Below are 72,089 nucleotides of genomic sequence, written 5' to 3' on the forward strand. Positions count from 1 at the left end.
TGTAGTTTATTATAAGTTTTTAAAAAAATTCGACCAGTTACAAGTTTGACAGAAAACCATTTTATACAAAAAATACACTTTTAATCACTTTATCAACCATACATAATAACCAAATCCATTTACTTGCTGCTTTTGGGTGCCTTATATACCATAAAAATTTTATTATCTTAATATGATCTAAATGTATTTATGCATACCTTATAAAAGTATCCTATACAAGTATTGAATAGTCCAGGGAAAAAAACAAAATAAATAATAAATGATTTGGAAAACCCAACACTTTAATTGAGAAAAATAAGGTTTTGAATTGTTTATATACACATACATTGTTACATGTAATAGAAACAGCCACATGTTAGAAATTCCACCGAAATGCAGCAAATACAAAGCATAATAATGCAATACAGTTCGCAACAGTACAATACTAGAGCAATAGTTCCAATTAACTTTAGAGGAATATTTAAGGTAACATAACTAAGAATGTAATATTCCTCAAGAGAACATCCAGCAAAATCAAAAAATTGCCTAAAAAGCACAGAAAACTAAAAAAAAAAAAAAAAATAGAAAATCACACTCATTTTTCACAAAAAAGACAAAAATGAGTTTCATGATGTATATTAAACACTTATATAGTCAACCTTCTTATTTGCTGACACTTAAGCTTATCTGTCCCTACTTTTTAAAAAACACTTCTGTTATTCAATATGATTGGCAATCTCTGTAGGAGAAAAGTGTAGCATTGAAATTAAAATAGGATCAAAGTGTTATATAACTATAAGGATAAGTCAACAGGAAAACCAACATAACCACTGTTATTGCTACATTGTTTTAAAGAATGTCCAATTTCAAGGATAGGAAACCATCTAAAATAATCTAACAACCATTTACTAAAAATGGTTCACAAAGCAGGCACTAATCTCAGTCATAAATAGGTAGATTAAAGTAAAAATTCCCAAAGATTCTTTATGTAAGAAAGCTAAAGGAAAATTCTCCATTTAAATTGTGGCACAATACCTCATTTTAGGGGGGGAAATATAATTTGAGGGACTGGAAAGATTGCACAAAGGTCTGAGGTGATCGGAAAAGCTTTTACCGAAAACACCAGTCCCCATTATCATCATAAAAAATATATGCAGACTTAATTATAAATACATTTATATCTGTAATACGATTTCTGGCTAAAGATCAACACCTTTCAGTATTTTTTAAAGTTATGACAAAGTATCCACAGCATTTGTAGGAATATCTGAGTGCATAGAATATGTATTTTTTCAGTAGGCATAATTGGTACTTTAGTTTATTACCTATTGTACCTTAAAAAAAGAATAATACTGCCTACCTCTTGAAAACTATACAACAGAAATACTGAGAAATTATTTCACAGAAAATATACTTTACGTACTATTGATTTCATGCATTTGTTCAACAACCTGTCCTAAAATTTCATCAACTACATCAATATCATAATTTACTTGCTGTAGATCTAGATCAGGCATAATTGAAGCCAACAGCTGGCCCACATTAACTCGAAGGGATCGAAGTTTGAGACTGTAAAAACAGACATGAAACAATATGTAAATATATAAATTTTATCAGCATTAGAGCTTAAGACTAAAGTGAAATATCAAAATGTACATTGTATATATTTAAGCAAGCCCAAAAAATAAGATTAAAAGAAAAAAATTACTAAAAACATGTTTTGTAGAGAAATAATAAATAAAAAGAGAGGAAAGAGCATTTCATTTAAAAGTTTGGAGGATTAAATGTAATGACAGTTACATTTAAGTCTAGTACAAATAACATATAAAAACTAAAAGAAACAAAGGTTAAGTTTAATTTTTTTAAAACACTATTTAAGGAAGACAACATTATAGTCCTGGAGAAAATCTTTACTAACTACAAATTAAAAGGATGGTTATTTGCATTACAAAGTGTTTTTTTTCCACAATAAGATAACTTGGTATTATCATAGAAAAAACATAGAACTAGAGACCTGGGTTCTAAGTAGTGCTCTGTCAGTAAATATTTGATTGGTCTTATACTTAATATCTCTATGCCTCAGTTTCCTTATCTATGAGATGGAGATAGACTAGATGATCTCTAAGAATTTTTTCAGTTCTGTTCTTATAGCTGACATTTATGTAGCAACTTGAAGTTCGCAGGATGATAGATCTAGATCAGAGCACGCCATCTATTCCAACTCCTTTATTCTACAGAGGAATTAACAGGGCAGGAAAATTAATTACATTATTTCATTTGACTATACAACAATCTTGTTGCAGAGACAAGAGAAATCTCTGTCTTTCCTAAGGTCCCATACATATTAGGGGCAGGATTTGAACCTAAGACCCATGACTTCAGAGCTAATATACCTTCCCAGTGTAACATGTGTTTGCAAAGCATTATCTCTAATTCTCAAAAGAATTCTGTTGCATATAACAAGAGAATTATACTTTTCTTATCTTGCCAAATAATTCCTTTCTTTTTTTAATTTAACTGTTTTAGTGATCCTTCTTCAGTACTTCTCATAGTCAAATTGTTCTACAAGGAAAATTCTTTACTAAGAATACAACTTTTGGGGGTTGTTGCAAAAGAAAATGTAAATCTACATAAATATGAGTTATTGTTATTAAAATGTACATACATGTGGTTAAAAGAAAACAATAATTTTTAAAGATTTTACACTAAAATCCTCTACTCAAGAATTGTTAAGATGTCTCACAGAATTAGTGTTTCAGAATTTCAACATAATAAGCCATCTAACGCAACCAATGCCTGAAAAAAATTATTTCTAAAATATACTCCACAAGGAATCATCATAACATGGGACTGACCCTATATTTTCAAGCTTGAGCAGGTTCACTCCAAACTGAAATTAATATACAGTTAGTTATTGATGGACTGATTACTTGTCTTTTATCTAAGGACCAATCTAAGGTTCAGAGAGGCTCATTACTCATTTGGTTGCAGAATGATATTTTGGGCAAGAGTCACTTTACCATGCACTAAGTATCAGAATGGCTCAGAATGCTATGATTCCAGATACCTGCCCTCTTGAACATTTTATAAAATTTCATGGCCTTCTTCCACCTATGCTTTTTATCTCTTATCTTAACTCCTATCTGATTCCCATGCCTCATGGATCTCAATTCTTTTTCACCATACTTTCTAGAAATAGAAAACAAACCAAATGCTTACCAAGAACACATCCTGCGCCTTTTGGCTAGGATGGCAAAAATTTGAAGTACATAAAATGTTTGTATTATACTTTTTCCGTACTACCATTGTGGGTTCTCAAACTTCAACTAGCCTAACAACAAAAGAGTAAGCTATATATATATATGTTCTTTTTTTTTTTTTTTTAAATTTTAAACCCTTAACTTCTATGTATTGACTTATAGGTGGAAGATTGGTAAGGGTAGGCAATGGGGGTCAAGTGACTTGCCCAGGGTCACACAGCTGGGAAGTGTCTGAGGCCAGATTTGAACCTAGGACCTCCTGTCTCTAGGCCTGACTCTCAATCCACTGAGCTACCCAGCTGTTCTATATATATGTTCTTGACAAGGAATTCCCAACTTTTTTTTTGCCATGGACGGCCAGATGAAATCTATGCACCTATTCTAGAATAATGTTTTAAAAGGTATAGCATAATAAAAGAAATTAGTTATATAGAAATGGTTATCAAAATATTTTTAAAAACAAGTTACACCTATTGCAAATAGTAATAATATTGAAATAGGTTTTGAACAACAATACATGTAAAAATCCAGTGGAATTGCTCATTGGCTACAGAAGAGGGGCGGGGGTAGGGAGGGAAAGGACATGACTCATGTAACCATGGGGGGGGGGGGCAAAAAAAACCCCTAAATTAATTAATTAATTAATTTTTGAGGTAAAAGCAAGTTATAGACCTCATGTTAAAAACCTCTGCTCTACGGGCAGCTGGGTAGCTCAGTGGATTGAGAGCCAGGCCTAGAGATGGGAGGTCCTAGCTTCAAATCTGACCTCAGACACTTCCCAGGCGTGTGACCCTGGGCAAGTCACTTGACCCCCATTGCCTACCCTTACCACTCTTCTGCCTTGGGCCAATACACAGTACTGACTCCAAGACAGAAGGTAAAGGTTTAAAAAAAAAACACAAAAAAACCCTCTGCTCTAGATCTTTCTTCAAATCAACCAACATTTCTTAAGTACCAATGAATACCTAATGAATGTTTTAATCCATCCTTCACCAAATGTACATGTCCAGTGTTCCATTCCTCAAGGCCTGAAACATTTACCAAACTCATAATTTGTACAAAAGGATAACAGTTAAAGGTGTTACCTTCCAAAAGTATGTTCATTTTAAATGAAGCCTTATCAAAATAACACAACACAGATTAATGAGTGGGAAAATTAGGTATCAAGGCAGGCTCAGGGGAACAAGATCTGAAAGATGAGGTTCCCTATAGATCCTAAAATTGGCAACAGCATTAGCATGACCAGAATTGGGATCAAATCCTGCAAAAGGCCTAAATAATTCCAGAGCCTATTTGTGGTCCTTCTGAATCAGAGATATGTTATATCCATTAATGACCTTGTTAGTCTAGTAGAATGAAGAGAGGTTTACACTTCCATTTATTTATTTGTTTGTTTGTTTGTTTTATTAAAGCCCTTACCTTCCATCTTGGAGCCAATACTGTGTATTGGCTCCTAGGCAGAAGAGTGGTAAGGGTAGGCAATGGGGGTCAAGTGACTTGCCCAGGGTCACACAGCTGGGAAGTGTCTGAGGCCAGATTTGAAGCTAGGACCTCCTGTCTCTAGGCCTGGCTCTCACTCCACTGAGCTACCCAGCTGCCCCCAAGACAGCCTTTTAAAAACAAATGTTTACCCAAAGGAAATAAAAATTTTTATCTGGTAAGTAGTCATTTTGCATTTTTGCACAAATACTTGTGTACTTTCTGGAAGGTCAGAGGACTAGGAAAGGAAAGCTAAGAAGGAAACAAAGGAACAAGAAGATAGGAACAGAACGAGGCCTAGGAAAAATTAGAATTGAGTCCAACAAACCAATTACCCCCAAATTTTTTTTGCCCATACTAAAGAATTTGAGGAGAAATACTTTCCTCAACTATGCTAGAAAAGTTTTATGCATATCACATGTTCTTTGAAATAAGAATTATAAATTGTTTTAAAAATCATCAGAAAAATATCTAAATAAAAAACAATAAAATTAATAGCTAAAATGTCCCTCTTGGCACCTTACAGCCTTTAAGATCCAATATATCCCATCTCTAGAAAGGCTTCTCTTTCAATTATGAATGATCAACTAATCTCACCAATCTCAACTAAATAATAAAATTGCTTTTAACATTCTCTAAATTATTCATTTTTGCCTCTTAAATGAGATTCAAAACAACCTGGGAAAGGAGACAGTTTTAAAATTATTATATTCTGTAGTTTTAAGATGCGAGGCACACAAACAATTAAGAATTAATGAGTGATGGAGAAAAATCACTGGAGCATTGATTTAGAGCTGGAAGGAATCTACCTGCTATCACAGCTGCTAAAAAAGAATTATAAACAAATGTTACCTAGTAAAAAAAAGTGATTTTTACCTTTCCCTATCAGAGTAATTCATAGAAGCTTCAATGTTACTAGTTGTTGAATCATCTGATCTTGTCATTTGTGAAATTGTGGCTTTTAACTGTTCAACTTCAGTTTTGAGTTCTTCACACTGAAAGCCAATTTGTGTTTTTTCCATTTCTAATAATTCCACCTAACAAAAAATAAAAAAAAATTAATTCCCTATTTCCATAACTAAAAATACTAAAAAGCACATTATAACCAATTTTATAAAACTGTACTATGATCACAAAATACAAAAATGTTTTAAGAAAGTGATGAAAGTAAGAGGAACAACTTTTATAATTTAAGTTAAATAAATACTTTGTAAATTAAATGACCATAAGCCTAAGCAAAAACCTTTTTTTGATGAAAAATGACTTTTTAAAAATATACAACCAGTGGTTTTCCTCAAGTCACAAGGGTGGAAAGAGGAAGAGGAGGGGAATTACAAAGGAAAAGATAAATGGATATTATTGGCTTTTTGTGCATGTTTGGCATAATTATATTAATACTAGCCAGTTTTTTATTAAGACACTTTAAGATTTGTCAAGTACTTTACAAAATATTTTCTTATTTTAACCTCACAGCAACTCTAGGAAGTAGGCATTAACCCCATTTTACTGATGAGGAAACACAGGCAGAAAGAAGTGATTTGCCCAAAATCACGTAGTTAATATGTGCCTGAAGGCAGATTTTAACTCAATTCTTCCTAAGTTTACCACTTTATCCACTAAGCTGCGTTGTTGCTTCATGGAGTGATTTTGAGAAAAGGTGTGTGCGTGTGTTTCTGTTTCTGTTTTTTTTTTTTTTTGGTTTATTTTTAGATACACACTCTACTAAATGTAATGATGTCCTTCTGGTAATTGTATTTTTTCATATTAAATCTGGAGTTAGAGTTAAGAAGTCAGGATTAAGAACTTATATTAATAATTCTAAATTTGAAAAATACCTAGTACTTTAAATCCCAAATAATGCTATTTTGGTTTTCTGTTTAGTCTATTCTATTGTTTTGACTCTTCTTTCTATTAATTATATAACTTACCTCACTTTTATACTGGTCTCTTTCAATACTGCATTTGTCCAGTTGTCTGAAAACATCATCAAGTTGTACAGCCATTTCATCCACTTCAGTTTTATTCTCATTGCTTGAACATTTACTACATTCAGCTTTCAAATTTTGCAACATGTTACAGTGTTCAGTCAACTTTTCTATCTCCTTCAGAGTCTGCTCTATTTGAAATGTCATCTGATCTGAACTTTCAGAATTTCCATTAGCATTTTCAAGTAAAAATGTAGCATCCGTTTCAGTTGACTGATGACAAGTTTCCTTCTTCACATAGTTATCATTCATTTCAACTATCTTCATTTCTAATGTTTTTACTTTTTCACTTAACTTTTCACATTGTCTTTTATAATTTTCTTTTTCTTCATTGACAAACAGTAATTCATTTCTAAGTTCATTTAATTGGAATCCAATATCATCTGCAGATTTATCGAATATATTCAGGCTATCTTCCTTTGCTTCAGCTTCTAAAATGGCTGGCTGTGTACTACTTTGCTCATCTATGCTGTCTTCAATAACTTCTTCCTTTTTAACTGCTAAATTTGGAACTTCAGTTTGTGTTCCAGCAGTCTTCTGTTCAGATTCACATCCTGAATTGGATACTGAACTGATTAGTGAACTAGTTTGCTCACAAGGTTCTTTGTCAGCAACACTCTCAGGCTGAATATCACTTTGCTCTGTAAAAATCTGTTCAATTTTTACTAATGTAACATTAGAATCTACAGTAGGTTTGGGGGTACTGTTCTCTTCTAAGATAATCACATCATCATCATCATATTTTGCAGTCTTTGCATTTGAAAGAGTCAAACACCCAGAAGCTCTCCGTTTTAAGCTGGAAAATGATAAATTGTTCAGTTGGTTGTGTGTTTTAAGACAAGTAGATAGGATACAGAAAGCTTATGTCAATAAAACAATTATATTTAATGAATACAAAATCGAATCTAAAGGTTTCCAATAAATTGGATAACTAATGTTCTATTAAACAGTATTAGTCAAAAACAATGCTAATTAAAGAAAAACCCTCAGTAAGTATTAAAAAGTGGAGGTGGTTGTTTTTTCCCCCAAATTAAGAAAGCATTTTTAATGGTGCCAATTGGTCTTTTACTATATTTATATAAATGCAAGTTTCTATCTCAAATAAATATTTTGCTCAAGTATGACAAGTTAAAATTTTAACAAAGTAAAAATCTAAAGATGAAGTAATACATTTTAAAGGAATCTTGGGATTAGAACAACACCTCACTGTATTTCAAAGAAGATATCACAAAACTTTGGAGGTGAAAGAACCTGTTTTTACACCTGTTATAAAGAAAAGGTAAGTTTAGGAGGAAAATGTAGGTAAACAGAGGAAAGATGCATGAGATCAACAGGGATTCTGGAATGCTGCAGGGAAGGGTTAAGCTGAAAATTCAGGGACTGTTGGGTTGGTCTATCTCTCTGGATGTGAACTTGGAGGGAATGGATGCCAAGTCCTCTGAGTCTGATCCTATCTTTATTGCTGCCCACGTTGCTGTCCTTGTGCCGTGTGTCCTGGAAGAAGATCCTAAGACCCTGTCACTAGCCTGTATCAACATTCAGCTGTCAGTAAGCAGAGGTCTGAGTCCAATTGGACTTGGGACCTTTCCCTGGGTTCCTGCCTAATTTGTTATAGACCAATATCTCTAGTAACAACCAAGAGAGAGTTTTAGTGCAGGATATCTAGAACAGGGACTGGGTTCACAGATTAGCTAGGAAAGGATGATAAGTGTAGAAAATCAAATTACTGAAGACCTTTAGTGGGAAAGCTTTAGATTCTGGGGTACTTCACTAGTAAAATTAGTGCCAGGGATTTTCCCTTTTCCCTCTTAACCTCTCACTTTGGCAATAAACTACACCTTTTATTTACTGGGACTTTAGTTATCTGTGTGCTGGACCCAGACCAGGCTGTAGCCTCGTCAGGCCCTTTCACCCACAGTGTGTAAACCTTGATACTGGTCCAAAATAATTCATCTAATCCCATCTCCCAAACACCCCTATTACAAACCTCATCTGGATTAATGCATTCTTTATTCATTAGAGAAAATTGAGACCAAGACAGTTTAGATAATTTTCCCCTAGTTTTCCACCATGGAACTAGATTTGAGTGAGTTTCAACTTGTGGGCTTCAATTCAAATGCCACTATGTCAACACTAATTGTATGATTCTTGAGCAAGTAACATTACCTCTCTGGACCTCAGTTTCCTAGTTTGTAAAACGAGGGGGTTGGACAATATGGTTTCTGAAGCTTTTCCAACTCTAAATCTGTAATCCCTGGAACTTTTAGTTCATTTCTCTTTCCACAATGTTATCATTTCTTAAGCTTGTTTTTTCCAAAATTTTTAATCCATTGTGTAAATTATCATATTATCACAGCCTGAACTATGGTCAAATCTGAAAAAATTATGAAGCAAACCTTCAGTCCACTATAAAGAATCTCTATCACTCTAGAACTAAAGTACATAAAATTAATCAGTTTTAATAATCCCCCAAATAATTTTCCTGCTGGTAGAGTTGCCCCAGGCCAAAGGATAGATTCCTGGCATACTTAACCAACACATTCTTTCTAAATTGACATTTAGCCATTAAAGATATTCTTTAAGAATGACTATTTGGGGGGCAGCTGGGTAGCTCAGTGGAATGAGAGTCAGGCCTAGAGACAGGAGGTCCTAGGTTCAAATCCGGCCTCAGACACTTCCTAGCTGTGTGACCCTGGGCAAGTCACTTGACCCCCTCCCCGGACCCTTCCCCCGAGGCTGCACAGCCTACCCTTACCACTCTTCTGCCTTAGTGAATACACAGTATTGACTCCAAGCCAGAAGGTAAGAGTTTAAAAAAAAAAATGACTATTTGACTAGTTCCAAATCGATGTAGTTGTTTTGTTGTTGTTGTTTTTTTTAAAAACCCTTACCTTCCGTCTTGGAGTCAATACTGTGTATTGGTTCCAAGGCAGAAGAGTGGTAAGGGTAGGCAATGGGGGTCAAGTGACTTGCCCAGGGTCACACAGCTAGGAAGTGTCTGAGGTCAAGATTTAATTGTTTTTTTGTTGTTGTTGCTGTTTTAATCCTTACCTTCCATCTTGGAATCAATACTATGTATTGGTTCCAAGGCAAAAGAGTGGTAAGGGCTAGGCAATGGCAGTTAAGTGACTTGCCCAGGGTTACACAGCTAGGAAGTGTCTGAGATCAAATTTAAACCCAGGACCTCCCATCTCTGGGCCTGACTCCACTGAGCCACCTAGCTGCCCCTGATTTAGTTGTTTTAACTAACCCATATCTCTCCATATTTTCAATTCTTTCAGTTGCATTCAACTCTTTGTTGACCCCATTTTGGAGTTTTCTTGGCAAAAATTGCCATTACCTTCTCCATCTCATTTTCAAGATAAGAAACTAAGTGATTTGCCCAGAGTCACACAGTTAATATCTGAGTCTGAGGTAGGATTTGAACTCAGGAAAATAAGTCTTCCTGACCCTAGATGTAGCTTTCTATCCACTATACTACTTGGCTACCTATATATAGATACACATATACATACAAACAAGACAGACAAGACAGACATACACACACACATATATACACTCTCTTTTTAGATTATTAGACTGCTAGTTTCATTTCTGTAGCAAATGATTTAGCTTGGTAAAATTTCTATGAAGAAAGACAAGAGAAGCAACTGGATTAGATTGAAGCAGATATAGAGAAGGCAATGCTCAAGGTAACTCAATTGTGAAGCCATTAAAGGATCAAGGATAAAGTATGAAGGAAAAAACAAAATATGTAAAAAAAAGGTGGATTTTTATTAATACCCCCCAAAACAAAGAAAATGTCAACAATTATCAGAGTATGTGCATACTCTCTCATCTACATAAATGAACTGAGAATATTATCCTTGGTTAGAGTAATTGTAAGGAATAGGCAATTTGGTAAAGCTCATTAAAGGCTCTCTTCTATTAATGTCTCCCATTCATAAATCAAAATTATTCATGTTTCCTGGAAAGATATAACGGAGGTAAACCTTGTTCAATGATCTCATCGTCATCATTAGAAGGCAACATAAAATTAAGAGACAAAGGCTTACCAACAGTGATTTCCAGTGTCATGACGAATAGTCTTTAAGTTCTAGTGACACCAAAGATGGTGATGTCTTTCAATTGCTCCTGTTTGTGGACAACAGTGCTGGCTACATCAAGCCCAAAACATTACATTCTCTCTTAGGAGAAAGGAATAACCACTCAGGAATTTGGCTTAACTAGCCTTTCTGGGAAACTAAGTGGATAAGTACTATCCATTGTCCAGATTATGATATTCTATTAGAAAAACAACTGATTAGAGCTCAACTCTCAGTAATATGTATTAGACTGAGATGGAAAATGAATTTAGGCAAGAATTAATCTGGAAAAGGGCAATAAACAGCATAGCCTTCTGTTCATTTCAAAGCTCCTTTAATAACACCAAACTTCACAAAGTAAAAGGCAAATCTTTTTACTACCAGCATATCAATGTTGTCCTAAAACACTGTAGCCTTCAAAGAATTAAAAATACAGAAGGCAACAGAATGGCACAAAGTACAATTAAGTAAATGATATGATAGAAGATATGTATAATTTAAAACAAAAGATGGACTGGTCATATGAAAAGAGAAATATGTAACATTTGCTCTATTTGTATCCTCATTATATCAGGAATAAGTGATTCTCTCTCTCCTTTCCCCTCTTCAATATGCTGCATAGTCGTTATGGCAAATTTATATGAACTGATGAATACAAGTCACAAAAGTGAGAATAATAAATGGATGTTTTGTGATCTGCATCAGAAAGTGCATTCAAATTAAAATTTTATTGAAGGGGAAAGAAAACTTAGAAATTAAATACAGTGTAATTTGTGCTCATTATAAGATTTTCTTACACAAGTACAACAAAATATAACTGGAATTATATTGTTGCTCAAAATAGCAAACGAAAGGTTATTCTCATAATTAAGGAGAAAAACATAACCTACTGAAAACTAACCTGTTGTTGTCAAGGTCTGATTGAGGTGTCAGATGTGATCTTGGAATACTTTCCTTCACTGAGGTGGTGAAGTCTTTACTTGAAGAGACAGAGTGGCTTTTCATACATAATAATTCATTACAAGACTGCAGAAAGATTAGAATTTTCTTAGGAAATATACCAACTTACTAATTTTCCCTTTTTTGAACTATCTCATTAGAGGGTACTGATGTTATCACAAGACTTCTTTTAAAAGGAATGTATTTGTTTTACACTTCTTAAAAATGTACAAAATTATATATATTAAAACCAGTCACACATATTTCTCTATACAAATCATAGTTACAAACTAGATTGGTTACCTGAAGGTTAAACTCCAGCCGTTTCATCTTGAATTTTTCTTTATCTCTTAATATTGGAGGGAAAATGAACAAAAATTAAAAATCTGAATGAAATGATTAAGCAATAGTATTCCCTAACAACATATTTTGTTATCTTATAGTAGCACATATGACTAGATAGGCACAAAATAAAAGGATAACCAAAGCTTATCTAACTTTGGTTCCTTCCCAGAAATACTTATGATACCTACCAATGTAACAACACCAGAAGACAAATTTTAATAAAGACTTAATTAGTAAGTTGAACTATACATATCTGGGACCTGAATTTCAGGCTGGGTTAACTTCCATGGGATATACCTAACAAAGACTTAGAAGGTTAGAAGGCATTGTCAAGTGCTTTAAATTAATAAAGAACAGGAGACAGAGAAAAATATCTTTGTTTATTATAGCAAGGTAGAAAGAATAAAGGAAGAAATAATCTCTATCCAAGTTCAGATGTTCATTCAAAGGAGACAAAATCCAAGAGAAGAGCCAATGATAAAACCTACGTCCTCATAAGTCTATACACAAATAGCCAAAATATGACATATAGGCAAAAGAAAACCTGAGGTCTTAAGAAGAAGGAAAAGTTGACTTCATGAATATATAAGATTTTGGTGGAATGAAAACCATTATAAGAATATGGGTATGGAAGGGTGTCTTATTCAAATATAGTTCCTAAAAAGTAAGAGGAATGAAGATAAGGTAAGCATGTATATTAAAATACTAAGATGAAAAAGAAGAGGAAAGCATTTGGGAAGATCCCTGTAAGGAAAAAAGAAGTGATTTTGTCATTTGAAAAAAATCATAAGCTTGGCATAGTGGCATGATATTATAGGACTAGAAGAAGGATATATAAATATCTGCAGATATTCTCTCTGTTAAAAGCAGAGCCACTAATAACTTCATCCTTTTAAAGGTAGAGGAACCAAATGGGGAAAATTCTATATTGAATATGATTCTCACTAATAGAGAAGAACTGAGTGCTGGGATAGAAATTATGAGAACACTGGGAGAGGTGGCAACTCCCTTCTATAATCTGTGATAGTTTGGCCTAGTTTGATCTATACAATGGATTTTACTAGAGAAAATTATAAAAGACTCTTTATTAAAATTTTATAGAGGTCAGCCCTGTAAGGCTAAGAAACTCACCAATGAAATTCTAAAGACATAACTGGAAAGAATTCCAATGCCTGGGGAAAAAAAGTTATCTAAAACTCCAACGTAAAAAAGATAAAAAAGGTAGGTCGGGGGCAGCTGAGTAGCTCAGTGGATTGAGAACGAGGCCTAGAAACGGGGGGTCCTAGGTTCAAATCTGGCCTCAGACACTTCCCAGCCATGTGACCCTGGGCAAGTCACTTTACCCCCATTGCCTACTCTTACCACTCTTCTGCCCTGATTCCAAGATTGAAGGTAAGGGTTTTAAAAACAGATAGATCGATAGATCGATAGATAGATAGACAGACAGACAGACAGATAGATGGATGGGTGGATGAATAAAAAAAAGGTGGGCCATCCATGTCAATTAAACCACCAAAAAGTTATTACATAGAGCTAGGAAAAATAATAACAAAATTCATCTGTAATAACAAAATGTCAAGAATATAAAGGAAATTAATTTTTTTAAATGAGAAGGAATGTGGGCTATCTGCACCAGATCTCAAACTGTATTATAAACTGGTAATTATCAAAACAATCTGATACTAGCTAAGAAAAAGAGTGGTGGATCAATGGAATATATTAGGTATGCAACACACAGTATTAAATAACCACAGTAATCTAGTGTTTGATAAGCCTAAAGATCATAACTTTTGGAACAAGAGTTTTGACTAAAACTACTAGGAAAACTTGAAAACAGTATGGCAGAAACTACACATAAAATAACACATGATTAACAACATAAAGGGTGATAACATAAGCAAATTAGGGGAGCATGTAAGATTAATGGATAAGAGAAGAATTTATGAACAAAAAAGAGATGAGAGCATTATAAAATGTAAAATGGCTAATTTTTATTACATTAAATTAAAAAATTATTACATTGGGGGCAGCTAGTGGCTCAGTGGATGGAGAGTCAGGCCTAGAGATGGAAGATCCCATGTTCAAATCTGGCCTAGCTGTGTGAACCTGTGCAAGTCACTTAAAAATTATTACATTGGGGGCAGCTAGTGGCTCAGTGGATGGAGAGTCAGGCCTAGAGATGGGAGATCCCATGTTCAAATCTGGCCTAGCTGTGTGAACCTGTGCAAGTCACTTAACCCCCATTGCCTAGTTTTTAACACACTTCTGCCTTGGAGCTGATACATAGTATTCTCTCTAAAACAGAAGGTGATTTTTTAAAAAGCTGTTATACAAACAAAACCAAGATTAGAAGGAAAACAACTCAGGGAAAAATTTTTATAGCCAGTTTCTCTAACAAAGGCCTCATTTCCCAAATATATAGAGAATGAGTCAAATAAAGAATTATACAAGTCATTCTCCAATTTATAAATGGTCAAAGGATATGAATAGGCAGTTTTCAAACTAAAGAAATCAAATCTATCTATACTCATATGAAAAAATGTTTCACATCACTACTGATTAGAGAAATGTCCATTAAAACAACTCTGAGGTACCAATTCAGACTGGCTAATATGACAAAAAAGGAAAATTATAAATATTGGTTGACAATGTGGAAAAAACTGGCAAATTGTTGGTGAAATTGTGAAATGATCCAAACATTCTGGATCTACCTTAAGGGCTAAAAAAACCATTTGACCCAGCAATAGTTGAGATCTATATCCCAAAGAGACTTTTTAAAAGGGGGATGGGGTGGAAGACTTGTACAAAAGTATTCATAGTGGATGTTTTAGTGGCAGCAAAGAATTAGAAATTGAGGTGATGCCCATCAACTGGGAATGGCTGAAAAAGTTGTGATACAAGAAATGATGAATAGGATGATTTCTGAAAAACCTTGGACCTAAATGAACTGATACAAACTGAAGTGAGCAAAACCTGGAGAACACTGTGCACAATAACAGTAGTATCTTAAGGATAATCAACTGGGAATGACTTTGTTATTATCAGCAAATACAATGACCCAAGACAACTCCAAAAGATTTATGATGAAAGGACATACTAAATCCACCACTAGAGAAAGTCCTCTGAATGAAAATCAAAGCATACCATTATTCACTTTTTCTTCTTTTTTTGTTGTGGTAATATGAATATGGAAATGTTTTGCATAATAGCACATGTATATTATATATCAAATTCCTTACCATCTCAGGAAGGAGGATGGGGAAGAGAGGGGAATTTGGAACTCTGAATGTTAAAAATTACATTTACATGTAAAAGAGAAAATTTTTTTTTTAATTTTAGAAAAATAAAACCAAACTCTTTCTAGCCATTAAGGAGATGGACCCAATAAGGCTTTGATTCTGGCAGTTATCAATGACAATAATATTGATAATAATATATAATAGTAATCCCTAAAAAAGTCACTTTCTGTGGGTGACACACTGGTAATGGAAAACTACTCATGAATAAACCTGATGTCATCACCCTGAGGTCAATGCCAGAGCACTGACCCAGGATAAAACAAGGTGTTCTTGTCAAATCATTCTCTTGTTGAAATGACTCTAGGAAGACATTTATGAATTAATGTTCCATTCATAAATGAATGAGTTAATGTCTCATGCCCAAAATTAATGGTCCATCTGAAGATTCCTAATCATGAAAGAAAGATTCAGCAAGCCCTTATATAATTCATGTGCTTGTTATTAACTTTAGGATCCTTTTGAAGTAGCCACCTGTCTTGAATTTTACTGAGTCTTCATGTTCATCAGATAGATATTTACATGGATTTTCTAATAAATATGTACTGCCCTCTTTGCTGAGCAGCAGTTGCTCTAAACATCAGCCTGCTTTGGATTCTGTCTCTCCTTTCTGTGCCCGCATGCTGAACTGTTTCCTCTTCAGTTACCCTGCTTTGCTCCATGCCTATGCTGGCTGCAGTATTTTCAAACCTGGGGACTGCCATTTATAGTTATGACATATGGCGCAATGACAAGGCAATATAATTAAATCTCTTCTAATGTTAAAAAGGGGGAGAGGGGGCAGATTGAGAGTCAGGCCCAGAGATGGGAGGTCCTGGGTTCAAATATGACCTCAGACACTTCTAGCTGTGTGACCCTGGGCAAGTCACTTAACCCCCATTGCCTAGCCCTTACCACTCTCCTCTGCCTTGGAACCAGAAGGTAAGGGTTTAAATTAAAAAAAAAAAAAAAGGGAGGGGGCGTTGAGGGGGGGGTACACTTCAGAAAGAATGACTATAAAAGCATATAAAAATAGTACCACAAAAGCTATGGCTTAAAATAAATGAGCTAAGGCTATCAAAAGAAGATAAGAACAAAACAAGTTGTTTATTAAACTATACTCCAGGAAAAAAGGATGGAAAAAGGGATAAGACCACAGAGTGGAGTAGATATGATAATTATCAACATAGAAAAGGCAGAATGATCAGTTAACTATTTTCTATTTTCTCTGCCAAACATAATGATCTCTGTATTGGAAATAGAACAAAAAAGACTAATGAGGAAATCCAAAATAAATAAAGGGCTGAAAAAGTGTATTTTCCTGCCCTGGACAAATTCATGTCATCTGAACCAGATGAGCTACACTTTTGAGTACTAGAAGAAATGGTGTTTGTAACTGCTGAACCTTTTACTTGAATGCCACTGCACGCTCCACACTAGCCCTTGCCATAAAGAACTTAATCTTTTCTGCTCTGGAACTTCTATCCTGTCCTGACTGGTGAAATGCTTCATATGGTCCAGTAAGCTTTAGATTATCTAGGTATCTAAAAGCTCTAGAAAAAAATTTCACTTTGAATTTATCTCCTGGTAAGCTTGCTACCTGTAAAGGACAACTTAATTAAGCAGCTTTAATCAGTTTATATTCATTGTCTTATGCCTCTTTATAGCCGCCTATCCTCTGCATGTAATCTCATTATTCAGCATTTTAGTGATTAGTTGTAATTTTACATTTAAGAGTAAATAATAATCCTGGTTATTAGCTGATGGAATAACTGTATAAGAACTGTATAATCATAGTATAAGTAAAATTAAAAATATTTCCTGTGGTACCTTAACAAAATATCCTAGTCAAGGAACATTTGCATATGTCTTCAGCATCCTGGAATATATGGTGTCATATTATCTTACTTGGCTTTGAAACTACTTTTGGCCATCTTTATTTTCACCATATATGGCACAAGGTAAATACACAATCTGCCCCAAGAAAGATGGTTTTTAAGAATCTGATTTTCTTAAAGAAGATGTTGCTGCTAGACCTTCTTGAATGGGAATTACAATTGCCTGATCTTCAGGGAAAAGAAGTTATAGTTGTCCCTTCTTTCAAAGGAAAAAAGATGCAGTTGACCTATCCTCATTCTAGGGGGGAATTTCTGCAACCTTGGCATAAAGTAAACTCAGCTGAAATGCTGAGTGAATCAGACTATACTAGGTGTGCTGTAGACCCCAATTCTGTGATTTGGGCCATTCATAAGTCATATTTGCTCAGAAGATCATTCCCAATATAGTTTTTCTTTTTTACATGCCACCACACAAAAACCTTCCCTCACTCCCATGTTCTTTTCTAGTTCTGAAGTCATATCAAATCAATTCTCTACTTTATATTCAAAAGGATCTATTTTCCTATGGTTCCATTCATCATCTCTGTGATTGTTTGAATCAAATTCTCCCCCCTAAACACTACTCCTTTACATTGTCTCCCTTTTTTTTTTAAATATAAGGTTCTTGAGGACAAGGATTGTCTATCTTTCATATTTTTATCTCCCATGCTTGGCATACAGTAAATAGGTAATAAATACTCCCTTGCCAAATGGTTCCTTCCATGCTGCCTTCAAACATGCCCAACTTTCTTTAATCTTTAAAAAAAAAAACTTCATTAGACCCTACTGATCACTTACTACTTAATCTATCATATCACATCTGTCTTCTCTTTCTCAACTAAAATCCTACAAAAAGCCATATTCATTCGCTGCCTCCACTCTCTCTCCTCTCAGCCTTTTGCAGTCTGGTTTCTGAAACTCAACTGAAATTCATCTCTCCAAATTTATTCTTAAATGATATACTCTGAATTGCCAAATATGATGATCTTTTCTCAGTCTTCATCCTTATCAACCTATCTAATACACTGACAATGGTTTTTCTTGATACTACTCTTATCCTGATTCTCGTCCTTTCTACTCCCTCCTTCTCATCCTTGCTCTGAGTTTCAGTCTTCTATCACCACCACTGATTGTTTACTAGACACTCTAAACCAGAATCCCAGAAAATATCTTAAATTTAACAAGTCCAAAATTACACTAATATTTTTTCCCAAAATTTTCTGCTGTTCCAAACTGTCTCATTTCTGTCAAAGGAAATTAAAGCAATAAATAACATATCAACTCTCCTAGCTCTAGAATCTCAGCATTATCTAGGACTACTCACTGCATCACTTCACATCTCTATCAGCTGTGTAATATGTAGAAATTATATATTTTTTATATATACATATATACATACATATATATATATATATATATATATATAAGGTGTGGTTGCCAGGAATCAATCAGATCTAGATTGATTCCATAATTAAAACAGACCCAAGTCAGGATCGGTTTTATGATAGTTTATTTACAATTAGGAAGGTTGAAGGTAAGAAGAGAGAGAGAGAAAAACTCTGGTCCGGACGAGTGAGAATTAAAAGATTAGTTAAATTAGGCTACTAGCCACAAGGCCTTAGCAATTAGAGAGGCAAGAACCTACCTGAGGTAGAGAGTTTGGAAAACACCAAGGTAGGCTCAAGGAAGTCAGCCTAACATACCCACGTGACAATTCAGAGGGGAAGCTGCCTGAGGTCTCAGCCAAGATCCTTCAGCACCAAGTTCAAAGCGCGAACTCAACAAGAAGTTACCATTATACTTGAAGAGACAGCATCTTTCATCATTTCCTGGAGGTCCACCTCTAATTCAAGTGGACAAATGGCAGCCTCAATACTGGTTTTGGACTGCCCAAAGGGCAGTCCCTTGTTCTTGATTTGTTACTTATTGTCACGTGTGGGTAGCTCATCTGCCCTCCCCACTAAGGGAGGTGGGGATGACATTATCTCTGGTGGCTAGAGTTTTAATTATGAATGGGCTTGAGCTAATTCCATTTACACAGCTGCCAAATCCATCTTCACAGCATTTCTAACATGTAACCCCTTCTTTCTACTCACACATATAAGCCTCATAATCTCTCAAATAAATTATTTTAACAGCCTCCTAATTGGTTTTCCTGCCTCAAGTCCTACACGATGTTGCGCAAGTGATATTCCTTAAGTACATGTCTAACTATATGACTCATTCATTCAATTTCAGTGGTTTTCTATTGCCTTTAGTATGAAATATAAACTTATTGCTTGCTCTTAATATCCTTCATAACCTGAAACCAGACTATCTTTCCAGCCTTACTGGCTTCCCCCTCCAGCTTTCTCTCTATTCCTCCTTCACACCATTACAACTCCCATTTCTGGGCCTTTGCTCTGGTCATCCTACTCACCTAAAATAAATTGTCTTCTTTACCTTTATTTCATATAATCCTCTTTTCTTTTTTTTTCAAACCCTTACCTTCTGTCTTCGAGTCAATACTGTGTATTGGCTCCAAGGCAGAAGAGTGGTAAGGGTAGGCAATGGGGGTCAAGTGACTTGCCCAGGGTCACACAGCTGGAAAGTGTCTGAGGCCAGATTTGAACCTAGGACCTCCCGTCTCTAAGCCTGGCTCTCAATCCACTGAGCTATCCAGCTGCCCCCTAATCCTCTTTTCTAAAGATGCTGCTCAAGTACCACCTTCTGCACGAAGCCTTTCCTAATCTCAGCTAACTGCTAATACACTAATTTTCCCCCCATTTTTTATTTGGAAATTTTTTCCATGGTTACATGATTCATGATTTCCCCACACACACTCTTTCCTCCCACCTCCTAGACCTGACAAGCAGCTCTACTGGGTTATACATGTATCACTGTTCAAAACCCATTTCCATGTTATTCATATTTGCAGTAGAGTGATCTTCTAACATTAAAATCCTAATCATATCTCCATCGAACCAATGATCGAACATGTTTTCCTTCAGCGTTTCCGTACCCAGTTCTTTGTCTGGATGTGGATAGCGTTCTTTCTCATGAATTCCTCTGGATTGGCCTGGGTCGGTGGCAGAGTAAAAAGCAGCTGCTTAACCTCTCCTAACCAAAACATACAGGACTCCTCAAGAAGACATAAAAACAAATCCAGACAAAGGGACACCACAACAGGGCACAGCATTGGAGGTACATAGAATCGGGGCATTTCCATGCTATTAAGGGGTGAAACAGCTCTCACTAAAACGAGAGCTGAGCAACCCCCTCCCACAGCTCACACCACCTATGGAGCCAAAGCCAGCGCACAAGAGTTAGACCAAGTTTGGGGCACACATTAAGTCCTTGGCAGCTACCTGGGGTCACCAGGGCCTGCTCTTGAGAGCAACAAGACTTAAGACCCGAAGAGGCTAAAGAATGCGCGGACTTTGAACACAGACCCTGAGCGCAGGCATGAGTGTGGGCGTAGAAAGCAAGCACAGACACGAATCCGGAGTGCAGGTGAGGACTCAGATCCTGAGCACAAGCGCGGACCTTGAGTGGGGACCCAGTGCAGAGGGGTGCATGACTGTGGAAGCAGCTCCCTGAGACTGTTAAGGAGCTTCGGGGCAGAGGAACAAACAAGGGGACCAATAGAAGGCTTGACTCTGAGAACAACTAGACCTGAGACCTCAGGAGCTAAAGAGCGCAGACAGACCATGAGTGTGAGGATAAACCTGAGAGGGCACAGGGCTAACAATGGTAAGCCAGAGACAAGAACCCCCAAAGAGAAAGATCATCAAGAAGAAATCTGTAACACTCGGCAACTTTTACACAGATAAAATCCAAACAGAGAAAACAGCAGAGGAGAACAAACAAGTAATCATATCCAAACCTTCCCAAAATAATGAAAACTGGCCACAAACTATTGAAGAGTTCAAATCTAAGATGATGAGAAAGATGGAAGAGATTTGGCGAGAGAAGTGGGAAATAGCGCAAAAGGAAATTAACAGGTTAGAAGATAGAAACTCCCAATTGGAGAAAAATGCCCCCAAATCAAACGAAATGGTAAGTAAATTGGAAACCAAAATCTGGCAAGAAAATAACAGTTTAAAAGGCAGAATTTTGCAATTGGAAAGTGAGGCAAGTAAACTGAAGAACAAAAATGACCAGATTGAAAAGGAAAACCAAAAGATTATAGCTGAAAACCAGTGCCTAAAGGCTAAAATTGAGCAATTAGAAGCCAATGATCTCTCAAGACATCAAGAACAAATAAAATAAAGTCAAAAGACTGATAAAATAGAAGGAAACATGAAATATCTCAATGAGAAAGTGACAGACCAAGAAAACAGGTCTAGAAGAGACAATATGAGAATCATTGGTCTTCCTGAAAAAGCAGAAATTAATAGAAATTTGGACTCCATACTAAAAGAAATTATTCAGCAAAATTGCCCTGAAGTTCTACAAGAGGGCAATATAGACATTGAAAGGATCCATAGATCACCCTCTACACTAGACCCAGAAAAGACAACCCCCAGGAATATAATTGCCAAATTCAAGAGCTTCCAAGTAAAAGACAAAATTTTACAAGGAGCCAGAAAGAGACAATTCAGATATCAAGGAGCATCAATTAGGATCACACAGGATCTGGCAGCCTCCATACTAAAAGACCGCAAGACTTGGAATATGATATTCAGAAAGGCAAGAGAACTGGGTCTACAACCAAGGATCACCTACCCATCAAAAGTAACTATATACTTCCAGGGGAAAGTTTGGGCATTCAACAAGATAGAAGATTTCCAAGTATTTGCACAGAAAAGACCAGGACTAAATGGAAAGTTCGATATCCAACCACAAAAATCAAGAGAAACATGAAAAGGTAAATAAGAAACAGAGGGGAAAGAAAGAAAACACCTATTTTTTAAATTTGCCTCTTTAAGAGCTTCAATATGATCTAATTATTGGTATTCCTATGTGGAGAAATGTTATATACAATTCTCTTTAAGGAACTCTATTCATTATTATAGTATTCACTATTATTGTAATTAGAAGAATTATTCATAGGGAGTGGTTGGAATACTAAATGGTCTAAGATGATATGAGGGTGGGAAAGAGGGGGTTGAATAGTAGAGGAGACCAAGAGAAATTTGAATGAATAAGAAAAATAGGATATTCTATTACACACAAAGAGGACATGGGAAGGGGAAGGGATGAATACTATTATAAGAAGGAGAGGAAGAGAGCATTAAGAGGTAATATTTAAACCTTACTGTCAGTGTAATTAACCCTGAGAGGGAAGAGTAGCTTTATCCATTGGGATATAAAACTCTATCTAACCCTACTAAGAAAGTCAGAAGGGATAAACCAAGGGGAGCAGGGGAGTAGGGAGGTCAAAAAAGGAAGGGGAGAAAAAGGGGGAGGGAACTCATTAGGCCTTAAAAATAGGGGAATAATAAGGGTGGGGGTAGAAAGGGAAGTAAATTAAGGGAGGGGACAAGGGTTATTGGTTTAAAGCAAACCACTGGTTTAAAAGGAAATAGCCTAAGAAGAAGGGGTAGAACTAAGAGAGGATACCAAAATGTTAGGGAATACACAACTGATAATTATAACTCTGAATGTGAATGGGATGAACTCACCCATAAAAAGGAAGCAAATAGCAGAGTGGATTAGAAACCAAAATCCTATCATATGTTGTCTACAAGAAACACATACGAGGTGGGTGGACATACACAGGTTTAAGGTAAAGGGCTTTAGCAAAATCCTTTGGTCCTCAAATGAGAAAAAGAAGGCAGGAGTGGCAATTATGATTTCTGACAAAGCCAAAGAAAAAATAGATATGATTAAAAAAGACAGGGAAGGTCATTACATCCTGATTAAAGGCAGTATAGACAATGAGGAAATAACATTGCCAATATGTATGCACCAAGTGGCATAGCAACCAGATTCATAAAGGAGAAACTGGCAGATCTCAAGAAGGAAATAGATAGTAAAACCATACTAGTGGGAGATCTAAATATTCCTCTTTCAGATCTAGATAAATCAAACCAAAAAATAAATAAGAAAGAGGTAAGAGAGATGAATGAAGTCCTAGAAAAATTAGATTTAATAGATATGTGAAGAAAAATAAATAGGAACAAAAATGGATTGGCCTGGGTCATTGCATTGCTGCTAGTAGAGAAGTCCATTACATTCAATTGTGCCATAATGTATCAGTCTGCGTACAATGTTTTCCTGATTCTGCTATTTTCACTCTGCATCAGTTCTTGAAGGTCATTCCACTTCACATAGAAATCCTCCAGTTCATTATTCCTTTCAGCATAATAATATTCCATCACCAACAGATACCAAAATTTGTTCAGCCATTCCTCAATATTCCCCTTATTTTCCAATTTTTTGTCACCACAAAGAGTACGGCTATAAATATTTTTATACAGGACTTTTTCCTTATCTCTTTGGGGTACAAACCCAGCAGTGATAGTATGTCTGAGTAAAAAGGTAGGCACTCTTTTAAAGTCCTTTGCGCACAGTTCCAAATTGCCTGCCAGAACAGTTGAACCAATCCACAACTCCAACAATGTATTAGGGTCCCAATTTTGCCACATCCCCATCAACATTTTTTACTTTCCTTTACTGCCATATTGGCCAGTCTGCTAGGTGTAAGGTGGTACCTAAGAGTTATTTTAATTTGCATTTCTCTAAATCAGGAGGGATTTAGAACACTTTTTCATGTGCTTATTGATAGTTTTGATTTCATTGTATGAAAACTGCCTATTCATGTCCCTTGACTTTTTGACAATTGGGGAATACGTTAACTTTCTAAAGTTATCTTGTATACTTTATAACTCTTTGTATATTCTCTTTATCCCTTTATACATACTTGTTTTCTCCAAATATAAGGTCCTTATGAAAAAGACTGGTTTCATCAAACAGTATTTATATGCTCAGTGCATAGTGCAATGCTTTGCACAAAGCAGAGATTTAATAAATATCTGTCAAATGACTGACAAAATTTACTTAAATTTCAGCATAGTATTGGAGAAAGCCTTTCATGCTGTTCTTAGGAAGAAAAATGATATAGATGAAACAATAAAGTAAGATGGATTCAAAAATGGCTGAAAAGAAGGAATAAGCAAAATAGTTCTTTTTGTTCACTGATAACATGGCAAAAAGTCCATAGTGTATCTGTGCTTGGGTTTGTTTTAATTAAGATTTTTGTCAATGGAAAGACCTATATGAATTGATATAGAATGAAGGGAACGGAACAAGAACAATTTAAATGGTGACCATAACTTTGTAAAGACAACTTTGAAAAACTTAAGAACTCTGACCAATGTAGTTGCCCACCATTATTCCAGGGGGTTAATGTTCATGAAGCATGCTACAAACCTCTCAAGGAAAGTTGACAAATGATACATACATTATTGGACGTTGCTAACATGAGCATTTGTTACAAGGTTTTGTTTCTTTATTGGAGATAGAGAGAAGGTTAGAGTTAAGAAAATAAATCCTTTTTAAATAAAAAAAATTCTTAATGAGAAAAAAATTTGCAGATGACACAAAATTGAAAAGGATAATTACATAAATAAATTTTAAGAGAAAAAAAAGAAAAAGATAGCTAATTCAATGACAGTCAGGATTTAGAGAAATCTTGACAAGCTTGAGCAACTGGCTAATTTTAAGTTAAAATTCCATCAAGACTAATGTAAAGTCTTATAAGCTTAGCTGAAAAAAGTAGGAAGAGCCTACTAAGGCTAAGGCTAGATGCTAAGGCTACATGACTATTTGTAGGATTAATATGAATTTAATTAAATGGCTACCTGATGTCCCGTCCAAAACTAAAAATGAATTATGCTGTCAAATTAAGCCATCTAAGAAGGAAAACTAGTAGTGTGAAAAATGATTCAATCCATATCTAAATTACCTTGTGAACAATCTACACACACACATATTTTTATTACTTTTAAATACAAAAAGAAATCAAACACTGACATATAATATATGACATATAATATAAATATAATATAGATCATTCAAAGAGAGTTACAGTAGCCAGAAAATCCTTTAATTGTAATCCTAAGAAATAACCAATGCAGGACACTACCATAATCTTCTGCCTTATAGCTTCATTGACATTGCCAGTCACAGATAATATAGTTTATTTTTTTGCCCATAATAGTATTTTCAGTAGTCATGGAACAACTTAGATTAAGCTAGATCTAATACTAATCTAAATACCAAAATTTTAAGTCCAGTGTTTTTCATATAGCAGGTCATAAACAAGTACATTTATGACCAGAAGAGGATTTAAATTTCTTTGTTATCAAGGCACTGGTATCCTACTTACTTTTTTTTGTAGGTTTTTTCATATGTGGGATGCACCAAATCATCATCTTCAGGTTCTTCTGGTACACTGCAACTCCTAGTAAGAAAAGCAAATGGCAAAAATGTCTTTAGTGCCTTTTCACATATGTTCACTGCCATTACAAAATAATGTAGACAAACTAACTCTACCTGAACTGTGGATCAGGGTTCAAGGAACAATACCATTTTTCAGGAAGGGTATCTATTCCATCTGGTAGTTTTCGCCATTTTAGGCAGGAATCACATTGAACCCATGTCTGATCAGGCTGTTTCCTATAATAGAACACAAAATCTTGGTTTGAAAATTTGTCTGTTTAGTTATAGCTGCTGTTACATTATAATTTTCCCCAAGAAATGTTACTATTCTCAAAATTTAACTCAACAATTTGAGAACAAGTCAGGCAGATAAAAATTCTAATGAAGTGAAGAGGGTCAAAATACAGTCCAGCCAAGACTCAATCTGGCACCATATAAACAGCATAACTAAATATGGAAAGGGTCATTACCACTAAGATAGATAGGCGGTGATAAATCAAATATAAAATATTTTTTAAGTTGCATGTTCTCCTTTTACTCACAAGGTAGCAGTGGAAAAGGCAAAAAATGAAATAGCTGTTTAGAACATCTATAAATATCAATGACTAATAAATGCTATATTTCTTGAAGAAATAAATCATGTCAGTACTGACAATCTAGATAAGAATTAGCTACACATTAAAGAAAATTAGCAGTTAGTTACACACTGGGCCTCAAAGGCAACAAAATCTTTTCATGGGACGGTAACCAATAATTTCTCAACTGCCAAATCTAGTTGCCATTTTTTTAAAATTGTCACTCTTCTAAACTTCTTTGTAATCTTTGGCACTGGTGATACTCTACTTGATGCTCTCTTCTCTCAAAATTTCACTATATCTTAGTTCTCCTACCTTCAGATAGCTCCTTGACTGGGTCCTCAGCTAAGACATGTTTTCAAACATACATGTCTCACAGAGTTCTGTCCTGGGCCTCCTCCTCTTATCCCTCAATGACTGCTTTTCAGACATCTTAAACTGGATAAGATATCCAGGAGATATCTTAAATTCATGTCCAAAATTAAATCAATATCATCCTTCTAGTCCCCGAGCATCAGAACCTAGGTGCCATTCTCGATTCTCCACTATTTCTAACCAACACATTAAATCTCTCAACTTTGCTTTTACATCATCTCTTCTCTGACACTGTCATCATTCTTTTGCAAGCAATTACTACCTAGATCCATTGGTTCAGAAACCTGGGGCAATAATCTGCTAATGGATCAGCCTGACTCAAGCCTCTCCCTGCTCACATCAATCGCCTCTCCCTGCTCACATCAATCATCCTCTATTCAGCTACTACAATGATTACAATAAAGTACAAATTTGGCCAAGTCAGCCCCTACTCAATAAACTCCAGTGGCTTCCTACTGCCTCCAGGAGCAAATACAAAATGCTCTGTTTGGCAATCAAAGCCTTTTATAAACTAGACTCCTCCTACTTTCCAATCTTCTTGCAAATTATTCTCTATCACTTACTTTTTAATTAAGTGACACTGGCCTCCTTCTGGGTTCTTTTCCCTTTATATTTTTACTTTATTCAACTTTTTATTTTAATATGTATACACAGTTGGTAAATGCAAAAGTATGTTCCTCAAATCCTATAAAAACCAAAGTGATTTTCAGAACATAACAGTACAAGTTTTTTAAGTCCCAAATTCTCTCCTTCCCTCCAGTCCCTTAACACTTTAAGCCCATATAGTACCACATACCTGCAAGCCAAAACAATAAAGTTTAAAAACTATACTTAAATTTGCACTCAGAGTTCATCATTTTTTCCTCTAGAGTTGGAGAGAATTTTTCATCCTAAGTCCTTCAGATTATCTTGGATCACTATATTGATCAGAGTAACTTAAGGCATTCATTAACCAATATTGCTCTTGCTGTGTGTTTAATGTTCTCCTGATTCTGCTCAATTCATTTACAGTCCAGCTATTTCCTAACTGATGTTAGGGAACTGAGGTCAGCCTCAATTTCCAGTTCTTTGGAACTCTAAAGAAAACTGCTATAAATATTTCTGTGCATATAGGTCCTTTTCTTTTTTCTTTAATCTCTTTGGATCACATATCTAGTAGTAGTGTTGGTGAGTCAAAGGGTATGGAGTTTTATAGCCCGTTGGGCATAGTTCCAAATTGTTCTCCAGAATGTTTAGACCAGATCACAACTCCACTATCAGTGCATTAATGTACCTATTTTTCCACATCCCTACTAGCATTTATCATTTTTCTTTTCAGTCAGTCAGCCATCTGATAGGATGAGGTGGTACCTCAGACTTGTTTTAATTTGAATTTAATCATCAGTGATTTAGACAGACAGCTGGGTGGCTCAGTAGACTGAGAGCCAGGCCTAAAGATGGGAGGTCCTAGGTTCAAAAATGATCTTAGACACTTCCTAGCTGTGTGACCCTGGGCTAGTCACTTAACCTTCATTGCCTAGCCCTTACCACTCTTCTGCTTCGGAAAGTAAGGGTTTAAAAAAAAAAAGGCATTTAGAATATTTATAGATAACTTTGATATCTTCTTCTGAAAATTGCCTATTCATACCTTTTAGCCATTTATTAACTGAAAAATGGTTCTTAACTTTTATAAAATAGGCTCTATGTGAAAAATGAGGCCATTAGCAGAGAAATTTGATGTAAAAATATTTGATATTATTTCACTGTCTATAGTACCCATTAGGAAAATGCAGTTTCTCTGATAAATAAAAAAATCTATTTTTGCTTTTGTTTTCTGTAAGGTCAAGATTGCTTATCCCTGCCTTTTTTACTTTTCATGTAAGCATAATAGATTCAATTCCAATCCCCTATTTTAATTCTCTGTGTTTTTTCATTTTGGTTGTGTTTCTTATAAACAACATATTGTTGGATTCTGGTTTTTAATGCATCATCATCTGCTTTTGTTTGATAAATTCATCCCACTCACATTAACAATTATGATTTCTAACTGTATATTTCCTTCCATAATATATTATTCTATTCATCTTTTCTGCTGTTTTTTAACTTTGAACCTCCTCAAAAGTCTATTTCGCTTCTGACCACTGCCTTCCTTCATCCTGCCTCTCTTCTCTCAATCCCTCCCCACTCACTTATCTTATTCCTCTTCTACTTCTCTACTGGGTAAGATCATTTTCTACATACAACTACACATGTGTATATATGTGTATACATGTAAATATCGTATAAAGGTATTTGTACACATATGTAGTATTCTTCCCTCTTTGTACCAATTCCAATAAAAGAGGTTCAAGTGTTGACAACCACCCGTCCCAATACTCACCATTCTCTCACCCTCTGTTAAAGCTCTTAGCACATACCACTTTTGTGAGATAATTTCCCCCATCTCCTGATTCCTTCAACTTTTATTTTAGATGATCCCAACATAAAAGGTTCACACCAGGTATGAGTCATATATGGCACTGCAAGGTCACCTTTCTTCACATTTTATTTTCGTTAATTCCCTTGATATTCCTGACCTTTTGTTCTAACAGATAAATTTTATTTTTTTATAACTCTATAAAATAATTTTTGATAGTTTGCTTTGTCATTTTCATTATATTAATTCAGCTTACTCATAAGCAATTAAGTTTTCAAATTGTGTACATCTGACTTTATTTGCTATGCCTTCTTATCTATGTAGACTCTTTCTAACTGCCTTAAGAATGATGAATTCCTAAGAGTTACGTGCATCATCTTCCCCTATAGGAACATAAACCATTTAATCATATCAAATCCTCTATGATTCTTCTTTCATGTTAACTTTTTATGAGTCTCTTAATTCTTGTGTTGAATGTCAAATATTCTCTTCAGCTCTGGTCCATTAAATATCCACTTTTCTCTCTGAAGGATTAGACTCAGTCTTACTAAAGAAGATTATTCTCAGGCATAATCCTAGCTCCTTTGCTTCCTGAAATATTATACCCCAAACCCTCTGATTCTTTAATGTGGTAGATGCTAAATCTTATGTGATTCTGACTGGAGTTCCATGATACTTAAATAATTTCTTCCTGGCTACAAGTGGTATTTTCTACTTTATCTAAGAGCTCTGTAATTTGACTATAAAATTCCTGGGAGTTTTTGACCATAGTTTCAAGTTATTTTCCAGGTCATTTGTTTTTTGATTGAATATTTCATATTTTCTTCTATTTTTTTTTTTTGTCTTTGGATTGTTAATTGTTTCTTGATGTCTCATGGGATCATTAGCTTCCATTTGCTCAATTCTCATTTTTACAAAATTATTTTCTTCAATTAGCTTTTATTACTCTTTTGTCATTAGGACAATTCTGCTTTTAGTTTTTTTCCCCCCTGAAACCCTTGCCTTCCATCTTAGAATCAATATTGTGTATTCGTTCTAAGGCAGAATGGTAAAGGTTAGGTAATGGGGGATAAGTGACTTGCCCAAGATCACATAGCTAGGAAGTGTATGAGGCCAGATTGGAACCCAGGACCTCTCATCTCTAGATCTGGCTCTCAAATCACTGAGCCCCCTTAATACTACTTTTAAAAGAATTATTTTCATCAGTGAGATTTAGTGACTCTTTTACCATTTGGCAAATTTCAATTTTTTAAGGTTTTGTTTTCAACATTTTTTGTGGCTTTTTCCACAATCTTCTTTTATTCCTCTCATTTCCTTTCCCAATTTTTCCTCTATCACTGTTATCTCCTTTAACTCTCCCAGAAATTCTTGTTCAGCTTGTGTTTAATTTTGCATTTTTTTCTTTGAAGATTTATTTGTAATTGTTTTCAGATTGTTTGTCTTCTTCTGTGTTTATGTGTTGATCTTCCCTGCCAAGAGTAACTTTTAATGGTCAGGATTTTTTATTGTTTCACTCCTCCATCCCCCACCCTGGCTTATTTCTTGCCTTTGAACTTTTCTGATTCCCTGGGGTTAGATACTGTCCCAATAAACAGTTTTGTGCTGCTGTTTTCAGAGCCAGTTCTATGGGTCTGTAAGTTTTTGGTGCTTCCAAGGTGGTGATAATGGGAGAGAGATGGTCACTGCTCTTTCCTAATCTATCCTCTAGTCTAGTGATAGGCAAACTTTTTAAAAAGGGGGCCAAAGGAAAGGAAATGCTCATCTGTCAGACTGTTTCTAAGGTAATTCTTTCAAAGTTTCATTGTATTGTATCCTACTCATTGTATTTGTCAGATTAGGAAAAATGTGGCAGGGCTGGATAGAATATTTCATCTGGCCCTCAGGCCAGGCCATTGTTTGCCCATCACTGCTTACAAAGAAATCCATACTAGAGGAGGCATAAACTTAAAACCATCAAAAGATCAATTCTTGAGCTCTTAAAGATGGATTTTGGGAGGGGCAGCTGGGTAGCTCAGTGGATTGAAAGCCAGGCCTAGAGACAGGAGGTCCTAGGTTCAAGTCTGGCCTCAGACACTTAATACCTGTGTGACCCTGGGCAAGTCACTTGACCCTCATTGCCTACCCTTACCATTCTTCTGCCTTGGAGCCAATACTCAGTATTTACTCCAAGATGAAAGGTAAGCGTTATTAAAAAAAATTAAAAAAAAAAAAAAAAAAAAAAAGGTGGATGGGGGCGGGGAGAATATGGTTTTATTACCAGAAAAGGAGATCAACATGATGTTATCAACTACTTATTCTTTGCCCACTTTTTCATAACTAGAATAGAAAGGAAAATGTTGGGATAATAAGTAGCATGCATAACAAAAAAATACCAGAACTTCAATTCCCTACTCTTTAACTAAATAAAATATCCACAGTATTCCCTACCTCATAGGCTTAACAGGAGAATCAAACAAGATGTTTCTAACACTTTTTTGCAAATATTAAAGCACTACATAAATATCAGTAATTATTAATACTGTGGAATAAAGATGAGACCTATCATTATGTTGTTCCAAAATAACTTGAAATTAGTGCAATAGAATAGCCTATGCGCAAATATTATATTGCTAAGCTGAAAAAAAAAACTTTAAAAAAAAAACGTCTTACTGCTTAAAGGAAGAACAGCGAAAAGCTTGTGCTGGCTCATATTATTTTGATAATCTATTATCTATATTTTGCCTTGTTCTGCATAAGTTGGAGATTCTCACTGAAGACAGGTTTTGCCAATGAATTTACCAAGTATATGAAGTTTTACAGATATGTTAATCTATACAATTTCAATACCAAGGATGATAATCCCTGATTTCCTACTTTCCTCTTTCATTTTTTTATTGTTTCACTAAGGTCATAAAGTCTTGCTTTGTTCAATTTTATTGTTGATGTTCAGTCATTTTTCAGTCACATCTGATTCTCTGTGACCCTATTTGGGGTTTTATTGACAGATACCATTGTATGCCATTTCCTTTTCCAGATCATTTCACAGATGAGGAAACTGGGACAAAAAGAGTTAAATGACTTGCCCAGGGTCATAAAGCTAGTGCCTAGGGCCACATTTGAACTCATGAAGATAACTCTTCCTGACTCCAGGACCTCGACTCAATCAACTGCATCTCTTTACGAAATATACAGTACTCTAAGGATTTCAATTATTACTCTGAAGTCAAATTTCAACAAAGTAAGGAAAAGTCTACCCATGAGACCTGAAAAACTAAAGGGACTTCACTGAATTGTTATTATCTGCCCCATCAAATCCAGTATATTGCCCAAGAAATTATTTGAAGATAGAAACTAATTTAGCACTGCTATAAATAAGGACTAACTCAAATTAGTTTAGATAGAACATTATAAGGTGTTTATGAATGTTTCCCCTCCTAGATCACTATTGCCTTATCAAGATGGAACACAAGGAAACTATGAGCCTATGATGTGCAAGGTTATTCAAGAAGGACAGGACATAGTGGAAATTTCTGACAAAAGGTGATTGATCCAGTGGAAAAGGAAATAGCAAACCACTTTAGCACCTCTGCCAAGAAAAATTCACAGACAGTATTAAAATGATAAATGATATGACATTAGATGAGCTTTTCAGGTTGAAAGGTATTCAACACATTACTGGGGAAGAGTAGAGGGCAACTACAAGTAGCTCTAGAAAGAATGAAACAGCTGAGTCAAAGCCAAAAGGAAGCTCAGCTGTGGAGGCATCTTGCAACAAAAGAAAAGTCTATGTTGCAAAGATCAGTACTGCATAGGTACCTGCACTGTAAGATGTATGAATCATGATGAACTGGATGTGGTAAAGCAGGAGATGGAAATATTAAATATAAGCATCTTAAGTGTCAGCACTCTTAAATTAAAGGGAATAAGTGTATTTAATTCAAGTGGGCAAGACTTCTTTAGAAAAAATGGAGTAGCCCTCATGGTGAATGAAAGGATGAGAAAAGCAATCCTGAGGTATAATCTCAACAATAACAAAATAATCTATATAAATCCAAGGCAAGACATTCAATATTACAATAATACAAAAGTCTATGCTCCAAACACTCATGCTAAAGAGGCCTTAGTTGATCAGTTTAATAAAGACCTACAACAGCTTCTAAAAATAACATGAAAAAAAGATATCACATTTATCATAGGGGCTTGGAATGCTAAGGTAGGAAATCAAAAGCTAATTGGAAAATCAGGCAGTTTGGTCTAAAGAGTATGAAATGAATCAGGGCAGAGACTAACAGTTTTGTTAAGATAATTGGCTAGTCACTCTTTTTCAGCAATCCAAAAGGCAACTTTGGATACAAACATTAAAATATCAAAATTGAATTGATTATATCTCTTGCAGTCAAAGGTGGAGAAGCTCCACGCAGGGACTTGAAGCTTACTATGACTCAGATTATGAGCTTATTATTGCAAAAGTTAAATTTAAGTTGAAGAAAGTAGGGAAAACCATTAGACCACAAAAATATAACCTAATAATATTCCCTATGAATATGAAGTAGAAGTGAAGAATAGATTTAATAAGCCTAGTAGAGAGTGGCTGAAGAACAATAGGTAGAAGTTCAAAACACTGTATAGGAAGAAACATCAATGAAGGAAAATAAGAGTAAGAAAGCAATATAGCTTTATAAACATCTGATGAAAGAAGGAAAGTGAAAGGTAAAGGAGAACTGAAAAGCTGTAAAGGAGAACTAGAAAGCTATACACAATCAAATGCAGAATTCCAGAGAACAGCAAGGGTATATAAGGTTTTCCTAAATGAGCAATGCAAATAAATATAGAATGAATGAATGAATGAAATACAGAAGAAAACAATAGAATGGGGAAGACAAAAGATCTCTTTGAGAAAATTAAATATGTCAAAGAAATACTTCATACAAAAACGAGGAAGATAAAAAAACAAAAATGACAGGGATTTAACAGAAAAAGAAGAGATTAGGAAGTGACAAGAATATACAGAAGAAATATACAAGAAAGATCTTAACATCAATAACCTAAGGATGAGGTTACTGATTTATAGACAGATATATCCTGGGAAGTGAAATCAAGTGGACCTTAGAAAACATTGCTAACAATAAGGCTAATGGAGATAACAGAATTCCATCCCAGTCATTTAAAATCCTAAAAGATGATGCAGTTAGAGTGCTACACTCAATATGCCAGTAAATTTGGAAAACTCAACAGTCACAATGGGATTGGAAAAATCAGTATGCCCCAGTCCTAAAAAGGGCAATGCCAAAGAATATTCAAATTACCAAACTGCAATCATTTCATCTGTTAGCAAGATTAGGGCTTGAGATTCTGCAAGCTAGGCTTCAGTTATATGTGAACCAAGAAGAGAAGGCCAGTTTTCAAAGCAGAAGAAATAAGAGAACAAATTGCAAACATTTGCTAACATTTACTTGTTTCATTGACTACACTAAAGTCTTTGACTGTGGGGAATCACAACAGAATATACAAATTCCACAAAGAGATAGGAGCACTATTTCATCTTACTCATCTCCTGAGGAATCAGTACATAGGTCAAGAAGCAACAGTTAAGAACCAAACAGTGAAACAACTGATTCATTTAAGTTTGGAAAAGGAGTATGACAAGGCTATAAATTGTCATCTAATTTACTTTACTTATATGCAGAGTATATCATGCAAAATGCCAGGATGGAGGAATCAAAAACTGGAATTAAAGTTGCTGGGAGAAATACAATCTCAGATGGCAAACTCCATTCTGATAGAATTAAAAAGCCTCCTGATGTGGGTGAAAGAGAAGAGTATAAAAGCTGGTTTGAAGAAGATTAAACATCAAAAAAACTAAGATCTTGGCAACTGGTCCCATCCCTTCCGGGCAAAGAGGAGAAGAAATGGAAGCAATAGCAGATTTCATATTCTTCAGCTCAAAAATCACTGCAGATGGAGATTGTAGCCATGAAAATAAGAGATGTTTGCTACTTGGAGGGAAAAGTATAGCAAATCTGGACAACCACACACTGAAAAGCAGAGACCTTGCCTTCCTGCCAAAGATCTCTATAGTCAAAGCCATGATTTTTTCAGTAGTAATGGATGGCTGTAAGAGATAAGACTATAAGGAAAGCTAAATGCCACAGTATCAGCACTTTCAAAATGTGGTACTAAAGAATAGAGTCCCTTGGAAAGCAAGGAGATCAAATCAGCTAATATTTAAAGAAATTAATTCAGGGGCAGCTGGGTAGTTAAGTGGATTGAGAGCCAGGCCTAGAGACAGGAGGTCCTAGGTTCAAATCTGACCTCAGACACTTCCCAGCTCTGTGACCCTGGGCAAGTCACTTGACCCCCATTGCCCACCCTTACCACTCTTCCACCAAGGAGCTAATACAGAGAAGTTAAGGGTTTAAAAAAAATTTAATTCAGATCACTCAATTTAAGGACAAATATAAAAGCTAAAGCTAAAATTCTGTGACCATATAATGAGAAGATAGGACAGTGTACATGTTGGGAAAGACTTAAGGCAAAAGGGATGGATGCATAGTGTCACAGAAGCACTGAACATAAGATTAGACAGACTTCAGAAGACAATAAAGGATAAATAAAGTTCCAGCATGGTCCATGGGATCACTAAGAGTTGAACATAACTGAAGGAATAAATAACAACATGAAGATGTTTATTTGTAAATAATATATACTATGAAAAATTTCATTTTTTTTATAAACCCTTACCTTCTGTCTTAGAATCAATACTATGTATTGGTTCCAAGGCAGAAGAGCAGTAAGGGCTAGGTAATGGGGATTAAGTGATTTACCCAGGGTCACATAGCCAGGAACCATCTGAGGCCAAACGACCTCCCATCTACACTGAGCCACCTAGCTACTCACTAAAATTTCATTTCATATATCATCCTAATGTATACTTTGGGGTTTTCACCTGCATATACTTACTGCATATCTTCAACTGGTAGCAAATTTAGAGGATATTCTGCATTTTTCTTCACTTTCATTTCATTCCAATAATCATTAAGCTTTTCTCCAAGGGCTGCTATTGTAAGCCTAAGAAAATAAAAGGAATATTTCTAAAGATCATTAACATACCTAAAAGAATAAAAACCAGATTACACTAAGAAAAAGCATTAATTCAAAAATACGAGGTTTTTGTTTTGTTTTTAAAAACCTTTACCTTATCTTAAAATTGATACTAAGTATCAGTTCAAATGCAGAAGTGCTAAAGAGTAAGGCAATGGGGGTAAAGTAACTTGACCACAGCTACACAGTTAAAAGTGTCTATAGTCAGTTTAAACCCATGATGTCCCACTCCAGGCCTGGCCTCTATCCACTAAACCACCTTGCTGTCCTGTCCCTTTAGAATTATTGTTAACAGAGATCACAGAATTTTGAAAACCCCACATAGTAATATTGTTGTTACATTCTATTAGAACATTTTTTTTTAAAGAAAACATTTCTGTGTTATTGTTTCTGTTTTGAACTATTTATTAACTTGTTCTTTTGGCAGATACCATGAGGAAATTATAAGAATATGGTTTCTCTAGCTTATCAAAGTACAAATAAATTGAGTGTTGGAAAAGGCAGATATCAACAAACAGGTCCAATGCTGCTTCAGCACCGGAACTAAAGTTCCCCTTACTCTAATTTTTCCAATATAACTCTTAGACGCTCAGATAATGGTATATAAAGAGAACATTTGATTTAGAGAAGTTATTTGTTGGCATCTGATTGAACATCCACAAGAAAACACTTAAAAATTTTTTCTGAACAACATCTCACTTCTGACTCTTCCCTCACCAACACTCCCCACACACAAATAATTGAAATATTATTATTTTAAGTTTCATAGCAAAGTAAGCTTTTCCCATGAGTTAGTTTATTTATTGAGAATTATATAAAGCAGCAACTCAGAGAAATACTGCAGGAAATCAGAGATAATAATAAGTCCATTAATGCAGTAAAGGGGTGTCTTAAAGGTGAAAAGTATAGTTATGAGGATAATATAGTATTATTCTAAGTTTCAGCTAAGAGGTCAGAAACAAGGAGTAGGATTGTGACTTTATTAGTGGAAGAAACTCCATCTACCATAAGTAAGCATCTTCTCTGTAATATAAAGTCTTAGAAAGCCATCTAGAGCTTTGAAAACTAAAAGTAACTTGCATAGTCAGGGTCTCACCACCATTGTGTGTCAGGGAAAGCCTTGAAACATGGCAAGAATAGTTTTCCTTGCTCACAGGCCAACTTCCTATTCACTACACCACACTGCCTCTCAAATTTCAGATAAACTTCTATTAAACAAAGCAAAAGCTATTTTAAGACAATTATATATTCTGAGAGTTGTCATAATAGTATTAGACATATCTTCTAGCACTTTATATTTAGTTAGTATTCTATATCCAAACCATTTTTAGCTTGGAGAGATGTCCAAATTGGTACAATTTTCCATATCACCAATTTGGACATCTCTCCAAGCTAAAAATGGTTTGGATATAGAATGCTAACTAAAATTGTATATAAGAGACTTGTGCCTAAAATACAGAACACAGTATTAATATTTTTATTTGACACACCTAATCTATATAAATATCTTAGACTGTGAAAGTCTAGGTTGGTGATGGGCAAACTTTTTAAAGAGGGGGCCAAAGGAAAGGAAATGCTCATCTGTCAGTCTGTTTCTAAGGCAACTCTTTCGAAGTTTCATTGTATTGTATCCTACTCACTGTATTCGTCAGATTAGGAATAATGTGGCACAGCTGGATAGAACATTTCAGGGGGCCCGCATCTGGCCCGTGGGCCGTACTTTGCCCATCACTGGTCTAGGTGGTTGATAAAAATACTATTTCCAGGGAAATCAGAGTAAAAGATCAAAATTAATAAGTTATTTGATTTTTCATCAAAACCACCATAATAATGGTTTTATGTAGCAAAGAAAGAACTAAAAATCACAGAGCAGACAAAAAAAAGTACTACAAGTATCCTTTGGGGAACTCTGGCTTTTCCTCCCTTTCTTAGGCTATTTCCACAATGTCTGACAGAAACTACCTTTCAAAAAAAAAGTGGTAGAATTTTAATGCTACTGAGAGATGAAGAAAGGGATAACTATATGGTTACACATAGAAAGTACTTAATAAATATTTGCTGAATTGAATATTAAACTTACTTTGTTTTACCCATTCAAAAATGGTCACTCTGTATGGATAGAAGAAACCATGACATAAAGGAGGTAAAGGCCCCAAATGAGGGAAAGTAAATCATAATTGATAAGAATTCTATTGCTTCCTATATCTCAAAGTATGTTTAATCTCTCCTTCTTCTACCTGCTCCATCTTACTATGGGAGGCTGGGTTCCCAAAGGAATGACTATCTCTCTAGATTTAAGATACTCTGTGAGTCCCAATCCTAACATTCTAACTCATGAGCCCCTAGTAGCATGTTTAACTTCTCTCTCATCAGACAAGAGAGCAAAATTAGCTCAAAGTAGAGACATTCACTAAGAAATCATAAGAAGAAGAATAGTAATGACAAAATATCTCCCTAGTAAATACACACAAAATCACTGGGAGAAGAAAAATAAGGACCTCTCCTAGACTTCAGAAATTTCAGAAATATCCCATGATCTGGGGAGCTGAGTGGCTCAGTAGATTGAGTCAGGCCCAGAGACAGGAGATCCTGGGTTCGAATCTAGTCTCAGACACTTCCTAGCCGTGTGACCCTGGGCAAGTCACTTGACCCCCATTGCCTAGCCGTTACCATTCTTCTGCCTTAGAACCAATACTCGGTATTGATTCTAAAGACAGAAGGTAAGGGTTTAAGTAGAAAAGAAAAGAAAGAAATATCCCATGATCTAATTAAAATTTCCAATTTAGGATACAATAAGCTGAGCTAAAAATATGACTATAAGAAACTATTTCTAGGCATTTTTCTAAGACATAGATAAGATAAAAATGATCATAAACACAATGTATTGAATTGTGATATACCTGTACTCATTTGTGTAGTCAAAATCTTGTTTATTGTGAGTTGGCTTTAGGAAGTTACATTCTATAATTCCAACTACACCAACACCCATGTTGTTTGCCTGAAAAAGAAAATGAGGCAAAACATAAAATAAAGCTTTGGGGAGGTAATGATTTTATGTGCACAATGCAAAATATAAATTCCTAAGAGGGAGACAAGGAGCTTTCTAAAACCAATGAGTTATAGAGGAAACAGCACTGACCTGAAAGTCAGAAGCTCTGTATTTAAGTCGAAGTTTTGCTATTAGCTAAAATGTCTAACCTGGGCAAGTCATTAATCTTTCTGGTTCTCAGGTACCTCACATGTAAAATAAAAGGTTTAATTATAGTTCTAAAATCTCAAATTAAATTTAATGTCATATTTCATCTAGCATCAAAGAATATTCCAACATGGTCCACTAAAATGGCAGTGTCATAGTAGAAAATAGTACTGTGGTAGTAAGAATACTAGGATTTAGAAACAAAGGGCCACAATTCAAAACCTAACTCTACCATTTACTAATTGACCTTGGGTAGGTCATCTAAGTACTACTCTGGGTCTTGGTTCATCTGTAAAATGAAGAAGTTAGAACAGATCAGAGGTTTTCAAAATTTCTTGTGTCAAAGACTTGTTAGGGAGTCTAGTAAAGTCTATAGAGAAGCTTTCTCAGAATAGTTTTAAATGCATAAAATGTGTAGAATCACAAAGGAAACCAAATATACTGAAATATAATTGTCAATATATATATATATATTTTTAAAACAAGTTTATAGATACAATCTTAAGAAACTTGGGGCAATATGGTGTCTAACATCCCTTTTCAGCCCTAAATCTATGACTTTATGGGGCTTAAACCCTTCTTTTGGGTCCATATAGTATAAAATGCAGAAATATTAAAATTAGGTCCTCTTTCTTATTTCTAGAAATAAGTACCCTTTCAAATATTTTCCAAAGTGGGGTAGATTCCCAATACTGAATTATGGAACCATATTAAGAACCTCCATCCTTATTTCTGCTTTAGTCTACAAATGATAAAATAATTCCTATTAGAACAATAATATATTCCAATGGTCATACCTGGATAAGAAACCTTGTTGGTTTCCTTAACTCTTATTTCCAAAACAATTCTTTTTATTAAAGTTCAGGGAAAAGGAGACAGCTGGGTAGCACAGTGGATTGAGAGCCAGGTCTAAAGACAGGAGGTTCCAGGTTCAAATCTGGCCTCAGACACTTCCTAGCTGTGTGTGACCCTAGACAAGTCACTTAACCCCCATTGCCTAGCTCTTGCTGCTCTTCTGCCTTGGAACCAATACACAGTATTGTTTCTAAGATGGAAGGTAAGGGTTTAAAATAAAATAAAGTTCAGGGATAAGTTCTGAACTCTTAAATAACAGAATTAGAGGGGACAGCTAGGTGGCTCAGTAAATTAAGAGCAAAGCCTGGAGACAGAAGGTTGTGGGGTTCCTCTCCTCCCTTATCCCAACCTTGACTAAATTAAGGTAATGAAGGCAACAAGAAGGAAAAAATCTTTGATTTCTTCATATAATGGAAGTATGACTAACTGGAAAGGTAAATTCTTACATAAAGTAGCATAAGAAATAAAAATATCTGGGCCAAAATCCTATGCTGAGAAAATCCAATTTTATTTGTGGGTTAATAGAATTGGTGGTCTCATCATATCTAGCCTGTGGCAAAAGACCTTGTTAAATGTTTGAATAGTTCTTTTATAGACTTTTTTTTTTAAACCCTTAACTTCTGTGTATTGACTTATAGGTGGAAGATTGGCAAAGGTAGGCAACGGGGGTCAAGTGACTTGCCCAGGGTCACACAGCTGGGAAGTGTCTGAGGCTGGATTTGAACCTAGGACCTCCTGTCTCTAGGCCTGGCTCTCAATCCACTGAGCTACCCAGCTGCCCCCCTTTTATAGACTTTTAAAAATTCATTAACATAAACAATTAACAAAACCAAATGTTCATTATATGTTACTAAATTTTGAGAAATATTTGCTAAGAGAGTTAATAACTTACAATAAAAGGTTTAAGACAAGTAGCCCCCACTTGCCCTTGTCCTTATAGTGATTTAGCACCAATTAAGACTTCTTGTTTGGACATCAGATGGATCTACAAAGATCAGGGTCTCTTTTAAGCATTCCAACCTCTAGAAAGTTTGGCTCACAGTATGTCTGTCACAAGCACCGTCCATCATTGCAGTGTGGAAGTAATAATAATAATAGTAAATATGGGAATTAATCTGATCAGTATACATTTTTCAGTCATCTCTAATTGATACTATAATAACAGATAACTCACTATACTGACTCTGGGAAGGAGACATAAAGGTAGGCCAGAGGCGCCTATCTTGGTCATAAAACTCTAAGAAATCTATAGTGAGTATAAATCCTTCACAAAAGTTTTTAAAAATCATCTTGGCCTTGTAATAAATTCCTAACTTCTACAACTGACCCCAAGGTCCCAACAACTCAAGCTGAGCACTCAACATTCCAAAGCTGATAGCAGAAGTTCTTAGTTTTATTGGTAGTCATAAAATTCTAATATTCCACACTTTTCTATTATGGTTAATATCCTATTGTAATAATTGATATACATAGTTCATTTACTAACTTTTCTAACTCTTTCTAAATCATGGTTGCAGTTACCTACCTAAAGTATTATATATGTGATCACTTAGTTTATGATTAATGACATCAACGCAAAAGGGCACCTTCAGGGACTCTTGACCTTGACTACATGGACAGATTTCAGAGACACAAAATTTTCCTTATTATTTTGAAAATTATTTCAATATAATTGTTTTCCTTTATAATTCTATGTATTTTTTTTAGGTATTTAGAAACACCATTCTGAGGTGTTTATAAGCTTTATCAGATTGTCAAAGGGTTTACAACATATAAAAAAGGTAAGAACCCCTACTCTGGAGAGTGTCAAAAAATAACTATTGGACTGCTAGATGAAGCAGACTTTTAAACTATCAATTAAACTCTGAACCCTTCACAAGATTGTGGCTATGGAACTTTGTCCATTGGTCTGGGAATGCTATATAGATTGTGATTCCAACACAGTTTAGGGGAAGGGAGATTTTCAGAAGTATGGAATAACTTTTGATTATCAGGACCTCTTCTCAGACTCTAAGCTGAAATGATTTAAACTAATTTAATCTAAAATTAATTTAAAATTGCTTCTTTCAGATTTCCATAAAATGCAGAATACAACATTTTTTCCCCACAAAATTTATCTTTACTCATGAGCCTTGAAAGTTTAGTTCAGAAAAGTAGGCATGAATTCTTGTTTTTCACTATGAGTTTCAGATCTCACTACCATCAACAACTCTTCTTCTGAGGTTCACTCTATGCAGATACATCATCCTATCCAGATCCTGGTCCCTGTATCTAGAGGCTCCTTGGTTTATTGATTTTGGTACTTGTTTTCCAGGTTTTCAATCTCCTCAGCTTCTACTACCTACAACTTTATTCCACTGTAGCCTTTCACAAGGATTGTGCATACTCTTGATATCTATCAATAAATATTATGATACAAATATTATGCCCCACAGTCTACATATCTGATATTGCCCAATGGTGGCCCCAACTGGCCTTCTTTCCAGCTATCCCTACAATTCACTTATCCTAAACTTTGTTTTATACCCTTGCCTTAACTTTCATTTACTCTACTCTCTTCCAGCTTTCCAAGGCCATACTTGCCATCTATGGCCTTACTATTCTTCTAACAAAATTTTTTTAAAACCCTTATCTTCCATCTTAGAATCAATACTGTGTATTAGTTCTAAGGCAGAAGAGCAGTAAGGGCTAGGCAATGGGGGTCAAGTGACTTGCCCAGGGTCACACAGCTGGAAAGCGTCTAAGGCCAGATTTAAACCCAGGACCTCCCATCTCTGGGTCTGACTCTCAATCCACTGAGCTACTCAGCTGCCCCCTCCAACAAAATTTTGACACCAAATATGACTGAAAAAACCGAGATCAGACTTTTTGACATCTACCCCATGCTAATTCCCTATCTCAAAAATCACCCCCATTCTCTTTTTCTCAAATCTCAAAGGATAAAGTGGCCTTTTCTGTCAATGCTAACCTTTTATTTGTGCCTTTGATCCTTTTCTCTCAATTCCTCTATGAGTTTAGCCCTTCAATCATCTCTTTTCACTTCATAATATTCAACTTCTCCTTATTAAACAGTTTCTTTCCTACTACCTAAAAATATGCTTAATCTAGACCTCCCCATCCTTAAAAAACATTCACTTGATCCAATCAATTGAGTCCTTATAACAATCCATCCTCAACTTCTTTTCCAGTCTTGTAAAACAAGGTGCGTCTCAAAGTTTTAGTGTAGTTTAAGCTATTAAAGTCTAAACATTTTTTTTTTAACTGCAAAGGCTATAATTTATTACCCTGAAGGGAAAATGCTTCTGTAAAGCTTATATTCAATGTTAATCCTGAGGTTAAAACAGTTAGATTTATCCCAGTGAGAGGCTGAATCTGATTTAGAGGATTTTTCTAAGATCTATTTCAAGCCATAAGCATGACAAATATCTCTTCTTTTGATCTCTTTCTCCCTCCCTCTTTCTTTGTGTCTTTACCTCTCCATCCCCTTCTGACAAGATGTTACAATGCCTATCATTCTCAGCAATCCCTCAATGCTGTACCCAGTAAACTTCCATGTCACAATGAAAAGCAAGAAAAAGCAATTCAACCTACTCTACGACCATCAGATTCAAATGATTCTACAGACACTAAACAAGATCTCTTTATATATCTTGAGCAAAAAAAGAAAAGCACAAAAAATAGTATTTCCATTTCCTTTTATCAACATACTTTTGACTTAAGGCTTTTAAATTGCACTGACTTTTGGGACACCCTTACATTACTCACCTTTTTGGAAAGTCAAGATTTAGTCAAAAACTCTTTCCTGATACTAGTCACTAGTGTCTTTTCCCTCAAATTTTCCATGTATTTTTTTTTAAAGCCCTTACCTTCCATCTTGGAGTCAATACTGTGTATTGGCTCCAAGGCAGAAGAGTGGTAAGGGTAGGCAATGGAGGTCAAGTGACTTGCCCAGGGTCACACAGCTGGGAAGTGTCTGAGGTCAGATTTGAACCTAGGACCTCCCATCTCTAGGCCTGGCTCTCAATCCACTGAGCTACCCAGCTGCCCCCATATTTATTTTTTACGTACTAGTCATGAACTGTTTTATTTCTAGCTTTACCACTTAGCACCCATTGCTTAAAAAACTTATTGATGAATATAGTAATCGTTTTTTTTTTGTTTGTTTGTTTTTAAAACCCTTGTACTTTCGGTGTATTGTCTCATAGGTGGAAGAGTGGTAAGGGTGGGCAATGGGGGTCAAGTGACCTGCCCAGGGTCACACAGCTGGGAAGTGGCTGAGGCCAGGTTTGAACCTAGGACCTCCTGTCTCTAGGCCTGACTCTCACTCCACTGAGCTACCCAGCTGCCCTATCGTTTTTTAATATATATAATTCTATAGAATAATATAATTATGTGTTTTTCTTTTCACAATAAAGTACTTACCTTTAACTGACAACCAACTCTTTCATAAGCTTTGATCAGCCGATTTTTGTGATACATCATTATCCCATAATGATCTTTGTTTCTGCAGTTAAATCCAAAGGTAATTCTTACCGTTTTAGCCTTAAAAATTTAAGGAAAATTCTGAATATTGGCAAATGTCTTTAAAATTCCTGCATGTAGATTCTCCAAAACCTACAACCCTTACAAAACAAATTAGTAAAGCAAAAGCTAAGAAAAACCCTTCCATGTGAAAAGCTTCTGTGTTATGTCATGGCTGCACTTCCCAGATACCTTAAAATGGTCAATTCTGAAGTAACTACGAGTGGATCATCAATAGCTGTTTAGGGAATACACTATGTAATTCTCCTACCCCATCCCTATCTTCTCCCATTACATATAATTACTTTAGGATAAAGATGGCTAAAAGTTGGGAAGAATTAAGGTGAATAAAAGAATAAGCCTATAAGGCCTATTTCAAATGCTATTCTTATATACAAAGAGTTTCAGAGTTAAAAGCCAATATCATTGAATCTTCAGGGATTTTAGAATTACACTTTTTCAATCTGCTATTGTCTACAAAACTTTCTTGGAGCCATGGCTCAATTGATTTTTTTGCAAATAATCCATTTAATTTTCCTATTACTTTGAAATTTCTTATAAGATATAATCTTAGCTTAATCTACATATCACTCACTATATAATATAAAGAATAAGTAAAGGATACAGCTAAAAATTTGGGTCTATACACATCACGCTCAATGTAAGCAAGACTTTTGGAGACCAACTGTGTCTTCACTTTCTGTCCTCGTAAAATGATCTGCATTCTTGGTTTTAAATAAAGTATACTGCAATAAGCCTGAAAAATACAGCAGTTTTCATTAAAAAAAGATAATAAACACAGATTTACAGAGCACTATTCAGAGATTTTAAAAGAAATACATACTTATTTACAAAAGGACCAGCTCATCTTCAATAAAGCAAATTGTATCATTCTCATTTGGTCAGCTTTTAATAACAATGAATCATCTTAATTCCTTAACATTAAAAACAAATGGGGGAAGCTGGGTAGCTCAGTGGATTGAGAGTCAGGCCTAGAGACCGGAGGTCCTAGGTTTAAATCCGGCCTCAGACACTTCCCAGCTGTGTGACCCTGGGCAAGTCACTCGACCCCCATTGCCCACTCTTACCACTCTTCCACCAAGGAGCCAATACACAGAAGTTAAGAGTTTAAAAAAAAATGGGATTACTATAATGAGCTTTTTAAAACAATCAATATAAGTATCAATTCCAATCCAAGGCAGAAGAATGGTAAGGGCTAAGTATTTAGGGTTAAGTGTGAAATAAGCTTTTTTTTGCAAACCCTTACCTTCCATCTTGGAGTCAATACTGTGTATTGGCTCCAAGGCAGAAGAGTGGTAAGGGCTAGGCAATGGGGATCAAGTGTCTTGCCCAGGGTCACACAGCCAGGAAGTATCTGAGGCCAGATTTGATCCTAGGACCTCCCATCTCTGGGTCTGGCTCTCAATCTACTGAGCCACTCAGCTGCCCCCTAATAAACTTTTAAGGAAAAAATTTTCAACTTTAAAAGTAAAAAATTTGAAAGCAAATAGTTTTTTCAATGGCATTTTTCTTTAAATCATTTTATGATGTTCACCACTCAAACTTTATGACTTCAGAATTTAAACTACATTGAACAGTATATTTTCAAACTCCAAATTAGTACTATAAAATATACTAAATATTTTCAAAGCTAAATTAAAGTTTTACTGATAAGGCCCATGAAAATGTTTTACAATTATTCATACTGATATATATAAAATGAAGTACGTACAAATCACCAGTTATCTCAGCATATAAAATTATATTAAAATGTTTTAGATAGACAGTTAAGATACACTTTTGAACTTTCAAATGTAATGGTTTGATTATCTTAGTTCAAATTAAAACAACATACTTTCAAATAGAGAATGAAATAATTTTACTTTAATACATACATACACCTTCATTCCCTAAAACATTTTTTTTTTAAACCCTTACCTTCTGTCTTGGAGTCAATACTGTATATTGGCTCCAAGGCAGAAGAGTGGTAAGGGCTAGGCAATGGGGGTCAAGTGACTTGCCCAGGGTAACACAGCTGGGAAGTGTCTGAGGCCAGATTTGAACCTAGGACCTCCAGTCTCTAGGCTTTGCTCTCAATCCACTCAGCTACCCAGCTGCCCCCCCTAAAACATTCTAATAGAAGAACACAACATCCATAGGTCAATAATAGTAAGAGATGGCATTTTTGCACTGGAAAGTTACAGGGGATGGTTAACTGTAGTAAACTGATATGATGATAAATGGCTGGGAAGTACGGTGTAAAACTGAAAAACTGGCTCTGGTATTAGAGAGGAGGTGGGAGGAAATGGAGGGGTTGTAACAGCCATCTCTCATAGTAATCCTAAGCCAAATGAGGATGTCACCAATCAAGAGAATAGAGTCCCAGAGTAGAAGAGCCAGAGATTTAAAGATTCAAACACCCAAAAACCTTTCAGTTAATCAACATTTTTTTGTATGAAATAATATAATTTTATTCAAGATCTCAATATTTTTAAATGACCTGGGGGAGGGGGAAAAGGGTAGTAGGGTTGTCATGTAAATGAAGAGGTGTTATCCAGACAAAAGAAATGAGAAAGATTAAAAATAAAATGATTCAATTGTTGAGATTAAAGAACTCTGAAGATACCATACTTCATACCTGGGAGTACAGTATTTATAACAACTGAAATAAACAAAATTTTCTAACTATATTAATAGCATATAGTAAAAATGAAATATAGAAAATCAAAAACTGCCTCAACCTATTTAGCATACTGGAAGAGATGAAAATGTATTAACTGATGAAAAATGATTTAAAGTAGGATCAATATAAGCATCACTCCTCCAGATCAATACCAATAACAAAATATTATCTTAATTGTAAAGGAAATTAAATAAGTCTTAGAAATTAAGATAGAGGAAAACTAACATAATCTCCTATAGATCCAATTTTTTCAGCATACTATCTTTTTATGTCACAGCTACTAGAAAACTTTTATGAAGCAAAGAGCAGTTCTTAACTAGTAAATATCAAGAGAAGAGACATTCAACACAAAGCTAAACAATTATTAATTTTTTAATTTTCAGATTTCTGATTTTAATAAAAAAGATTGCCTAAAAACTTTTTTTTAAGAAAAAAGTTCAGAAGTAGTGTTTTAGAATTTTTTGATATGAACTCTATTTTTAATATTATATTCCAGGTATACTAAAAAACACTACCTACCTCTGGGTTTCTCTGACTTGGTTGTCTTTGTTGCTATTGCAACAAAGAATAATGCACATGTGGGATATCATGTAATTAACCTGGGTAATTTCTAGGTAATTAAAAAAAAAACATTCAGTCATGTAGACTGCTCTACTAGCAACAATGCAATGATCCAGGACAACTCTGAGGGAATTATGAAAAAGATCGCTATTCACATTCAGAGGAAGAACCGTAGAAGTAGAAACACTGAAGAAAAATAACTGCCTGATCACACGGGTGGATGGGGATATAATTAGGGATATTGACTCAAAGTGAACACCCTAATACAAATATCAATAATATGGAAATTGGTCTTGATTAATGACACATGTAAAACCCAGTGAAATTGTGTGTGGGTTATGGGAGGGGATGGAAGAAGGGGAGGGATAGAACATGAATCCCATGGAGAAATGTTATAAATTAATAAATTAAATAAAAATAAAAAAATAAGGTGGAAGATAAGAGTTTAATAAACAAAAATTTTTAAAAAATCATTCAGTCAAATTTGTGTCAAATGTTTATGAATTAATTTTACCCCACACAATAAAATAAAAGCCTAGATTATCTTATCTCACAATACCACAGATCTGAATAAATGTGGTCACATGCTTCATATGCCTGTGTACCTCAAAAGTTGGCTCAAAAAAACTTCTTTCAGTTAAAAAATGTACTAGTGTTTGTCAAGTGTAATCAATAAACAGAATTCATATACAACAGCCCTCTCATTTTTATCTTCATATTCTAAAATGTATTTTTCTGAATACCTAAAAATATCTAGAATATCTTTACTATAAATGTAAGTTTATCTCTCTTTTATTTCACTAACAGGTGAACTTTTAATGATTCTCCTGGCTCCACCTCCACCATTTCCAAAATTAATTTAGCTAAATACATACCCTCAGGGAATAGTCACTTTCAGGAACAATTTGGTCCATTCTTTCTTGCTTTTTGTACCCCTTTTTCCCTGTTTCATCTAAATCTTCAGGTATTCTGATATCATATTTATCCTTATCAAATTCAAATTCTGTTATTCCATTGTTGTCTCTGCATTTTTTAAAAAATAGAGACTGTTAAAAGCACAGCTGAAAAAGTAATGAAGATAGTCAGAAACGACAAGAGTTACTAAGCTTTTAAGCTATTTTATCACATATATCTACACAGTTTCATAATTGTTATCTGAATAAGTCCTTCATATCTTGAACAGGGAATACATATTTTTAGCATCTTAATATCTCAACAATTAATCACTTACCCTTGAATAATGTGTCTATAAGATGATGAAAAAGTAGATTACTCTCACACCCATCCCCAAACTTCAAGTTCATTTACTAGTGTTCCCTTTTCTTTATTTCTTTTTGTGATTTGGGAACTTTCATTGTTCAATTAAGCCTGACTCTTTGTAACCCAATTTAGGGTTTTCTTGGCAAACCTTGCCATTTCCTTTTCCAGCTAATTTTACAAATGAGGAATTGAGGCAAATAGGGTTAAACGACTTGCCCAGTGTTACACATCTAGTAAATTTCAGAGACCAGATTTGAACTCAGGAAATGAGACTTCATGATTCCAAGCTCACTGTAACACCTAGCTACCCCAAATTGAGGACTACTGGTTGGGAGAAAAAAAAAGAGTACAAAATGTCAAGAGCATGGAAAATAATTAGGAAACAATTTGCCCAAGTAAGAAACATAATTTTTAGCAATAAGCTATTAATGTCCTTTATGAATTTTCTTTAGTAAAAACATAACCTGAAGCTATATAATTCTGAATACCTTACAATGCATATGCATTTCTGTATCTTCTCTTTATACAACTAAGTTCAATAAGAGCACTACTAAATATTTCATTCAACGTAGCAATAATTAACAGCTGATTTATACATTACCGTCTAAGATTCCAAATGATGATTCTTGTTCCTTTTTTACCCATAATAGCATCAAGTTCAGCCAATAACTTCTGTTCCGTAGAAAATAAAGAATGCTCCAGAAGTGCTCTAAGACTAGCTTTTGATTCAGCTAAATTTAAGATCTGTCGTATGTTACAAGTTAAAGATTTAATATTATCAATGTATTTTAACAAAATTAGATCAACCTATTGCTTAGTAAAATAAAAACATTTCCTCATCTTTCAAAAATAATTCAGACAAGGGGGCAGCTGGGTAGCTCAGTGGATTGCGAGTCGGGCCTAGAGACGGGAGGTCCTGGGTTCAAATCCGGCCTCAGACACTTCCCAGCTGTGTGACCCTGGGCAAGTCACTTGACCCCCATTGCCCACCCTTACCACTCTTCCACCTAGGGGCCAATACATAGAAGTTAAGGGTTAAAAAAAAAAACAAAAAACAAAAAAAACAAAAAAAAAATAATTCAGACAGATTTGAGTAAATACAGTTATTCTACAAGTAGCCAGGGATTTTCAAAAATAAACCTAATTTTCTGATACTAGTTAAGAAATATAAAGGTAGATTATTAGAATAAGATGAAACACAGTAGTTAATGATCATAATAACCTAGTGCTTGATAAATCCAAAGATCCCAGGTTTTGGCATAAGAATTTACTATTTGATATAAAGTTCTGGGAAAACCAGAAAACAGTTTGGCAGAAAATAGATAATGACTAATATCTCAAACTCTATACCAAAATAAGGTCAAAATAGATAAATGATTTAGACATAGAGGTTGATTCCATAAGCAAATTAGGGGAGCATGGAATAGTTTACCTGTCAGATCTATAGATAAGGGAATATTTTTATGACCAAAACAAGATACAGAACATTATAAGATATAAAAAGGATACTTTTGATTATTTTAAATAAAATCAATGCAAACTAAATTAGAAGGGAAACAAAAAAGGTGGGGAGAAAATTTATAGCAAATTTATTCTCTGATAAAGGCCGCATTTCTCAAATATATAGAGAACTGAGTCAAATTTATGACTACAAATGCAAATTAAAACTCTGAGATATCACCTAATATCTATCAGATTGGCTAAAATGACAACAAAAGATAATGACAAATGCTGCAGGGGATCTGGGAGAATGGGGATACTAATCCATTGCTGGCAGAGTTGTAAAATGATCCAACAATTGCGAAAAGCAATTTGGAAATATGCCTAAAGATCTATAAAACTGCAATATCACTACTAGGCCTATATCTCAAAGAGATATTTTTAAAAAAAAGGAAAATAACCCATTTGTATAAAAATATTTTCAGCAGTTCTTTTTGTGCTGACAAAGAATTGTAAATTGAGTAGATGTCCATCAATTGGGAAATAATTAAACAAATTGTGGTATATGGTTTTGATGGAGTACTACTGTGCATAAGAAATGACAGGATAGTCTCAGAAAAACTTGGGATGTATTGAAATAAAGTAAACAAAACCAGAACATTGTACAAAGTAACAGCAATATTGTAAAGGTGTTCATCTGTGAATGACATCCAATCTCGGCAATACAGTGATCCAAGACAATTCCAAAGGACTCATGATGAAAAATGCTTTTCATCTCCCAAGAGAGAATTCATAAATTCTGATTACATATTCAAAGCTTTTTTTTAACCATCTTTTTCTTATTTATGAGTGTTTTCTTTTGCTGATATAGAAATATATTTTGCATGACTTTACATGTATAATCACTATGTTGCTTACCTTCTCAAGGAAGGGAAGAAAACAGAATTTGGAATTCAATTCTTAAAAACAAATGTTATTAATTAAAATATGTATTTAAAACAAGTATTACTTGAAATTATTCATGTGGCATTCAGAGTCTTTGTTCAGTAACTTTCTTTTTGTAACCTAAATTCTGAAATCAAAAAGATAATAGTCCAAATAACATTATGCAAAAAGGAAATGATTTCTAAATTATAACCAAGTTGGATTTATACTACAGAAGCTTCAACATTAGAAAAAAAATTGACAATAATCATTAAAAACAAACATTCAAAAGGATATGGTCTTTGTTGAATGTTACTATTGGGACAACAACATGTTCCGCTTTTGTGGCTTCCAGGTAGGACTGTGACAGTAAGCCCACACTCATACTTTCACCATTTTTAGTAAAAATAATTGCATCTTTACCCAGACGCATTGAGCCTGACTTGAATCCATTTCCATATAATCCAATTGGGACTCGACCATTCATTGAAACTTTATCACTAAAGCCAAAACTGGAATGAAAGAGATTAAAAATATAAGAAACTATATAATATGCAACTGATTATTTCATCAAAATAAATCAGAACTATTACTAATTATGCTACTGTTTACAAACTAGAAAAAATTCCAACCTGAGCTCAAGATAAAAAATTAGGGTACCAGAGGATTATTAAAGGATCCAGAAGAATCTTCTGCAAAGTCTCAGGCAAAAAACTAAAGAAATCTGGCCAGGCCTTTCTCAGAGTATAAACAGAAGGGGTCAGGGGCACCTCCTTCACCATCCTCCATACCCTAATTTTCATGCAGAACTAAATCTGGATCAGAGTAGGAAAAAGGAAGATGGGAGGGAGAGAGGAGGGAAGGATGGAGAAGAAGGAAGGGAGGAAGGAAAGGAGGGGGAAGAGAAGGGGAGAGAGAGACCGAGTGTGTGTTAGAGTTATGTGTGTTTACATACATATATACATATATGCACCTAAAGAAAGTCCAAACAAGTTTCTACTACTATTAACAATGCCTATAGAAGCAGTGGCTCAGTGGAAAGCCAGGTGTGGAAATTGGAATTCTGAGTTCAAATCTGACCTCCAATACTCCCCAGAGAGCTAGCCGATCCTGGGCAAGTCACTTAACACAATTGCTAACCCTTAACATTCTTCTGCCTTGGAACCAACACATATTAATTCTAAGATATAAGGGGTTTTAAAAAAAAAAAGCCTATGAATTGGTTACAGCCTCACTCACAAGATCTGCATTCAAAGGGCTCTCAGGAGAAAAGGGGAGAGAATCAAGACAGAAAAAGGCTCAAGTCTGTCATTTTGTTCCAGTAAAGGACAAAACTACTTAGGGACAAAAGAAGCCTAGCCCATGACAAATGTCCATCTCAATTAAATGAAATATGGACAACAGACAGTTTAACTACTTGGTCTTTTTCTATGTGCCTCATTAAGCCAAAGTCATGATTCCAGTTCTCATCTAAGAGGCTCTAAATTTTTCTGTGTTTGATACAATCAATACAGTATCACATAAAGAATCTGGACAGGCTCACCATCCACAAGAAATATCTCTTTAACTTGGATTCTATACTAGATACTCTTCATCACAGTGGCAAATATCCTTGACAAGTATAATACTTCTCAATTTTATACTTTGATGTTTTACAATCAAGGGTGATCTGAGGCATCAGAGTAGGCCTTTGTGAAAACTGTAGTTAATCAGTTTATGAAACTCATCATCCAGGGAACTAATGAAAAGAAATGTGAAGGATAGAGGCCTGGCAGTACCAGATCTTAAATTTTACTATAAAGTGGTAATCACCAAAACAATATGGCACTTGCTAAGAGAGAGAAGGGTGGATCAATGAAAATAGACTTGGAATAAATGACCTAAGCAAGATAGTGTTTGATAAACCTAAAGTTCCCAGCTTTTAGGACAAGAACCCATAATTTGACAAAAACTGCTGGGAAAATTGGAAAACAGTATGGGAGAGATTAGGTTTAGATCAATATCTCACAGCTTAAACCAAGATAAATTCAGAATGGGTGAATGACTTAAATATAAAGAGGGAAATCATAAATAAATTAGGTGAACATAGAATAGTATACCTGTCAGATCTATGGGAAAGGAAGGAATTTAAGACCAAGCAAGAGAGAGGGAACATTGCAAAATGTAAAATGAATGACTTTTATTATATTAAATTAAAAAGGTTTTGTATGAACAAAATCAATGCAACCAACATTAGAAGGAAAGCAACAAACTGGGACAACATTTTTATAACAAAACTTTCTGACAAAAGTTTAATTTTCCAAATATATAAAGAACTAAATCAAATTTACAAAAAAATCAAGCCATTCCCCAATTGACAAATGGTCAAAGGGACATGAATAGACAGTTTTCAGATGAAGAAATCAAAACTATCAATAATCACATGAAAAAGTGTCCTGAATCCCTCCTGATTAGAGAAATGCAAATTAAAACAATGCTGAGGTACCACCTCACAACTAGGAGATTGGCCAATATGATGGTAAAGGAAAACAATAAATGTTGGAGGGGATGTGACAAAATTGGGACACTAATACACTGCTGGTAGAGCTGTGAAATGATCCAACCATTCTAGAAGGCAATTTGGAATTATGTGCAAAGGGCTTTAAAAGAATTCATACCCTTTGATCCAGTCATAAACACCACTGCTGGGTTTGTACCCCAAAGAGATAATAATGAAAAATGTTTGTACAAAAATATTCATAGCTATGCTCCTTGTGGTGGCAAAAACTTGGAACATGAGGGGTGTCCCTCAATTGGGATTGAACAAATTGCAGTATCTGATGGTAATGGAATACTATTGTGCTATAAGGGAAGATGAACTGGAGGATTTCTATATGAACTGGAAGAACCTCCAGGAACTGATGAAACGAGCAGAACAAAGAGAAAATTATACACAGAAAGTGAAACAATGTGGAATCATACAATGTAATAGATTGCTATTACAAAACAATCCCAAGGGACCTTTAAGAAAGAATGCTATCCACATTGAGAGAAAGAACTGTGGGAGTAGAAACACAGAAGAAAAACAAATAACTTATCATTTGTTTGTATGGGTATATGATTGGGGTTTTGATTTTAAAAGATTGCTCTATTTCAAAAATGAATAATATGGAAATAGGTATAAGCGATAACATTTGTATAATCCAGTAGAAGTGCTTATTGGATTCAGGAGTGGGGAGAGAAGGAAGAAAATGAATCATGTAAATGTGGAAAAACATATTTTTTAAAAAATATAGAAGTTCAACTTGCAAAAAATTTTATTTAATTTAAATTTTTTAAAAAAAGAAACTCACTATCCTAAAGTTATATACAGTAAATAGTCAGAAAAAAGCTAGGGGTTATAGCTATATAGGCATTCAAGATTTAACAAAAAGAATAATTCTTTCTATTCTGTCGCTAGGAAATAGCTGATTGATTGAGACCAGCTGAATCCTACATGAATAACTTTTAGTATATAGATAACATTTTCTTTCATTGTACAAGGACAGCTAGTAAAGATATAACATTTTCTTTAATTAAAATGATTTATAGGATAGCTGAATTTAAACTTAATCCAGAGAGGAAAACTGGTCATTATAGGAAAACTGAATTTCTATGAAATTACAAGTCCAGTCATCCCCAGTCCATAGTGGATTTTATTACTCAAGGTAAACTCATAAGCAAAAATGGCTAAAAACCACATTGCCCTCTCATAAATCTTTGGAGAAACTGCTGGCCATAATGGTAATATCACGCAGATTATTATAATCAAAAAGTTAGACATAAACATAAAATAAGCAGACTCTAAATTTGTTCCTAATAATCAGAATATATCTTACTGTTTTCCTCAAGTAAAATTTAGGTCCTTGTTAGAAAACACCTTTTTTACATATGGTAAGTCAATTAATTAATGAAGTAAAAAATCTGCACATTATTCTATAAGACCTAAGCAAGACTTCTTTCCAAGATGGCTGCCTGAACAGACGCAAGCTGCCCAGCTAATCAAGAAAATTAACAAGAAATTGTAATATCTTATTCCAGTCTAGAACTGCAGAAAAAGTCAGAAGTCCAAAGGCAAGAAAAAAAGGAGACCATCACAAAAGATAAAAAGAGATAGTCTTGCAGCCCGAATAACTTAAGACTGCAAAACAAGTATAATTCTACAAGGGGAAAATATATGAAATAAAGAACTCGGAAGTATTTTTGATGAAAAGGCCAACAATCAGTAGGAATTCCAAGATGCAAACATTAAGACTCATGAGAAACCTAAATAGGCAATGTATTTGAACAATCAGAAGGGCTACATAATAAATGGCGAACACTCTAATAGGAAGAAAAGATAGCAATATATTCTCAAAGAGTCTTAGAGGAATTAAATAAGAAAACCACAGGAGAGAATTCTTTCAGTTCTGAGGTTTTTTAAAAAGTAAGACCAAGAACAACCTCCAGAAATTGATGCAGAATGAAAGGAGTAGAACCAGGAGAACATTATACACAGAGACATACACACTCTGGCACAATCGAATGTAATGAACTTCTATATTAGCAGTAATGCAACGATCCAGGACAATTCTGAGGGACTTATAAGAACCCTATCCACATCCAGAGAAAGAACTGTGGGAGTAGAAATACAGAAGAAAAACAACTGCTTGATCACATGGGTCGATGGGGATATGATTGAGGCCAGTGAAATTGCTTGTTGGCTATATAGGAGGGGGGTGGGAGGAGGGGAGGGAAAGAATATGATTCATGTAACTATGGGAAAATATTCTTAATTAATTAAACTTTTAAAAAAAGTAAGACCAGGGAAGAATAAAAGGAATACATTAGTGTAGAAAGAAGGCAGTGGAACTTGATGTTTTCATAACTGGGGGTATTGGGTGTTTGATGAACCTCACTCTTATCTTGAAGAAAAACTGAACAAATAATAGATATATGGAGAGTTAAGGGTTAAGAGGGCGAATATTATCAAGGTAAGAATAAATCACAAGCAAAACTTAACTTTCAAATGCCAAAATGTGGTTTAAAAAAGAAAAGAAAAACAAGAACTGGAAACTAAGGGGCTAATAATCAGTTGCAGCACGGATTACAAACTGTAGCATAGGAATTCAATGGAATAATTTTGCACCATCAGAAATGATTAAAGGTAAATCTAAAGAATCCCTGGGAACTATGAACTAATGCAGAGTAAAGTAAAAAGAACTAGGAAAACTTATACAATGACATCATGGAAAAAAAAAACTACTTAGAAAGACTTAGGAACTCTGATCAAAAATGACCCACCAGATCTCCTGATGTTTTATATAATGAAGCATGGTACCTCCTGACAGTGGAAGGAAATGGTATGCATTTTTAGGAATGGGCACGAATTTGTTTTGCTTGCTGATGCTTATTTGTTCGAAGAGTTGAGGTTTTGTTTTGTTTTTTTTCTTTTTTTATTTAAACATGAAGAATAGAGGAAGAAGAAATAAAGATACTTGATGTCAAAGGGGGGAGGAAAAAAGAACAAAGGAGGACCACTAATACATTTTTAAAAGAGCAAAGAGGAAATACAGAAAGGTCAGAAGGGCATAGAGGTAAACAGGACAATTTTGAAAGAAATGGATTAGCCTTACATACCTTTTTAAAAGCAAGTAACATGAAACAGAGATTCATGATTTCACAAACGACCCTCTCCATATTTTCTACTTTTATGTAGAAAGCTCTCTGCTTAATGTTAGGTTCAAAGTGAAAAACTGTTTTAAATACTAAATAAAAATAAACTTTATATTTCCCTTAAATTACAGGAAGGAAAAGGCCATACTCCAATTTCAACCCTTAATTTATAATGAGATTTTCATCTCAGTTTAAGTTCTGTAAGTCTATGTCAGTGGTTCCCAAACTTTTTTGGCCTACCACCCCCTTTCCAGAAAAAATATTACTTAGTGCCCCCTGTCACATACTATCACTGCACCCTCACAGTTATTCACTGCCCCCAAATTCACATGTGGCCATCACCACTCTCCTGGATGGCTGCAGCACCCAGCAGAGGGTGGTGGCGCCCACTTTGGGAATCACTGGTCTATGTTATAACATCTAACAGGGTGGTTATGAGGATTAAATAAGATTATATGTAAAATACTTTATAAACCTTAAAATACTATACAAATGTTAATATTATTACTGCTAGAAAATATCTGAGTTTTCCACCTTTGCTGAAATTCTAAAATAAGAAATGAAATAAAGTAAACATGGAATTGTTCAAATTTTAGAATACCTTTATGAAGTCGGAAATGGATAACTTTAGCACAATTTTAAATATGCATATATTCCTTTTAGAGCAATGAATAATGGAAACCTCAACAGGCAATATAGAATGAAAATAGAAGTTATTTCAAAAATTTGGATAAATTCATGGATAAAATAGTGAAGAATTGATCAATTATGAGAAAAAACGCAGTGTTTTAGAGTATATATTACTGTATTTTGACTTTTTTATTATTGTGGGGAGAGGAAAGAATTTTCACTGATGGGGGAATTCTCAGTATAAGTAGAACTGCCCTTGACACTGAGGGACTAAGAGATTTGTCCATGGTCATATATTCTTTGTGTCAAAGGGAGTACTTGAATCCAGGCATTCCTGATTCCACAGCTAGCCATGCTGCCTCTTTTTGATGAGATTTATATTATGAAGGAATTTAATTTCTCAGAAAACACTCCTTAGCATCTATAATCAGGCACATAAATCAGGACTGTACAGATTTCTCTTATCTTTTGAGTCCACATATTTTAAAAGTTATATAATTAAGAGATATGCTTGCTCACAAGGTCACAAAGTATTATCTCAAACAACTAGCAACTGATGAAAAATTTTAAAAATAAAGTTTTAGAAATCAAGTACTATTAATGAAAAGTTCTCTATTCTATCAATTTACTAAAAGATGACATGAAATATGACTTTACTGTAGTAAAAATTTGCATGAGAAGGCAAAAAAATCAATAATGTTTAAGTATCTGATCTCACCAAATATTGCAATGTGAGCTAATAAAGTAGCCTCTAATAATATGTTCTGAAACCTGTAAGAATACAACAAAAAGTCAAATAGGGGATCTTTTCCTCAGACCTATCTGCCTTCTGTTTGCCATTTTCCTTCTGAAATCTGCTCTCAGCTAGCAATAGCTTGGTTGAGAATATGGTAATAGCTTGGTGTATTCCACTATTACTCCAGAGTTATCTAAAAACTTGACCCCAAAAAATGAAACAAAAATATCAGTGTAGAGAAGGTGTTCTGAGGAAGGAAATTCTCACCCCTCTTCAAAAGAAGACCACAACACTGACAGATTTTGCATCCCACTAAAACAAAAAATATAATCAAGACCAATAAACATAAACAATTTCAAGGAAATATATACATTTTTACCCACCTTAACATTTTATGTAGCTTTTCTGAAGTCATGCCATTTCCATTGTCAGTAAATGTCAAGCATACGTTGTCATTTATAACAGTCTTATCAATCCATATCTGCTTAGCATTCACATCAGGATCATAAGCATTATCTAAGAATCACCAAAAAGAGTCTTATTTTCTGATAAGCAATATAGACTTCTTATTTGCATGTAACAGCTGATTAAGACACTTCAAATACTGGTTTAAAAGAATATTTTTTTAAAAGAGAATTAAAAACTTTAAGATATTACAATTCCAGAAATGAGTGATAAATAATCTTGAAATACCGCAATTTCTACAGAGCCTTTATACTAAATAGTGATTACCACAAGGTTCTTGTTATATTTAAATGTATTAAAGGCAAATTTTGGTAGTAGACAGTAGTTGCTTTAAATCAGAAACCTAATAAGAAACTAAAATAAATTAAAGCAAAGGCTTAAAAATATTTCAAACACTAAACTGTGAGATTTGATTATTTGACAATTTATATTTTTTATGGGTAGAGGAGGAAATAGTAAAAGAAACTGGCAAGTTATTTTTCCACTTAACAGAGTGATTTTACAATAAATTATAAAAATAAGACTCCAAACAATCCATGATATATGTACTCAAATTGAGAGTAATCTAATAGTTGGTTCAGAGTTTCTGAGGACTTTCATCATCCTTCTTATAATTGTCTCTGATGATTAAAAATATAATAATAATAAAACAAAATCCAAGTAAACTGTTACAAAATGTTAACTTCTAAGAGAAAAGTACAAAAATTAGATTTCATTAAATAGCTCCACCTGGAGATTGGCTTCATCCCCACAGAGTATAAACCCTCTTAACACAAGGTTCTTAATCTTTTTTATGTCATGAACCCCTCTGACAAGTAAAGTGAAGCCTATAGACCTCTTCTCAGAAAATTTCAAACTACATAAAATTATAATATAAAACAATATTGAAATATGATTAAAAAAAGTTTTAAGTTCACAGATCCCAGGTTAAATACACTAATTGATAATCCAATTTCCTGAGTATAGAATATAGCTCAGTAGGAGAAAAGGCAGGAAGTACATCACTAATAAAGAAGTCCTACCATAGATAAAAAGTGTTGCCAAAAAGCAGTTTGGCAAAAAACAGTCTTAAAGATTACTCAAGATACCAACAAAATATAACATGAAGCAATAAGAATGGCACTTTCAAAAAATAAAGAGCAAGTTAAGGAGCAAGGAAGAATTTTTCAGTGATTTGTAAAGAATAAGCTATGTTGTTTTTTTTTAATATCATAAAATAGCTACATATGCAAAGTGTAAATCTGTATCTGTCCTAAAAGAGAAAGTGGACCAATCAGAAAGAAAGCTTTTTTCCAAAGCTACTCTCCAAATTTTTAGGGAGGAAAAATGGTACTATCAGAAAAATTAAAAAGGATAGGAAGGAGACAAACTAGGTGGTGCCTCAGTGGATTGAGAGCCAGGCCTAGAGATAAGAGATCCTGTGTTTAAATCTGTCCTTAGACAATTCCTAGCTGTGTGACCCAGGACAAGTCACAACTACCACTGCCTAGCCCTTACTGCTCTTCTGCCTTAGAACCAATACACTGTATGAATTTTAAGATGGAAGGTTTAAAAAAAAGTTTATGAAAAGACAAAGGAAATCCTAATCAGTTTTAAAGTAACACAGCTGCTGCTTGGTTTATACCCCAAAGAGATAATAAGGAAAAAGACATGTACAAAAATATTTATAACCACGCTCTTTGTGGTGGCAAAAATTTGGAAAATGAGAGAATGTCCTTTGATTGGGGAATGAATGAACAAATTGTGGTATCTGTTAGGGATGAAATACTATTGTGCTCAAAGGAATAAAGAACTGGAGGAATTCTATGTGAACTGGAATGACCTCCAAGAATTAATGCAGAGTGAAAGGAGCAGAACCAGGAGAACGTTGTACCCAGATACTGATACACTGTGGTACAATCGAACATAACGGGACTTCTCTACTAGCAGCAATGCAAGGATCCAGAGTAAGGCTGAGGGACTTGTGAGAAAGAAACTAACCACATTCAGAGGAAGAACTGTGGGAGGAGAAATACAGAAGAAAAACAACTGCATGAACACATGGGCTGATGGGGATATTATTGGGGATGTAGACACTAAACAGTAACTCTAGTCCAACTATCAATAATATGGAATTGGGTTTTGATCAATGATACATGGAATTGCTAAGGGGGGGCTGGGGGCTCTTGGGGGAGAAGGAAAGAATATGAAATATGTAACTATGGGAAAATATTCAAAATAAAAACTTAAAAAAATAAAGTAATACAGCTGGAGGTAGGAAGAATAAGATATAAAAAAGAAGAGAAGGTCTTCATAACATTTGTAGCTAAGTAATAGGTACAATAGTTCTTTCAGTAGAACATAAGCCTCCTAAAGGGAGTATATACCTAGGCCTTCACAGTGTATGACTCGTTAATTAGCAGATAGCCAGAGAGTTCTTTTTCTGGGAACATGGATAGAGATGAGGCATTAATTCTAAGGAATTTAAGTCTTTCTCTCCCCGCAGGGTTCCCTATGACAAGAGACTTCCATTCCACTTTCCCAGAACAGGAAGAAAACCAAAGATATTATATACCTGTAAAATTAAGAACCATCTTTATTAAGAAAGAACATACATGTAAACATGGGGCTAATGAGCCTGATGCTCAATTCAAAAGCAGCAAGAGATTAAATAATTTTCTAGAGAAGGGGCCTATCCAGGGAGAGATCTGGCGTGGTATGGGTAGAGAGTTGCAGGGGAAAAGTAAGAGGGAGAATGGCTGGGTCATGGATTCCAAGTGTAAGGGGGAACAAAGATATCTCTGGTACAATCTTTTGGGGTACACACTATTTAGCATGATAGATAAACGTGAAGTGATTAGGTTCCCAGGCTTAGAATCAATACCCACCAACAAGTGCCTGATCAAGGTTAAATGATAACAGTAAGCAGTTCCTAAATGACTCCACAGAGATAGTGAGTGGGACCAGAGAGCAAAAGTGGGACCCAAGCATGTTTCTGTGAAGACATTTGATTACCTCATCCTAGAGACCTGGAGAGCTGAATCACTCACTGGCTAGCTGGCAGGACATGAATCCTATCAAATATCCTAGGATTTAGAGAGCTGGTTTCCATGGCTACCTCAGCTGGGCTTGGTTAGATCATGCTTTCAAAAGCCAGTCAGTTTCTTCAAGTTACTCTGGTCTCAAAAGAGTTTCTCCAAATCACTCGGTCCCCAGGAAAATAGAGTCAGTCTTACACAACTTCATTACCTACATAGAAGGGCAACTCAAGCACATCAAGATAATTTACACAAGAGCCATAGATAGATTTCAGGGAGCCATGAATTTGAAAGGGGGAGAACCTTAATTTTTCCTCTAAACCCTTAAGGAAATGTAAGCAACAAACCACAGTAATATTGAGTTTCATCAGATTGTCATGACACAAAAAAAAGGTTAAGAACCCCTGCCACGTACGTACTCCAATAATGCAAATATAATGAAGGTCACTAGAAAGCAATGCATATTGGTTGTTGTTACCTTATTACTAACCTTAACAGGGAATCAATCATTTGTCACCCTGAGAGAACAAGGCCCCTCAATGAGCTAGTCTAGGTTGTAAAGCAGAGGCATCAAAGGGATGGTCAGCACTCCTTGACCTCAAACCAAATTAAAATGTAACTGGGAAATGATTAACAAAATAAAAATACAATAGAAAAGGTAATGTTAACATGCGGTTTTCTAAGTCAGTAGGCAGCCAGCAGGGATCTTTAAGTTCAGTTTAGTGTCCCCTATTTCTATTTGAATTTGACACCCCTTCTCTGAAGGAACTAACTACATCATACTTCTGAAAAAAACAGACATTGTAACTACTGAGACACTCTGATCTTTTGAAAGATGAGGGAGAAAAGTAGAGGTATTAAAGGACTGGAAAAAGGCAAATGTCCTCATTTTCAAAAAGGTAAAGAAGACGAATACCAAAAAACCCCATAAGCAACTGTACTAAACTTCCTGGCAAAATTCTAAAATACAATGACTAAAAGAATTGTTTCTGAGTATTTTAGAAAAAGAAGCAGTGATCACCAAAAGCCAAAAAAAGGTTCTTCAAAACAGGTCATGACAAAATAAGAACATTTATTTACCTTTCTGACAGGCTTCATGGTACAAGGGAAAGAGCTAAATTTTGAGTCAAAGTACATGGGTTCAAATCCTAACTCTATTGTTAATTACTTCTGTGACCCTCAAAAAACCATTTAATCTCACTGGGCTTCAGTTTCCTCATCTGTAAAATGGAGTGGGACTAGATCAGTGATGGTGAACCTTTTAGAGACAGAGTGCCAGGTCCCGCCCCCGCCCTCCAGATCAAGTGCTATGTCCACCCTCCACCAGAGACCCCATGCCATGCTCCATGCCATGCCCCTTCCCACCATCAAGTGCCAGGGATGTCCCCCCCTTACCCCACACAGGGGAGGTAGTAAGTGCTCCCATTAGGCTGCTGGGGGAAGGGGTGGCTAATGTGAGGAACATCTTCAGCAAATGTAGAGAGGGGGAAAGGAATGACCAGAGCACTCTGCTCCCCTCCTGCTCTGATGTCTATGAGCCACCCAAGTTACCCTCTGTGTGCTCCCACTAAGCTGCTGGGCAGAGAGGTGGGTGAAGTGAAAATATGTCTTCAGGCACAGTGAAGAAGGGGGAGGGTAACAGCTCCAGCTCTATGTAAATAGGGTAGTTGACACATGTAAAATACTCCAGCAAAGAAAGATGAAGTCTGAGGAAAAAGTCATCATATTTGTTAATGGAGATGACAGGATCATATATTTAGGGCTGGCAACACCTTAGGGGCCATCTAATCCAACCTCTTCATTTTCATAAATGTTACTGGTAACTTTCACAAATATTAGCAACACAAAAAGAAAGCTTTGAGAGGCAAACGTTAAAGAAAGTGGAGGCAACTAGGATAGAATTTTTTCCTAAAAGCTTAGTTGTGAAAGGGAAGAAAAATATAACAGCTGAAAGGAAATAATAAAGTGAAAATTTTTAACCAAAGGCATGTTTATAAGCAGATTAAGAATCAATAAATAGGGAAAAACTGAAGATTAAGAAGAGAAATGATTGAAGAAGCAATCTTGAGAAGACCACAAATAGGATCAAGTGCACATGTAGAGGGACTAGTCTTAGCAAGTAGAAGGGTTACTTCTTCATCAAAGTCATGGGGAAAGGAAGAAAAAAAAGGGAAAATATCAAGGTTTTTAGAGACAGAGAAGGAGGAAATGGGAAAATCATGTCGAATGACCTCTTTTAACTGCAAAACATGAGATAAGGTCCTCAGTTTAAAAGGTGAGGGAAGGGTGCTATGAGAGCCTTTAGGAGGAAAGAGAAGCTTTGAACAGCTTCTGTCAGGGAGAGGATAATTGGGGACAAGTAAAAGGCAGCTGCCTTGGTACAATGAGGTTACTAAAAATCCAACCCTAACCCTAAATCCTTTAGTCCTTCCTAGGCAAAATTTTCACAATTATTTAAATATTTAGAGGTTATCTTCTTCCTTGAAAGGGATTGTACAATATATCTGTGGTTACACCGTTATAGCAATTTCAATCTCAGTGGAATGAGCAGGTTTGGAATATAAATTAGGGACAGACTGATTTCTAGGATTAGTTAAAAGAAGGGAATTTTGAGATAAGCCCTGAGAGAGGATTCTGGGAAGGAAAGGGAATTGTGGGAGTTTGAACTGAAAATAACTGAACTTACTTGCTTCTTGGATTTACATCAAGCTAGAAGTAGGGTTTGACTCTCTGCCTGAATTTCCACCAAGCTGAAGGAGGGATTTTGCTCTGAGAGATTTTCCCTGGATAGTAAAGATTTCATAGAGAAATCTTGGACTTTTAGGTAGAGAATTTATTTGGAGGAAACATTTTTCCTTGAGTCCAAAGATCATCTGCCAGTGGGCCATCTGCCAGAAATCCTCTTGGGCTAAGGTAATCCAAAGATTTTTCATCTGGACTTTGGGTTACTTAGTGAAGCTAAACCAAGACTTTTCCCCTTTCTTTTGTTAACCACTAATGAAAAGATTAGGATAGAGTCAGATAGCATTGGGGGGGGGGTTTCTTAGGTAGAACAGGGAGCTGTAAGCAGGGCCTATAGAAGAAACAGAAGGCTCTCCTTTCTCAGGAGACTTAGAAGTTGGGTGGATTTAGTTTTTTTTTTGTTTGTTTGTTTTTTTAAACCCTTAACTTCTGTGCATTGACTTATAGGTGGAAGAGTGGTAAGGGTAGGCAATGGGGGTTAAGTGACTTGCCCAGGGTCACACAGCTGGGAAGTGTCTGAGGCCGGATTTGAACCTAGGACCTCCCGTCTCTAGGCCTGGCTCTCAATCCATTGAGCTACCCAGCTGCCCCCTGGTAGATTTAGTTTTAAGAGTACTAGGTTCCTATATACCAGTGTCCCTTATTCCCTTTATGAAAATAAACTTTGTTTTCCATTAGCCAAGGTTTTGTGCTTAACTAGCCATTGGGAATTCCTAGGTGGATTGACACATTTAACATTCCTCTAGAACAGTTTCCATTACACAGGCTAATACAGAAAGGTTCAGTGACAACAAAAACAAAACTGTTTTATCTTCAGGAAAATTCAGCTGTACCAAAGAACAATAGAAGAGTAGTAAAATAGCTTTTATTTCTACATCTGAAACAGTATCCTTTCTGATAAAAAAAAAAGATGGCAAGCCACTGGAGGGATCTATATAATTTAAGAAAGTTTTGGCATACCATTTTAATTTTACTTTTTTATTAGCATATTTGCAGTTCCCAAATATGTAAAAAAATTTAGGCACATATGCATGTCCATCTATTTTACTGGCCTCATACTGGCTTAAAGAAAAATCCTAGTAGAAACCATAGCTTTACAAAATGAATTTGTTCACAATCTTGTCTTCTGCCTTTTCTGGAAAGACCAATAAAGTTCAATGTGGCTTCCTAATCATTACCATTATTCATGCCTACTGAACTGAGTAATAAAAACATTTTGTATCATAAAGTCAACATAATTCTCTTATCACTAGAATAGCTAATTAGAAATAAGCATTTCACTTTTGACAAAAGTGAATCAATCTTCAAACTAGATATATGTATATGGAATTTTCATGGAGTCCGTCTTAAGTAAAGAATTTCAGTGACTGCACTATAATATCAAGTTCACATTTTAAGTTAATAATGGCAAATGACTAGTGCTGGAACCTTTTCCTCAGGGTGCAACAACTGAGGAGAAACAAATTTATTTATCCAACTGTATCTTCATATAACATTTCAGTTTAGTTTTTAGTCTCATTTATGAAATATTCCATGAACTCTAATGTGAAAACTCATTTATTTAAACCAACAATATTTAAAAATTTATAAATTTCTTTTGTAACTTAAACAGGTAAAAATATAATCTATTACAGAAATTATAAGTTACATACCTATCAGTTCAGCAACTGCACTGAAAGGCCATGTGTGACTGGTAGAATTTGTATGCAAAAACTTTGGACATAGCTGAAACAAAAGAAAAAAATAAGTTATGTGCAGTATTCTTCAGTCTCAAAAACAATCTTTGGGGTTCTATAATTTATGGCAATTAGTTTGAAAAAATAAACTAACAAATAATTCACAGTGTTCCTGAAACACATTTTAAACTATTCTAAAGTAACAAAAGCTAATACTATCTTTGGATTAGAGTTACTCTCTAACTCAATATTTTTTTTAAATTGAATTAGGAAATATTAAATACTAATATTATTATAATTATTATAGTATAATATTATTAATATTAAATACTACAGCAACCTTTCCTAATAAATATATGCAACTCACTACAAAGAGCTAAATGGCCCTTTCCAAAGTGTTATGCTAAAGCAAAAATAAAGCATTTAAAAATACTGAATAATGGCTGAAATATATTAAGGCTTGGTAATCTTTTCTGAGCCTTCCCTTCCCCACTAAGGTTATAGGATTTACCTGTCACTTTGAAATATTCTCCTCCTATTTTAAGTTACTGCTATATTTAAGATTTGAATCTTTCTTGGCATAAAAGCAATAGTTAAAGAAGTAGATTGGGATGTATAAATACCCCATCTATACTAACAATACATCCCATATTTTCATCTCTCACAGTTCACACACTCAGTAAATGGGACCATAGTAGCAATCTAATCTAATTTGTTCATTTTAGATATAAACAAATGCTGGTTTAGAGAGGTTAAATTAATTGTATGAGGTCACACAAGAAGTATCAATCTGAGTCCTAATTCAAAGTCCAAAGGTCTTTCCAGTACTGCTTCTCACCACTCTTTCCTAAGAATAATATAAAATTACTTTAAAATTGAACATTTCTTCCTTTTTTACTATAAGACAATATATTTAGGCAGAAAATCTGGAAAAACTAAATTTAAATTTAAATTAACAACAATTAATTCTCACAACTATTTTGAAATAGGAAATGAAATGTGAACTCAAACCAATTCATTTCAATAATCACCTACTGATATTGCACCCTAACATAAAATTTGGGCATGCAAAAACAAAAGAAAAGGAAACACGTTTGCCCTCAAGAAATTTAAACTTTACTATTGTAATAGGTATAGTTAAAAGCAGATTTGTTTGTAAGCATGTTAGGAAAAGCCTTTGCTGGAGGTCATAGACATTCTGAATAGAATGCAGGGGGTAGGAAGAGAGAGCTGAGTAACTGACTGCTGTGCTGTGAGGGGTTCAGAGCAGAAGTGCAATCTGTAGTCTCCTTTTGACCTGGGATCGTGGAGAGTGGTGAAGGCGGGAAAAGCAGACCTCAATCCTGCAAGTCAAGACTGAGTAGGGAAGTAGCCTGTGATCTGGTGGACAGCTTGCAGTCTTCTCTCCCTACCTGGTTACTTTGGATCATCAGCTGTGGAGGAGTTGGTTCCTGGCATCCTGAAAACATCTCTGGAATAGTTGTGAGACCCCAAATTCAAGCCCTCTTCCTCAGGCCCTTAGCCAAGCTGTCAAAACCTGGCAGAAGCCAGGTTGGCTAGAGATCTTAACTCCTTTTGACTCCAGTCCTGGGTTGTTAGTCATAGTTTTACCTAACCCCCTTTCCAATCCCCTCATATTATAATTAAACTGCTTCCCTGGATGGTTTTAGTAATTTAAAGCCCTCATTGTGTGTATGTAATAATCTGAAGCCATTCCAGGCTGGGTGGGGCAGAGTGACAGTTAGTCAGGCTTAACTGCCATTTCTGTCAACAGTCACTCCCCTTATAGTTAAACCTGGTTCCCTGGCTAGTAAAGTCTTACCCATTGTCCCTTCCTGTTTCCTATGAACACCACTGTGCCCACATTTAATATTTAAGTCAACTTCCCTGCTTTTCCCCATTATACTATAACTGTTCAGGAAGAAACATGATTAAAGCAACTCCAAAATTTAATTCTTCCAGACTTTCACTATGTTTTATATACTATAGCTGTATACCTCACATTAAGTTAAGCCAGCTCTAAACATACAACTCTTCAGGCAAATATATTTCATCAACCAGAAGGGCTCAGAAATGTATAAGCACTGACTTCGAAAATAAAATAAACAGAAGTTAAAACTGAAAACAAAATATCTATAGATAGGGGTAAGAGATGGTGACCAACTAGGGGCCAAGAAAGGTTCAAAGATGAAAACAGACAATATAATTACATAAAATCAAAGTTTCAGATAATAGTATAACTTCCAAGATAGATATTGCATTACAGCAGGTGTAAGGTGATGACAGATCTAACCACAGTGATAGCAGTATCAGAGAAAAGATATTCAAGAAATGTTGCAAAGTTAAAATTTATTTGAGAGATGTTAAAATCACCAGGCATTGGCAAGAGACTGGATACAAAATAATGCAGAATAAAGTAGAAGGAAAGGAGGAGATAGTAGGAAAGGAGATGAGTAAACAGAATAAAGTGAGCAGGAACTACTAACAATGCAACAAGCCAGAACACTCCAGAAGGATTTATGTAAAAGAACGCTATCAGCATTGAGAGAAAGAAATATGGGAGTAGAAATGTAAAAGCAAAACATATGACATCACTTGTCACATGTATATATGATATATAATTAGAAATTTGCTCCCCAAGAACTCTCCCAACTTCCCATGTTCCTTTTCATGTTATGTGCTAACGTAAATAGGATATACATTTTATGTAGCTCCACCCTTTTGCACTCTTTCCCCCAGATTTTGGCTGGGAAAGAGAGCTTTATGCCAGGCAGTAAACTCTACACATGTGGTTTAATTTTTGTTAGATAATTTGGTTTGAACTTCTATTTCTTTTAGTTTATATAAACTTTATAAAATATAATACTTGGAGTTATTGGGTATTAATTTAAATCTTACAATGGGTATGTGATTTGGGGTTTAGGCCTTAAAAAAATCATTCTATAGCAAAAATGAAAAATATGTTAACAGGTACAAGTGATAACACTTGTACAACCCAGGTGAATTGCTTGTCAGCTCTGGAAGGGGGAAGGGAAAAGGGGAGAAAAGAAAATGAATCATGTAAACATGGAAAAATATCCTTCAAAAAATAAATAAATAATTTAAAGTAATGATAAAGTGAAAAGGACCAGGAAAACAATTTAAACCATAATATATAAAGTCATACAACATTAAAATATCTTATCAATTCAGTAATCAATTATGATTCCATTAAACTGATGGTTTAATATTCTACCCATCTACAAACAGTTTGATGGATCCAAGCTGTAAAATGAGATATATCTTGAGCGTGGATAATGTGGGAATTTGTTTTGCTTGACTGTGTATTTGTTATAAGAGTTTCTCTTTTCTTTTAAATTGGGGGGGGGGAAGAAGGTATTTTAAAATTCAGTTAGAAAATTCAGTAAACACATAGAAAAGTATATAGAAAAGGGTATTGTGTTTGGTACCTTGGAAAGAAATATTGACTCCAAACTCAGATCTATGATCCTTTGATAATAGTATCAAATAAGAGAAAGGGGAGATCAAGAGGGTTTCATGGTAAATCAAACAGTCATACTGTTTGGGGACAGAGTAGAAAAGGAAAACTCAACTGTTTAAACATTTTATGATGGAATATAAGTAAATTATAATACTTTTAACAGCAATTTAAATTCATAATATAAGCTAATTTCCAGAATTAATATACATTGTTAAGTTTCACAATATATAGAAGAAAGCTGAAAGAAGTTTGGAGAGGACCAAACAAGGTGGATTGTGTTAGTATTTAAATTTAATACTTAGGAAAAGATAACTAATGACAGTAGCAATCTCCCAGACTATAACTGGCAATATCTACATTAGGAACTAAAACATTAAAGAGGCACATTAAGGAAAAATAACTTCAGGATTCTTAAACCAAGAGCCCAGAAGAGAACTTATATTTAAGGGGAACTTGATAAAAACATAACAAAAATTTCCAATATCCAAGAAAACTGTTCTTTTGCCATACATGTTATCTTTTTCATTTCATTTGTTAATTAACAAAACTTTTTTCTCTTCTCACCTTCCATTCCCTCAATGAAAAAGAAAAATAGTACCTTCTTAACAAATATGTATAGTAAAAAAAAACTAATTCCCACATTGGCCATGTTCAAAAATATGTTTCATTCTGCTTCTTGATTATAACATCTCTCTGTCAGAAGGTAAATTCTTTGTCATTATAAATTATCATCAGTTCTCAGTAATCATAGTTACTTAGCAATCAGATTTTGTAGTCTTTCAAAGTTGTTCATCTTTACAAATATATTGTATAGGGAGCAGCTGGGTAGATCAGTGGATTGAGTCAAGCCTAAAGATGGGAGGTGCTAGGTTCAAATCTGGCCTCAAGACACTTCCTAGCTGTGTGACCTGGGCATTCCTGTCACTAGAAATGTCCAGCACAAAGTACCATTCTCCCATGTCTATCAATTTGTCCATAAACTTCCAAGGGTGTTTCTCCAGCTTCCTGCCTAACTCGTTCAAATTTCATCCATGCCCCAGGTCTATTGGAGTGGTGTCTCACAGTATTCACTAAAGTCAATCTTGCCTTTATTAATTCTTCATACTGAGCTGGAACATTAATATCCCATTCTGGAGAAATTTCTGGCCGTTCTGTTTCAGACACTATTTTTGCTTTTTCCTGTTTTATTAGTAATTCATCTAATAGAATTTCCATATCCAGGTAATCTGGATCATACTGTTTAATAATTTTCTCAAATTTGCAAATTAAGGCAACAGGTTCCTCCTCAAACGAGGGCATGGTCTTTTTGAAACTCTCTGTGTCTGACTGGCTAAAGCTTCTGCAGTGTTTTACACTAAATAGTTGGCTGTCCTATGTTACTACTAGGTACTCAAAGGGAAGAAACCTCCCACAGCATGCTCCAACTCAGCTGTTTCCAGCTTAAGTTTGGTGCCTACTTGTTTTGTTTGTTCTACTTCAGTTGTCATATTCAATTTCTGTCTCATTTCCTCAATTGATCTACCGTGTCCATTTATTACTCTTTCCAGGTATTGCGCTTTAAGATCACATTCATTATCCTTAATTTGTTTCAGTTTTATCAATGTAAATGTGTTTAGGATATAATAAACATCCTAAAGAGGAACAGCACTAAAATCCCAAGACTTTCTAATGGAAGTCACTGTAAAATGTCCAAAACAGTCGAGCATAATAATTGATAAAATGGGTTAGGCAGAGGTATTCCCCTAATGTAACCAGGAATCATTTTGGTCCAAAGCTGGGTTACATTTCCCATGTTCAGATACTCCAAGTTAAACCACATTGTTTCCAAATCTTGTAGTCACTGCAGAACCTGAGTGATCTTATGTGACAATTGCTGCAGGCAGTGGGGAGACACACTGCCCTTTGGAGCCCCTTCTGGTACTGAAAAGGAGCTGTACCTTAAAATTCCGACAGCTTAGAACACTTGTATCTGACTTTTACAAATATAAACAGTATCTTCTTCTTAGGTTCTTTCTTTCCTTTAAATGGCTTGACAAATGTTATTTTGGGGGTTAGATCAGTTGTATATTGAAGATATAATAGACTATTATTAAGTTATAAATAGATTTATTTGTTGGGAGTTGACGGTTGAGAGTTTGGTGGATTAGTAGTTGAAAAGACTTGACTGGAGATAAATTTTCTATAAAAACCTATTATATTTTATTTACTTCTAT

At 35.0% G+C, this 72,089-nt stretch overlaps 1 protein-coding gene across 1 annotated transcript; it reads right to left on the reverse strand.

Annotated features, from left to right (window-relative positions):
- Positions 1–573: 573 nt before the first annotated feature.
- Positions 574–58,925, reverse strand: MORC3 (MORC family CW-type zinc finger 3). Its single transcript, XM_044670270.1, has 15 exons — positions 58,879–58,925; positions 51,754–51,968; positions 49,694–49,841; positions 48,708–48,855; positions 45,217–45,345; positions 44,490–44,609; positions 38,917–39,014; positions 35,876–35,983; positions 25,706–25,828; positions 25,539–25,613; positions 12,031–12,076; positions 11,690–11,814; positions 6,647–7,499; positions 5,595–5,755; positions 574–1,548 (listed from the first exon to the last, which is right to left on the reverse strand). Exons 1-15 carry the CDS (start codon positions 58,908–58,910, stop codon positions 1,395–1,397), a joined length of 2,535 nt encoding a protein of 844 aa, XP_044526205.1. The 5' UTR covers positions 58,911–58,925; the 3' UTR covers positions 574–1,394.
- Between the last annotated feature and the right edge of the window lie 13,164 nt (positions 58,926–72,089).

This window comes from Gracilinanus agilis, chromosome 3 (genome assembly GCF_016433145.1).
Source record: "Gracilinanus agilis isolate LMUSP501 chromosome 3, AgileGrace, whole genome shotgun sequence".
In the NCBI taxonomy this organism is placed as follows: Eukaryota; Metazoa; Chordata; class Mammalia; order Didelphimorphia; family Didelphidae; genus Gracilinanus; species Gracilinanus agilis.

Excerpts from the sequence above, each read along its gene's own strand:
- MORC3 (XM_044670270.1), bottom strand. The coding sequence starts at position 58,910 with ATGACTTCAGAAAAGCTACATAAAATGTTAAG. Across the intron at positions 45,346-48,707 it reads AAAGTGACTATTCCCTGAGG|GCTTATTGCAGTATACTTTA; the intron begins GTATGTATTTAG and ends TGTATTTTTCAG. Across the intron at positions 7,500-11,689 it reads TCAGACCTTGACAACAACAG|CTTAAAACGGAGAGCTTCTG; the intron begins GTTAGTTTTCAG and ends ATCATTTTCCAG.